Raw genomic sequence first — 68,956 nt, forward strand, 5'->3', positions numbered from 1 at the left:
CTTCATGACTTCTTTAGGTGCCACTTCATTCATTATCTCTTGCTGAATCCCTCCACTTGGAATTAGTTTGTTTTCCTAGTGCTCCCACTGCACTTTATCGGTGTTTTTTTACTCTGGCTACTCTTTAAAAAACAGGTGGCAATGATAAATTGCTCTGTGTCACTCATGTCTCTCCCTGCCCCTTCCCTCCTCCTCCAGCTGTCACTCAGCTGGGCTGTGGGCAATGTTCATATCCCCAGCTCTCCCCGGCAATCACCCAAACCCTCCTGACCGCCCACTGGCTGCCACTGCACTGGAAGACACAAGCAAAGTGATTCAAACCCCACCCGCACTGCTGCCGCCACGAAACACGCACACACGCGCGCTCACATCCCCCAGTCAGAATCAGAATGCAATGCCTGTCCTCAAAGGACACTATTGTCAGAAACAGGGATCGACATGCCATGGGGCCACAGGGATACTCTCCCTTCCCCACCTTGGCAGGACATACCTTTCCTTTCCTTCTCTGCCTCCTCTCCTTCCCAGCACCTGTCACTCCCTGAGGCTCCTGCGAGTCATGGAGACCTAACTGTTGTCTCCTGCCAAGGCCACTGCCACCACTGTTTTAGCTCATGGAAGAGTGGGTCTTGTCCCAGCCTTTTCCAATTGAAAAGCTGACATTCACCCCCAAGGATGTGTCACAATGTCAACATACAGCGCTCCATGGCCAAACGTACGGGATTTGGGTCTCCAATGGTCGGGAGTTATTTGTACCTCCGGTTTTCTCTATCAACAGGGACCAAAGAGAACTCGCGACAGCAGCTCAGAGAATGAGCCTGGGTTTGGGGAGAACTGTCCCACGTCTTCATCCCAGTTTCAGCCCCCAGTGTTCTAACTATCTGCTGCTACAGTAACCCAAAAGTTACAGCTCCAAACAATCCTTTCTACCCCCTGTCAGCCTGGCACATAGTTGCAGGCAGGGTGGCTGGGCACAGAGTCGTCTTGAAGGCTCCCTCAGACCGTGAGCAGGCGATGCTGGAACCCCTGCTAGGGTCAGGGCCAGCTTCTTGGGATGCAGCCTTCGAAGGGCTCAATGCCTGGTTGAATGCTCTATTGTCACCATTTAAATTCTTAATTTGGGGGGGAGGGCGCACCTGGGTGGCTCAGTCAATTAAGTGTCTCACTGGTTTTTTTTTCTTTTTTTTTAATTAAAAAAAAATTTTTTTTTAACATTTTATTTATTTTTGAGACCGGGAGAGACAGAGCATGAACAGGGGAGGGTCAGAGAGAGGGAGACACAGAATCTGAAACAGACTCCAGGCTCTGAGCTGTCAGCACAGAGCCCGATGCGGGGCTCGAACCCACGGACCGTGAGATTATGACCTGAGCCGAAGTCGGCCGCTTAACCTACTGAGCCACCCAGGCGCCCCAAGTGTCTCACTCTTGATTTCGGCTCAGGTCATGATCTCACAGTTCCTGAGTTAAAGCCCCAAGTCGGGCTCCACACTGACAGTGAGGAGCCTGCTTGGGATTCTCTCCCCCCACCCCCCCACCCCCCACCCTCTTTCCCTCTCTCTCTGTCCCTCCTCCATGCTCGCTCTCTCTCTAAGTAAATAATCTTAAAAAAATACTTTAATTTTTTTTTTAATGTTTATTCATTTTTTGAGAGAGAGAGAGAGAGCATGGGGGAGGGGCAGAGAGCTAGGGAGACACAGAATCTGAAGCCGGCTCCAGGCTCTGAGCTGTCAGCGCACAGCCCAACCCAGGGCTTGAACTCACGAACCGTGAGATATGACCTGAGCCGAAGTTAGATGCTCAACCGACTTAGCCACCCAGATACCCCACCCCCCGAAAAAAATAAATTCTCAATTTTTGAACAAGAGGCCCAGCGTTTTTATTTTGCACTGGACCTTGCAAATCTGGGAGGTGGTCCTGACGGGGGCTGTTGGCCACCACATCTACATGTGGCCTTTCCATGGAGCCTGGGCTTTCTCACATCATGATAGTTTCAAGATAGAGCCTCACCACCAGGCAGAGGCAGCACCACCCTTTATGACCAACCCAAGTCCTCCTCTTGGGAGTGGCAAGGTCACAGTATGAAAAGAGCATGGGGGGGGGGGGTGGGAGATACTGTCACAGCTGTCTTTGGGAAATGCCATTGTCACATCCGGCCAGGAGCGGGTCACCTCCCCATCCAGGGCCTCAACCTGTCTATCTGCAAAAGGAGGCTGGGGGTTCAGTTCCCCCTCTGGGAAAAGGCCAAGGCAGAGTTGGGAACCTGATCCTCACAGCCAGTCCCAGCTCTCCCCGGCTGGGCTCATTTCCCAGGCATTCAGGAACTCCGGGAACCCTGGGCTTTGGAGCCGGAAGCCCTACCCAGGAGCGCTAAGTTCTATCCCCCTAGTGGGTTGAAATCTCTGAACAGGGCAGAGACTCTGCGCCCTGACATCTGTTTCTCCCGCCGGCTTCTCTGCGGGGCTAACAATTCCTCCTCTATCATTTCTCCCTGGGGCGTGTTGTTGTCTTTCTCATTAACCTCCCCTCAACTCCCAGCAAGGTCCCTAGACTCTGAGCTCTGCTAATTCCCCTGTAATCCACCAGCAAACCAGGAAGCTAATTAAATTGTGAGCTGGTGCGGGTGCTCTCTCTCTGTCGCTGAGTCTCACTCTCTCTCCCATCCGTGTCCTCCCTTGCTTTTCCTTTCTGACTAGCCCCGTATAGTTTAGATTCATCTGCACACTTGGGAGTGTTTTCTTGCAGGTCTCCCTGGTTCGGTCTCCTGTCTTTCAGCCAGAGTAATCTTTACGGCTCTGAGTACTGTCCCCTCTGCTGCAGGATAGCCCGAGCTCCTTAGCTCGGCATTTAAGCCCACACAGCTCACCTGCCATAGCTTCCACTCACAACCCCTTCCCTCCTGAGCTGAGCCATGCGAGGTCTCCTCCCCAAGCCCTACCTATGTCACCTCCACACCTTTGTTCCTATTCTTACCTTTGATTGGATTCCACCCCTCACTCTTCCATCTCACTGTCAAATCCTTGCCATTATCTAGAAATCGCCTTCTCAGGGCGCCTAGGTGGCTCAGCAGCCTTGATTTCCACTCAGGTCATGATCCATGGTTCGTGAGTTCTTTGAGCCCTGCATCGGGCTCCTCACTGACAGCTTGGGATTCTCTCTTTCTTCCTCTCTCTCTGCCCCTCCCCTGCTTGTGCTCTCTCTCTCTCTCAAATACAAAAGAAAGAAAGAAAGAAAGAAAGAAAGAAAGAAAGAAAGAAAGAAAGAAAGAAAGAAAGAGAGAGAAGAAAGAAAAAGAAATCGCCTTCTTTATAGGGCACCTGGCTGGCTCAGTTGGTGAAGCATGTGACTCTTGATCTCAGGGTTCTGAGTTCAAGTTCCATTTTGGGTGTAGAGCTTACTTAAAATTTTTAAAAAGAGGGAGAGAGAGAGAGGAAAGAAAGAAAAGAAAAAAGAAAGAGAAAGAGAGACAGCCTCCTCTGGGACATCTTCCTTAATCCTCCAGTGGAATTTCTCCCTCCCTGAGCTCTTGTAGCACTTTGTAGCTCCCTCTTGGAGCTGATCTCTTTCCACCCACTGTGATTCTTTCAATCTACATCCAGCTGCTCCCACTAAATGATTAGCTCCTAGAGAGTAGGGTCTCTAGGTGTTTTTCATCTCAGCTTCTTCCTGAGCACCTACCTAAGACTGCACCTTAGAACACTTCATTGTGTCTCCTGGCCCAAGATGGCAACTGGGGCTCCAGCCTTCGTGTATACATTCCAAAAAGGGGGAAGAGAAAAGGGAGGGCAAAATAAAGGATCTCTGAGCTGAGTCCATCCCTTTCAAGCACTTTCTCTCCCAACAGTTTCTGATTACACCTCCTCGACCATGCCTAGCTTCAGAAGAAACTGAGTACCTTGTCTCCCTTCAAACTCAAGAGCCCATCCCTTGTTTTACAGATGACAATGTAAGACCCAAAGAGGATCAGAGAATTAGGGAGGCTGCTGAACATAGTAGTTAAGGACCTGGTCTTAGAGCTAAACAGACCTGGATTTGAATCCTGCCCCCACATATAACCTCTTCATTCCTCATTTGTAAATGGTATGTACTTCAGGAGATGTTAAGAAAATTAAAGTAATGGATGTGAAAAAGCACTTACCACAGTTTAAGACCCAGTTATTGTTCACTGTCTTAGTTTGGGTTCCCCCCAAAACACACCTTGAGACAAAGATTTGGGTGCAAGTAGTTCAAAAGGTGATCCCAAGAAGCAGGGTGAAGGAGTGGGGCAGTGAGACAAGGAAGGGAGGAAAGGAAATAAAGCATACAGAGATGGTAGGTTTTTCACATGGGCAACTTCAATTTCATGCTAGAGTCTCTCTGAGACTGGAACATGTCTGGCAATTGGGAATTGTTCTACTGAGGGATTGAAACCTGGAGTATTTATCCCCTGGACCCTGCTTGGTTTAGGGTTCCCTGGGGGATGTTAACTCACCCTGCCTCATGCCCTCCCATAGGCCTGTGACCCAAGCTTTTCAAACTGGTGAAGGGGACAGTCATGATCTAATGGGGACTAGACAGGTGCTTTACCCCAGGCCCCAAATACCCCCAGGGCTCAGTCCAAAATGTCTCCATTCATTTCTTTCCATCGAGGCACGTATTCATTCATCATTCACCTAACACCCTGATGAAAACTTAGTAAGCCCATTATCACTATCAATGCCTTCGTGAGGACTAACCTGCATCAGACTAACTGGGGTCACACAAGTTTTGAGAGTTCCAGAAGGAAAGGTCCAGAGGACAGAGGGCTTCACAGGGCGCTAGGCTTCTCTGGTCCACACACAGGGTCTGTGGCAGAGCAGGGACTAGAGCACAGGCCTTCTGTGTCAACCAGGTGCAGGTGGAGGGCATCTGCTCCTGGCAGCTGAGAATGCGGCCTCTTCTAAAGCCATCCACTCAGTCAACACCTACTGAGTGCCGGGTGGGGGACAGCTCCACAGCTGTTGTGGAGATCAGCAGCCCCGATGAGGGGGTCCAAGAGGGCTGCAGGGATCAAAGCCCAGAGCGGAGGACTTTGGGGGCCTCTGATAAGTGCTGAGGTGCGGGAAGACACCTGCTCCCAGCCCTGATGTCCCACTAGATTCTGCGACGCTGGCCCCAGCTAGGCAGGCTGGCCCTCTGCGGACCAGTGCCTTTTGAGCCCTCCCAGTGCCTTTCTCAACCTTCTCCCTTCTTGCAGGCGCCCTGGAAGCAGCCCGCTCAGCCAAAACCCAGTTCTGCCCCAAGGATCCCTTCCTTTGCATCCCCTCCCCAGGGGGTCCAGGCTGACCCTTTGGTGTCTGGGGGCTTGGTCTTCCTCCTTCCTTCCTAAGCAGCAATGGGAATTTTGAGATTCGGAGGTAAGGAAGAAAAACGAGGTCACTTTAAGCTCTTTCTTTACTGGTGACATTGACCCATTTTATCTTGCTCTTCCTCAGACCCCCCTCCTCCAGTGTCACTCAGTCTGGACATCTGTCCCAGCCCAAATCTCACCTTCTACTGTCCTTGCAGCCCAGGGGCTTGTCTGGTCGGTGTCCTGCTGCAGTCCCCTCTCCTCAAACCAGGGAGGAGGCTCGCCTGAAGAGTGCCTTGGGCCACCCCCAGTTTGGCCTCTGCCTCAGGCCTCAGTTTCCCCATCTGCTAACTTGGGTTGATGATGCGTGTTCTGTGGAGCCAGAGGGTGAAGCTCTAGGGAGGTCACGGATGAGGAAGAGCCCAGGGCTCTGCGCAGCCTGCGCAGGGGCCTCCTCCGTGCGGTGCCCCTAGGCCCTGCGCGGCCCCCCTTCCTCGGCGCGCCCCTCCCTCTCCCTTCTCCTCCCCTCTCCCCCTTCGCGCCGCTCCCCTGCCACTCCTCCCGGCGGTCTGCTCGGCTCGCTCTTCAGCCGTCCTCTTTCCCTAGCGCCTCGCTGCCCCGCGCCCGCCCCGGGGTTCCGGGGTCCCGGGGTCCCAGCGCCCCGCCGCCGCCGCCGCCGCCGCCGCCGCCGCCCCCGCCAGGCCCGGCCCCGCCGCAGCGCGGGCGGTCAGTGCGCAGCCCCGGCGCCCGCCCGGAGCCCGGAGCCGGATCGCGGGCTCGGAGCGAACCCGACCCGAACGCCGCCCCCAGCCAGGTGAGGGCAGCTCCCGGGCGGGGAGCCGAGGTTTCTCCCGTATGGAAGCGGGGGTGGGCGAAGGCGCGGGGGAGTCGGGTCCTTTTTTGCTGAAACCTGGGAGCCTTTTCATGAAAGAGGCTCAAGGGCTTTCACTCCGAAGGGATGGATGAAGGAAGGATGGGATAGGGGGAGGTCTGGGGTACCCCTTCCTGAGAGATTTATTTTTTCAGGAGAAAGGATTAATTGCTTCTGTAAAAGGGGGACTTATCTTTTGGGGAACATGAGGGGCTTTCAAGGTGGGAGGAGGTTCTGGCGGGGCTTGAGGGAGGGGGTCATTGGGGAGTGGGGTTTGGCGGGGAGCGGGGCTCTGAGATCCCCTTAGCTTGACATCGCGGCACCTCCCCCGTCGGTTCCGGGGCTCTGGGTCTGCCCCAGCTCTGTGTGTCCCAGTTTTTTCTCTTTGAAGATGATTATTTTGAGCCTCACCTGGGCAGAGCCAGGATCAGCCATTTCCTTTCCTGGAGCTCTGAGGCCCACCTGACACCCTCCCACCTCTGACCTGCGCAGGGAAGGGGTTTTAAAGAGGGATGGGGACCTAGGGAACCTCGGAAGTGGGCAGTGGTGGGTGAGAAATGGGCAGACGCTGGGTACTGTACACACACAGGAACACCCTCTGACCCTCGTGGGGTGCACCAGAATCTGCAGGGAGATTGTTGAAGGCAGGGTGGGCAGGTGTTCCTGGGGTAGGACCCGCTAGGGGAGGAGCAGGGTCAGGAAGAGTAGTGATGTTCCCATACTCCCCGAACGCAAACGCTAGAGTTTCTGCTTGTCTCCTTGGTTTTATTTGCTTTTTGCTTTCTTTCTCCTTTGCCCTGGATCCCAAGATTCATTTCACTTACCTCTCCTCTTTTTGCAAAAAGGGAAACTGAGGCTAAGGACAGGTTGGCTGGAAATATATGTCTAGGAGGAAAAGATGGTGGAGAGAAAAGCACACTGAATTTGGAACCAAAAGACCTTGGCTCAAGGTTGCCTCACTGGGCATGGTAACCTTGGGCCAAAATGCTTCCCCTTGTTTGGGCCTTGACTTTCTCATCTATAAAATGGGAGAGGGCCCCCTGCCTTGCAGGGTTGCTGTGAGACCAGATGTGTCCAAAGAACTTTGTAAAAGGGAATACTCATGAGGTGCAATCTTCACCACCGTAGACGGGTCCCCTCCCTCTTCCCTGCCTTCATCAAGGGTATTGGCTAGCCCATGGGCTGCCTTTGTAAGAAAGGCATGTACTCTGGAATGTTCAGCGAGGTTAGGGACTTGGGATCTTTATTATGAAAATTAGAAAGAGGCACACTTTTCCTTCCCCAGGTGCAGCAGCTCCGCACCACTGGGCAAGTAGAATGTGGGCTAGATTCCAGTGCCCACGTACCCTAAGGTGAATGGCGTTGTGTAGGGTGCAACTGCACCTGGCAACCCTTCTCAGCAAGCCCCAGGGTCTCTAAGAGACACCAAACTACACACACTCCCAGGGCACCTCCCATGGCAGCCCAAATCCTGGGCTGTTGCCAGCTCCCTTTCTTTCCTGCTTTGTCTCCACTTCAGGGCTTTTGGGTATTCAAGCCCCAGAGCCTATGCCCTACTAAGAAGCATGGTGGAGTTAAGTGTTGCCTTCACAAGCTCCCAGAGGGAGGAGTTACTGAGTCCCTAATTCCTTATGTCCAGAACTTGATCAGAGTACTTTTTTCAAGGCCGAGAACAGAAGCATCTGCACACCTGGGCAACAATGCTCTTCACAAACTATGTTCACACCTGCTATCTCAGAGCATCCTCAGTAAGATTGTGAGGCAGGTCTCCTCCCCATTTACATAAAGAAGGCCAATCCCAGAAAAATTAAGGCACTTGCCTTAGGTTTCACAGCATTTAAGCAGTAGAGCCAGGAACGGAGTCCAGTCCTTCACTCCATGGCTGCTGAGAAACAAAGCTCCTGAGCTCACCATCTTGCTAAAGCCTTGCTGGAACTGTTGCTCTATTCACAGCAGCCCCTCGTTCTCCCCTTCCCCTCAGTGACCAGCCCTCAAGCCCAGAGGAAGAGTCACTGTCTCTTCCTCCGCTTTCTTGGGGGGAGGGACCTATGTCAAAGCCCAACTGTTCTGGCCTCTTTACTGCAAGAAGGGCCCCTGGGGAGTCCAGAGTGGGAGCTGACCCTTGAGTGGGTCAGAGGCCAGGAAAGGGGTCAGTGAGCAGCTATGTCCTGTCCTGCCCAGAAGGGGGTTGAAACAGTGGCCACCAGGGAGGACATCAGTACAGAGAGCTAGTGCCTGAGTGAGGGGCAGGCCGAGGTCCATAGTATAGCCACAGAAAATGCAGCAAACCAGGCTGAAGGAAACTCAGAGACCCCCTGACCATCCACTGTGTTGCTAAGGTGGGGAGGGGGTAAACCCAGCTGACAGGACTATAGGCCTCTTAAAGCATTTCTGCTTGGACCTGTGGTACAGGTGTGTGAGCTTTCACTTGAGAAAGGGGTTCAGTTCAGTGCTTACAAAAAAATAATAATAAAGGAGACTCACTGGCCTAATCTAATGGTTATTCCCAAAGTGTGGTCCCTGGACCAGTGGCATCTGCCTTGCCAGGAACTTGTTAGAAATACAAATTCTCAAGCCTCATCCGAAACCTAGTGAATGGAAATTTGGGGGTGGGGGCCCAACAATGTGTGCTCTAACAAGCTCTTTACCGGACCCTGAGGCCGGCCGAAGTTTGAGAACCGCTGATCTAGTCCAAGTCTGTAGGAAACCGAGTCCTAGTTGTGGGTCAAGGGCAAGGCTATGAAGATAACTCGTCTCCCAGTCTCCGAACTCTGGGCATTTGGAGGCGCCCCCCACACAACCGCCCACCCTCCTCCCCCTTTTGCCCGCCCCCTTCCCAGGCACCATGCTGCTACTCCTGCTGGGCGTGCTGGGCCCTGCCGCTTGCTGGGCCCTGGAGCCAGCTCCGGGCTCGACGGAGCTGCGCTCTGCCTTCTCGGCGGCACGCACCACCCCCCTGGAGGGCACATCGGAGATGGCGGTGACCTTCGACAAGGTGTACGTGAACATAGGCGGCGACTTCGACGCGGCCACAGGCCAGTTCCGCTGCCGCGTGCCCGGCGCCTACTTCTTCTCCTTCACGGCTGGCAAGGCCCCGCACAAGAGCCTGTCGGTGATGCTGGTGCGCAACCGCGACGAGGTGCAGGCGCTGGCCTTCGACGAGCAGCGGCGGCCAGGAGCGCGGCGCGCCGCCAGCCAGAGCGCCATGCTGCAGCTCGACTACGGCGACACGGTGTGGCTGCGGCTGCACGGCGCCCCGCAGTACGCTCTCGGAGCCCCCGGCGCCACCTTCAGCGGCTACCTGGTGTACGCCGACGCCGACGCGCCTGCGCGCGGGCCGCCCGCGCCCCCCGAGCCGCGCTCTGCCTTCTCGGCGGCGCGCACGCGCAGCCTGGTGGGCTCGGACGCCGGCCCGGGGCCGCGGCACCGGCCTCTCGCCTTCGACACGGAGCTCGTCAACATCGGCGGCGACTTCGACGCGGCGGCCGGCGTGTTCCGCTGCCGCCTGCCGGGCGCCTACTTCTTCTCCTTCACGTTGGGCAAGCTGCCGCGCAAGACGCTGTCCGTGAAGCTGATGAAGAATCGCGACGAGGTGCAGGCCATGATTTACGACGACGGCGCGTCGCGGCGCCGCGAGATGCAGAGCCAGAGCGTGATGCTGGCGCTGCGGCGCGGCGACGCCGTCTGGCTGCTCAGCCACGACCACGACGGCTACGGCGCCTACAGCAACCACGGCAAGTACATCACCTTCTCCGGCTTCCTGGTGTACCCCGACCTCGCCCCCGCCGGCCCGCCGGGCCTCGGGCCGCCGGAGCTCTGAACCCCGACCGGGAGAGGAGCCCAGGGGCGGCCCGGGGCGTGTATGCCGAGCCGGGCCGTGGCCTGAAAGCCCCGCCGGCGCGAGCATGACGGCCCGCCCAGTGTGGCTGACTCTGCCAATAAAGTGGGCCTGCGTCGGCGCCTGTCTGCCCGGGGTCCTGCGCTGTGTCTTGTCTGCGACGCTGTCGTCTCGGGCTGGTGGGATGGGAAGGCACTGACTACTGCAGACCGGGGGCGGGGGGGGTGGGAGTCGGAGGGCAGAAGGCAGGGTTTGGTCAGGCGCTGGGAGGGCGAGGAGATGGGAATTTGATTAAACTGAACCCTATTCACCCGACCCCTTGCGGGCCTCCCCTTCAAATCCTTGTAACTCCTTCCCACTGATCTACGACGTCATTCTTAGGGTCTGGCTGGTTCCTTCTTGTGACAAGGGGCCACACACCCTGCTAACTTTCTGGGAGGATGGGATTCAAGGAAACAGAACATTCCTTCTTCTAGCAGGGCGTGTGAGGAATGAGTTGATACCTGGTTTCCCCAACTCCTGCCTTCCCAGGACAGGGAGGGTGTTTTGCCCAGGACAAGGGTTAAACAACTTACTCTGGCATAGAAGGACACAGGCTCCAGGAGGCCAGAACAGAACATTTAATGGAATAGCTACACAGGATCAGGACTACACCAGCCAACCTCAGCTTGTCTCTGCCCTCACAGCCTCACTCCCCACTCGAGGTGTTCATTTGAGCCTTGTCGAGATGGACCAAAAAATATCCGCTTCCCTGTCTCCACCCGCCCCCTCCAGAAAAGGTAATGTTTCTCCACCTGCTTTCCTCCTCTCCTCCTCCAACAGACAGGACTAAAGATGTCTAGTCTATGGCTAGTCCAAATGGCAAACTTGGGGCTCAGGGACTCCGAGCACTGGTTGGACTTAAAAGGGGTATCTAAATTAGGACTGGGTGCTGAGCATTCACAAGGCTCCTGTAGATTCCACAGGACTTGTTATGGACTGCCAGGGTGGGAGTTGGAGCATCTAACTTGGCTTTCTTGAGGGCAGCTTCTTTTTCAGCATCTCTTGAGCACACTTCTCAACCCTAACCCCAACACACACACACATACACACACACATATACACACACCCGCGAGTCTGTGCCTGCTGCCTGAGACCCAGGCTCTTAGCCTGCCAGGGCTCAGGGAAGAAAATGGGGAAGGGGTAAAGTGGGTTCCAGGGTACAATCCAAGGCCAGAGACCTGAACACAGTGGAAAGAACACTGCCCCGGGTGGGTCTGGCTTGGGGTAGGAGTTGGGGAGGGTCAGGGAAAGGGGTCAAGGATCAAGGCCCAGGGTCCCAGAGAAGGGGGCTGCCCCTGGGGGCAGAAACCCTTGCATAGGTCCCAGAGTGTTTCCTGTGCCAGCAGGGCGAAGACCTGGGCCCAGCGACCTCTTTCCTCAGCCTCACTAGCCTTATGGAGCCGGTAGACACAGGACAGGCTTGTGAGGAGCAGGTGTTCAAAGTCCCAAGGGCTAAGAGGAGGCCCTTTCCGCAGGTCCTGGAACTGCTGCAGCCGCTGCTTAGCACCCTCCAAGTCACTGGGCACGTGGTGCTGCAGGAGGAGCCTGAGTCGGCGGCCTGGGCGTGTGGACGCCAGTTCCTCGTCCTGGATGTGCAGCTGCCCTATGACATCCAGCTCCAGCCCAGCCCAAAGCAGCTGTAAGGGGAGCCGTGTAAGGGGTGGGCTGGGGCCTGGGGGTGGGGGCAGGGCAGGGAGCAAGAGTGGGCTAGGGGGGCATAAGCAGGCAGTAGGACCCATGCTGGGTGGCCCCCCTCCCCCAGCAGGCCCAGCTTAAGACATCCCCCTTCCCAACCCTGAGCTTAGGGACCTCTGGACATTCCCACCCCCATATCCCAGGCTGGAGGAAAGACCTCAAACATCACTTCCGGGGCCTCTGGCTCCTGCAGGCCACCTCCCACGCTGGCTCTGTTCATGGGCTGCCCTGGGGCAGCAGAAAAGAGTCAGGCCCCTGCCAGGCTCCACCCTGAACACCCCAGCCTCCCAGAAGTGCCCCTTAGCTCCTTGGTAGGGATGCCAAGAGGTTCTTCTATCTACAAAAGAGTAGGAGTGCCACCCCATGTCCTCCTTTCCTTACAGACACATGCACATTGACATCCTCCCTCCCAGGCGTAAGTCTTGTGATCCCAAAATCATCATCCCAAACCCAGATACCACCTCGGCAAGTGTCCAGGACTCCTCCTTGAACTTCTGCAGTTCCCTTGGCAAAGAGCTCCAGACCATTGGGTCACAAGACACTTCACTTCCCACTTCCCCTCCCTGTAATCATCTGGGACAGTGTGATCTAAAATAGTGCCAGTGACTCTCCCCAAAGGTCGAGGACCCCTTTTGGAGGAACCTGCTCCTTCCTTGCTCCTCAGTAGTGCTCATGTGGAGGCCAGGGAAGCCAGGCCAAGGCGGGTTGTCTGCTGCAGCTTCCTTCATTTCACTCTGGTCTGCTGCCCAGCCCTTAGAATGATTGTCCCAAGCCCAGGGCAGGTCCGGAGGTCCTGCTTTGCACACCTAGAATAAGGCCACTGCCCAGCTCTGTCCAGGGCTGGCACTGAGGGCACCTAGGACTACCTCCCTTCATTTCACTTGGACCTTTCTGATGCTGGGGTTGGGGCCCAGACCATTACCACGTGCTGCACAGGTCAGTCTGGTACCCACCTTGCCCGCAGTTTCTAGGCCCTGCTAGGTTCAGATAGAACCAAATTTAACTGCTGTCAGCCGACAGCCTTCCTTGGTTCCCATCCACCCCACCCTAAAGCCCCGGTACCTGGATAGTGCTGGGTTGTAGTTACCCCAGGGAGAAGGCAAGTGGCTACTATTAGCCAATCCAGGAACTGCATCGTCCCAGCTATGCCCCACCACGTCCTTTGAGTCTCTCTCCCCAGCTGCTCTCTGCTCCTGCATCCGCCTGCCACACACCGCAGCTCCAACTTTCCACTGCAGGCGGCTCAGGCGTTTCCTATTTTGTGTGTCAGCCTTCAATGCTAAACAGGGAGGGGCTGGCTCTGACTTCCCAGGACCTTTCCATCCCATGGAAAAGTGGAATCTTAAGTTGTTGGCAGTAGAAGCCTGGCTCCCTGCTTGTCAAGCCCTCAGCCTGTTCCTGCCCAGATGGGCGGGATGCTTAGTTAATAGAAAACGGAGCTTGGTAGCAAACAGCTCCAGCTTGCCCCACCCTTCCCCCCACCCCCCAAGAGGTAGGAAAGTGCCCAGCAGTAACGCTACCTTACTATCTGTCCTCACCCCCAAAACATCCTGCAGCTGAACTCAGGCTTCAACACCCAGTCAGGCCCAGCCCAGCCTCCAGGGAGCCCCTCAGCAGCCAAAAGCATCAGCTGCAAAGCTTGGTCCTCCAATGGCATGGTGAGCTGTTTGGGTGGTCTCATGGACAGGCAGAGTCGAGCGCTTCCAACTTAGGTGCTCAGCCGCCAGCCAAACAGGCCCCAGGCTGGCTGGGGTAGGGAGTCCTGTCCCCTGGAAGATACAGCTGCAGCTTCCGAGTACATTCTGCACCAGTCCTGGGACCTCTTTTGCTTGCTTACAACATTCTCAGCTCTGGCTAGAGTCTAGGAAGATTACCTTAGCCCAAACATGATGGGCCGTTAGATTGCAAGGAGGTTTCATGGCTCAAGACTCAAAAATGAGTCATGGCTCATGGAACCCTGTGGATGCTTAGATGAGATGGGGGCGGGGGGGTTCCCTGGTTCCACCCAGGCCCCTCCATCCATCAGCTGCCACCAGACGGTCAGCTGTAACAAGGAGTTTTCTCCTCTAGTTGTTAAGGGCCCTCCAGTTTTTAGGAAATGCCATGCCACACCCATCCTAAGCCCTGTGGACCATGAGAACTTTCCATTTCAGCTCCAGAACCCTCCCTCAGAAGTACATCCAGGCTTGCAGGTCACCATGACTGCAACTGCACTATTCAGTCCCATTAAAAGAGATTCCTGGTTTGGCAGAGTCTCTTTAAGGGAGAGGGAAAAACCCCTGCTGAATCTTCCCTTTCCCGAGTCAAGCTTCACTTCTACCCAAAAGCAGACAAGAAGTGGTTAGTCTAAGGATTTTATTTACAGGGACGCTTAGTATAGATTAAGGCGTTTTCCAGTATCCACATGCCTTCCCTGGAGCTACTTGGTTTCAGGTTTCTTGTCCCCAGCTTCGAGCTTGAGACTTTCAGGGGGCTGCCGATAGGCAGGGAAAGCCTCCCAAGGGCTGTTCAGGTCAAACTTGCGGAACTCCTGGGCCAACTCCACTGGCTCAGCCACCACCCGCTTCACCTCATCGTCATAGCGTAACTGCAGAAGAGAAAAGCAGGCTTAAGCACTGAGGAAGACCTTGTTCAGAGCTGCTAAGGAGCCTACTTTCCCAAGGCTATGGGGGACTTCACCAGTCTCTTTACTTCCCTGTCCTTGACTGCTATCCCAGCCTCTGTCAACAAGTCTCCAGGCATGTGTGTATTACCAATCAAGTCCCATCCCAACCACAATCCAAAACGGCCTGCAATCACCCAGTCAGGCTCCCCTGCTCACCATCCCCACATCATAAGCTCTGAGCTGCTTTTGCAGCACAACTGACTTTGCTCACCCATCCACTCTTATAAGGAAATGCTTATAAGCATTTGTTGGGGATTAGGGAGCAAGTCTGTGGCTGAAAAGAGTAAACCTAAATCGGCAAGCACTCAAGTTCAGACCATGTGGCTTTGGCACTATCACTATAAAGATGCAAGGCAATAAATCTGGCATAGCTTTTCTTTTCTGTTTTTTTTTTTTGTTGTTGTTTATTCATTTTCAAGAGAGAGAGAGCGAGCGAGCGAGAGAGAAAGAGAAAGAGAGAGAGAGAGAGAGAGAATGAGTGGGGGAGGGCAAGAGAGGAAGGAGAAACAGAATCTGAAGCAGGATCCAGGCTCTGAGCTGTCAGCACAGAGCCTGATGCAGGGCTAAACCCATGAACCATGAGATTGTGACCTGAGCTGAAGTTGGACACTCAACCGACTGAGCGACCCAGGCACTGCTGGCATGGCTTTTCTTGTCTGGAGGATCAGCTGGATAAAGTACAGACAAACAGGTGAAGAGGCAAAGCAGGTAAGGGAGGCCAGACAGTGAAAATGAGGAGAGGGAAGGAGTCCTGACCAGAAGTAGCTTGAGAAGGAAATGGGACCATGCAAAACATGAAGAAAGCAGGCATATGTCGGTACAGAAGGGGGGATTGCCACTATCTCAGCATTTCTAAAAAGTTACTTTTCTACAAAATGACACATATGTTTGTATGCAATGGACCATCTTCCTGCTCATAAACAATCTGTAGCACAAGGGTGGTAAAGCAAAGCACTGAAATTCTTCGTAAGGCCCTTGTAGTCACATGTTACTAGTCCTGCCTTTAACCATCCTCAGGGGCGAAAACAGTTAGTGTCTTCCCTGTCAGCTGCCTTCTCAGAGATCCAGGGCAGGGTAAAATGATCCTCCACTTTCAGACCTGTGGACAAAGTGTGTCCTCAAGGTTGCCTTGGTCATTAAAATGATCGTTACGATAATGGCTAATGTCAATTGAGTAATTACAATACACTAGGCTTTAACATCATTTAGCTCAATGTAAATCTTTTAAGTAGATTTTTATTTATTATTATTTTTTAAATTTGTTCATTTATTTTTGAGAGAGAGAGAGAGAGCACACTTGAGTGAGGGGCAGAAACAGGGAGAGAGAGAATACCACGAGGTGCAGAGAGAGAGAGAGAGAGAGAGACACAGTGGAGCTCAAAGCAGGGCTTGAGCTCACCTGAAGCAGGGGCTCAAGCTCACAAACTGCAAGATCATGACCTGAGCCCAAGCTGGATGCCTCACGGCTGAGCCACCCAGGCACCCCTAGCTCACTGTAAATCTTATTAGTTAAGTAATACTGTTCCTGTTTTGCAGATGAGAAAACTGTCATAGATAAATTAAGTAACAGACCCCAGATTACAAAACTGGGACTAGGATTTGATACAGAGCCTATGCTCTTAAATCACCACAATTCACAGACCATATTTCCTGCCATGCTCAGCACACCCCAGGTTCCCTGCCAGTCTTTCCCTGAGGCCATTTGCCCTAGTTCAAGGTTCCTCCTACCTCAACGTAGCCAGATAGGGGAAAGTCTTTCCGGAAAGGATGTCCCTCAAAGCCATAGTCTGTCAGGATCCTCCTTAGATCAGGATGGTTAGCAAAAAAAACTCCAAACATGTCCCAGATCTAGAAAAAAAAGGCCCTCAGGCAACTCAGTCCATCAGCCAACACACGGGTGAGGATACACTGCATGCAGTTATTTCAACTAATTCTGCAACTCTGGCCCAGAGGCAGGATCCACTATGTCCAGAAACTCACCTCCCTCTCATACCAGTTAGCTGCCTTATACACAGGTACAGTGGACTCAATGGGTGTCAGCTCATCTGTGTAGGTCTTCACACGGATCCGGGAGTTGAAGCGCAGAGAGAGCAGGTTGTAAACAATCTAGAGAGAACAGAGGAGCTGGAAGACCAAGATGGCCACAGGGTCTGAGGCACGAGGTGGGTAAGGGTTCTTCTACCTGTGAACCTGCCTTCTGTCCTGAAGCTCAAAATCCTCAAGATTCTTATATTTACAACTACTTCCAAAGGCCTAAGCTATGCTACACCTTAGGATGTCATCATGCCTGTCTTTGCTCATGCTACTCCTGGCCCCAATCCTTAGCAAGCTAATTCCTGATCTCTTGGTCATCCTTTAAGATTTAGCACATTCTCTCTCCCTTCAAAGAAGCCTCCCATACAGAACTCTGAGAGCCCTTCTTGCAGTCTCATAACATCTAACATCCCATGCATTATATGTTATTACAGTAAGCTCTTTATGTGTCCTTCACCCTCACTAGAGCGTGGGGGACTCCTTGAGGGCAGGTGTTGGGTGCTACTTCTCCCTTGATCCCAGGATCTGGCCAATAGTAGATGATCAGTAAATATCAACAGCTAAATATATGGAGAACTTGCTCCATGCTGGCAATCTACCTGTACGATCTCATTTCATCCTCACAGCCACTCTATATAAAGTAGGGACAGTTTCACATATATTTTGCACATAAGAAATCTAAAGCTTACAAAAACTAAACAAAATGCCTGAAGTCACATAGCCTGTTAGTGGCAGAGCTAGGATTCAAACTTGAGGTCTGCCTAATCCGAGGCCCCAGTTTAACTGCTGTGTTGTATTTTTGACCCAAACCGAAACTGAGCAGGACTATGGTTCCCGTTGGTAGCTGTCATCCTAAAACTTGTCTGTCCCTTTTCTTTCCTTTACTCCCCAAACCTTCTCAAATCTCCTGACCTCAAAACGGTTTTGCCGGGTGGGGACGTCCACTGCTGTCAAGTCAGCCAAGGATTTGAACTGTGCATTGGTGTGATCCCTGAGGAAAGTCAGCACTGGGATGACTCCGTCAGGATGGATACAGATCTCTAACTCGTTGAAGCAAGACACCTGCAGACGTGGAAAGGGAAAGGTGAGGGGAAAAAAGAGCTATTGAGAGTAGGAGTCCTGGTTGAGGGCAGAGAAAGCAGTCCAAGTGGGGTAGAAGAGTCTTTGGTTTCTTTGATACCAGGCTGCCTACTCCTACATGCCCTGAGAACACGGTTCTTTCTTGACCCATGACCAAACAACAATAGTGAATATTACCTGAACTTGTTGGACATACTTGGGCAGGATTTCAGCCACATACTCTCCAAAAGCTGAGAGCTGCTTGTGGGCCACATCATTCCGTGGTCGGACAGTGGCTGGAAGGAGAAGGCATTTTTAACAAAGGAATGGAGAAGGCAGCAGCCATGCCTACATTCAGTCTCCTGGGTCTGTAAGGGGTATTGTCTCCCAGCAGGGCTCCCTGCAGAATCCTGAGGAAGGTGAGAGTGGAGGGTTTCCAGGGAATAGGAATTGATGAAAACTTAGGGAAAATGTCACCTACAGAGTCCACAAAGACTCTCCTTATTACTACTGCGTTTGGGGTGTTTGCCTCTTCTCAAAGCTACTCCCTAGTTCTTCCTTCACAATGCCTGCATTTTTGTTAAGCAGTGTGTCTCAATTCTTTTACCAGACCAGGAACTCTTTAAGGGTGGGAACGAGAATTTCTGCTTTTCTGTATCTCCTTATCACCTGGCTCACAGCAGGCTCTCAAGCTAAGAGCTGCAGGGCTGAAGAGCCCTCACAGATTAGTCAAAACCCTTTCCCCCTGCCATTGAGGTAACTGAGGGCCAGAAAGGGGGAAATACCAGGTCTCTTGACTCCCAGTCTACTTATGTTGATTGTAATATATCTCCATACACGTATGCATGCAACCCTAAACCATGAGTACCCACACATCATAGACTGCACACATCATGGTTAAGTGTTGTCTGACTCTGGCAGCAGACAGGCCTGCTCTGTCACTCGCTAGTGCTGTGACTCTGGATAAGTTACTTCTCTGCATTGTTTCCTAATGTATAGTAAGAAGAGCACAATGCTATCTACCTCGTAAGACTGTCCTAAGGACTAAGATCCCTCGCTAAATCGCTTAGCAAGGTGCTTGGCACACAAGAAGCACTCAATTAATGTGAATTACTATCATAATGGCTCTGAGACCCAAACGTTGTTTCCTGATCTCAAAGAGCTGACAGTTTAATCAGAGAGAAAAGGAATCATGGAAATGGACAGGGGTCAATCAAGGCCGTAACAAGGAGCTAAAAGGGCACAGCGAAGAGTTCGATTCTGCTTGCATGAGGACCACTGCAGTCAGGTCTCCACAGAGATCTGCCAAAGGACGCAGGGAAGGGCATCCCAGGACAAGGGCAAATATCCAAAAGAATGAAGGGTCCCCCGCCTGTAGTCCCGAGAAGGGCCCGGCCCACACATACGGCGCGTGTCTGCCGCGACGCTTTCCCTCCTCACCGGCAGCAACAGCACCGAGGGTCGCCCGGCCACTGTACGGAAAAATAAGCGCAGAGTGAGGCCTGATAGGTTCCCTGCGCCAGGCGCGCCTCCGCTCCCGCCCAGGGCCTCAGCCAGCTGCCCCCTGCTTACCCCTGGCCAACGCCACGGACCCTACGAGACCCCGCCACCAGCCCCTCGCAGCAGCCGCCGTCGCGGCCATGTTCCAGGTTACAGACCAAGCATCCAAGACCCACAGGACACGGAACCCCAAGGGCACGGACCGGAAGCGGAAGCATGCATCTGATTTTCTTCCGGGCGGACGCGGGGCTAGAAGCAGAGGTTCCGGGTTCCGGGCTTCGGAATGAAAGGAGGGAAAACAGGTGAGAAACCGAGGCAGGCAGGTGGGGGAAGCCGTGAGGTGAACGTAGCCCGAGTTTGGTGTGGTAGAGACTGTAGAGAAGGCGAGGACCCTAATGAACCGGAGGGGTGAGAGGAGGGGAAGGGGCAGGGGTCTGGGTTCCACATTCCACACCCCTCCCCCGCTCCCTGAGCTAAGCTTTTGACGAGGGCCGGCGGGCGTGGCCGGGAGGGGGCGTGGAGGGGATAGGGGAAGGGGGAGAGAAGAGTGGTTTCCCTAGCGACCGTTTCCCAGGCGACTCCAGGTGAAGCGGGGACAGTACTTGGCGTTAGGCCTACTAGTGCCCCTTGCTGGGACGGCGGGGCTTCGTCTCTAGTTCTGGAACGGCGTCTTGGAAAGTCATCAGGGCGTGAGGGGGGAGAAGCTCAGAAAAGAGAAAATGTGGAGCTAACAGATGTCCCAGGCCAAGCTTCATATTGGAAGGTGTGAACTCCATGCACGTGGGGGAAGAGGGGCCTCGACCAGAAGGTCGCTGGGGTCTATTGGGTTCTCCTGCCCAGAGCCTCACTAGTTTTATGCCCAATAGTCATTTGGTTAGTAAGGCTTTTTGCCCGGCTTTTAATATCATAGATTTCCTCCAGTCGCTTGCTCTCATGTGTTGACCTAAATAGCCAGGTTTTTATTACGTCATGGAAAGGAATATTGTTTTTATACGGAAACACCCAGAGTAGGACGTTTTATCGATTTCATTAGGAATGGAGTGTCACTGCAGGAAAATGAACCCAGCTTCGGTTGAAGGAGAGCTTCTGAGATGTCATTAGGGCCAGGACTAAGGCCAATCTTGGCCCACTTTGCTCTCACTTTTACCTTCTCCCTCCATAAATTGAACAGTTGGGTTCATAGACTGTGAATTCCCCATTACTCAGGGTGGTATTGCTTTGCAGACAGCTGGCAGAGAGAGAAGTTGGCTGCCATGGAATCACCAGAGGAGCCTGGAGCATCCATGGATGAAAACTACTTTGTGAACTACACTTTCAAAGATCGGTCACACTCAGGCCGTGTGGCTCAGGGCATCATGAAACTGTGTCTGGAGGAAGAGCTCTTTGCTGATGTCACCATTTCGGTGGAAGGCCGGGAGTTTCAGCTCCACCGGCTGGTCCTCTCAGCTCAGAGCTGCTTTTTCCGGTCCATGTTCACTTCCAACCTGAAGGAGGCTCACAACCGGGTAATTGTACTGCAGGATGTCAGTGAGTCTGTCTTCCAGCTCCTGGTTGATTATATCTACCACGGGACTGTGAAACTTCGAGCTGAAGAGCTGCAGGAAATTTATGAGGTGTCAGACATGTATCAGCTGACGTCTCTCTTTGAGGAATGTTCTCGGTTCTTGGCCCGCACCGTGCAGGTGGGGAACTGCCTTCAGGTGATGTGGCTGGCAGACAGGCACAGCGATCCTGAGCTGTACACTGCCGCCAAACACTGTGCCAAGGCCCACCTGGCCCAGCTGCAGAGCACAGAGGAATTTCTCCACCTGCCCCACCATCTGCTCACTGATATCATCTCGGGTAAGTTGAGGGATGGGGCCCGTCATACTCAGCTACTTGCATATGATGTTTAGTGGACATTCTAGTTCAGGAGAAAGGAGCCTTCAGGCTTTCTGGTGTTAATTTACATTATTATTCCTGGTAGGAATTTAGATGCCTTCTGAGAGATTCAGCTGCGAGTTAGCTATTGTCACAGGCAATCCCTTTTAGGGGAGGAAACCTGGAAAATATAATAGTACTGTGCAATACACAGTTAACCCCTGAACGACGTGGGGATTAGGACTGCCAACCTCTGCACAGTCAAAATTCCATGTGTAACTTTTGACTCCCCCAAAACTTTACAAATAGCCTTCTGTCGACCAGAAGCATTATCAATAACAAAAACCGTTAACACATATTTTGTATGTTGTACGTGTCATGTACTGTATGTATTGTGTTCTTACAATAAGGCTAGAGAAAAGAAAACGTTATTGGGAAAATCATAAGGAAGGGAAAATACATTTACAATATTGTACTGTATTTATTGAATAAAACCCGCATATAAGTGGACCCACATAGTTCAAACCCATGTTTTTCAAGGGTCTATATACAAGTGTTGAATTAGAAAAAAAGCAGGGCTCACCCCCAAAATGTAGTGAGGAGCTGTTTGTATTTATACTCTGGTATCTTTTGTGTATAATTGTTCTCATCTATCCTGTACTTTGCACGTACTTGTGGGACTAGTTATCTAAGTAAATTGATGGGTCAAGGTATTTACATAAGGAACTTTTTTAAAACGAAGCTTACTTTGGCGGTGGGGGGATGGCTCAGTTGGTTAAGAATCTGACTCTTGGTTTTGGCTTAGGTTGTGATCTCGAGGTTCATGGGTTCGGGCCCTGTATCAGGCTCCGCACGTATGGCGTGGAGCCTGCTTGGGATTTTCTCTCTCCCTCTCTCTCTCAAAATAAATAAATAAATAAAATAAATAAACTTAAAATTATTTTTAAAAAACTTATTTTTTAAAGTTTATTGAGAGAGAATGAGAGAGAGAGAGAATCCCAAGCAGGCTCCACATTAACAGCACAGAGTCCAACCCAGGGCTTGATCCCAGAAACTGAGATCATGACCTGAGCCAAAACCAAGAGTCAGAGGCTTAACTGACTGAGCCATCCAGGTGCCCTTACATAAGAAACTTTTTAAGTGAGGGGCACCTGGGTGGCTCAGCCAGTTAAGCATCCAACTTCAGCTCAGGTCATGATCTCGCAGTCTGTGAGTTCGAGCCCTGCATCAGGCTCTATGCTGACAGCTCAGAACCTGGAGCCTGCTTCAGATGCTGTGTGTCTCCCTCTCTCTCTGCACCTCCCGTTTGTGTTCTGTCTCTCTCCCTCTCAAAAATAAACATTAAAAAATAAAATTTTAAAAAATAAACTTTTTAAGTGATGCGGCAATTGTAGGTAAACAATCCTGGCCCTGCTAGTGAGGTATGCTATACTTTAGCAGGTGTGAGCTCTGCAGCCTGTAGACTGCTTCCATGGCAAATATGAGCATATCAAGTCATCCATTCTGATTAAAAGAAATAATGCAATGTAGGTTAACTTCTTGTACACACGCACGTACATACATGGTGGTAGTATAACAAAGCGGTTTGTATCTTTAAAGCCACTGGCTCTAAATTTCCCTTTTGGATTGTTGGATTGCCATTGACCATGCCTTTCCTCTGGCTCTCACAGATGGAGTTCCGTGTTCTCAGAACCCAACAGAGGCAATAGAAGCCTGGATCAATTTTAATAAAGAAGAAAGAGAGGCTTTTGCAGAGTCACTCAGGACTAGCTTGAAGGTAAGGCGGATTTTGCTTTAGGGTTGGGACACCATAATATCTATACATTCCAGCCATCTACTGATCTGGCCTCTTTGATACCTGGTGATGGTGATTAAGTCATCTCTGGCTCAAAGTTAAGAACTGGGGAGGAGGATGTGTGCATGAGCCTAGAAACCATAGCTCAGCCTCCGAGCTCCATAAAGTTCCTTGAGAGAACTACTTTCACCATTGCGTTAATCCTAAGCACCTTTTTCCTAAAGCACCAGCTCAGGATGAGAGCAACAGATTCTCTGCCCCAGCATATAATGACTGAAAGGTGAGAGTCAGGATGGCATACAGTAACCAGAGGGAAATAGCGGGTTAGAGCAAGATACAAGTGTGTGGTCCAGAACCTTTAGATCTGTGTCTCAGCTGAATCTTAGCCTAGAACTGATAGATGTCATCTATAATTTTAATTTTGCCAATAGGAGATCGGGGAGAATGTGCACATTTACCTGATCGGGAAAGAGTCATCTCGTACCCACTCGTTGGCTGTGTCCTTACACTGTGCGGAAGATGACTCCATCAGTGTAAGTGGCCAAAACAGCTTGTGCCACCAGATCACTGCAGCCTGCAAGCATGGTGGAGACTTATACGTGGTGGGAGGGTCCATCCCACGGCGCATGTGGAAGTGCAACAATGCCACTGTGGACTGGGAATGGTGTGCACCTTTGCCCCGGGACCGGCTCCAGCACACCCTGGTGTCTGTGCCTGGGAAAGATGCCATATATTCATTGGGTGGCAAGACACTGCAGGATACCCTCTCCAATGCAGTTATCTATTATCGGGTAGGTGATAACGTCTGGACAGAGACAACCCAGCTAGAGGTGGCTGTGTCAGGGGCCGCTGGTGCCAACCTTAACGGGATCATCTACTTACTAGGGGGGGAGGAGAATGACCTGGACTTCTTTACCAAACCTTCCCGACTCATCCAGTGCTTTGACACAGAGACAGACAAATGCCACGTGAAGCCCTATGTTCTGCCCTTCGCAGGCCGCATGCACGCAGCTGTGCATAAGGATCTGGTGTTCATCGTGGCTGAAGGGGACTCCCTGGTGTGCTACAATCCCCTGCTAGACAGCTTTACCCGGCTTTGCCTTCCTGAGGCCTGGAGCTCTGCCCCATCCCTCTGGAAGATCGCCAGCTGTAATGGGAGTATCTATGTTTTCCGGGACCGATATAAAAAGGGGGATGCCAACACCTACAAGCTTGACCCTGCCACTTCAGCTATAACTGTCACCAGAGGCATTAAGGTGCTGCTTACTAATTTGCAGTTTGTGTTGGCCTAAGGCTATAGGGGAAAAGCAGCTGACTTTTGCCCTCCCCTTTTCCAGCACCTATCCATCCAAACTCGAAGTCTCTGGGGCCCCGATCAGAGTACTATGTTATTTTTTTGGCACATGTTAGAAAGGGCAGCCCCTCAGTCCCTCCTGAACCCATAGGGGTGTTCCATTTGGGGCTTTTTAGACTGCTGCTGTTGAGCTGGCTGCTTGAACAGAGAGTAGACAAGCCTGTCCTCTGCCGTCCCCTGGTAATCCTGTGCCTCATAGAACAAGCCTTTTCTCAGATCATAGGCACAGCCTCCCCTCTTTACCTGATCAGTGTTAAGTAACTTAAGCACCTCTGATCCAGGACAGAAGGAAATGTGCCCCATCTTCCTTTTTTCTATAGCCTGCAAAGTGGGTAGTTGGTAATTTTTCCACAAAGAATTAGGTGTTAGAGTTTTCCTTCAGGCTTTGGTTGGGAGAATGCTCTAAGCTGAAGGTGTCCTTCACCAGCAAGCATCAACTCTAGAATTCAGGACTTGTGTCTGTTGTTTTCTCATCTCTCTGTCAGGAAACGTACAATATGGTTTTATTTTTGGCTTACTCCAAGGGGTAAGCCAGAAAGAAGTAGAAAGGATTATTTCTGATTAATAGCAGAAACTTTTTTCAAACTTAAATATATAAGGTCTCTACTCTTTTAAAAGCTCTAAGATAAACTAAGAGCTAGGAACTGTTCATACAAATAAAAGTTTTTGAAGGGATATGTGTGTCTGTTTTGAATTCTGAAGGAGTGACTTCCCTAGGGAAAATTGATTGCATATCCACACATTTCTAAGCTGCTTGGATCCCATACTTCCTTTTCTACATCCAGAATCACTGCTCCAAAAGGGAACAGAGCCCCGGGGAGCCAGTGAATTGGGGTCTGACAGTGGCAAAGAGCCTGAGCTGAGTATTTCTCCTCTCCTTCCTAGTGTTTAAATGTCTTTAAGTTGGGCTAAGTATCATTAGGCACAGTGTTAGATACACAATCAAGTTCTTTGACCCTATTCAAGAAAACAAAACCCCTCATTCCATATCCCCTTAGCCAGTGAATTGAAGCCACACTAAATCTCTCTCTTAGCACACAACAGTGTTACTTCAGGAAAGTGAAACAAGACAAAGGGAGTGAAATTATCCATTACTTAGCACATTCCTGCTTTGTCAAGTCTGGGCTTAAGCCCCCTTGGTCCTGTTACACTATTTGATTCTGTAGCAAGCAGGGTCGTCTTGAGTTCTTTCTAATCTGTGTATTTCACATCTGTGATGTGTGGTAAGACTCCTTCTTTGCTGCCCCTGCAGTAATCTCCGTGTGGAACTCTTTAAGAACTTCCAACTGGCCAGATCTGATGTGGATGTGTGACCGGATCTTGGTGATGGCTCTTACAGCCTCCTCTGGACTCCAGTTGTACACCTGAAGTACAGGATTGGGAAATCAGAGAAAGAAAGGAGGAAGTGTTAAGGTGTTCTTGACCTAATAACAGATGCTAAAGGCCCTTAGGATTTCATTATTTTAAAAACTCCATTTTGAGGGGAGTTAAAAAACATGCCCCATATATTATAAATGGCGGGGGTGGGGGGCACTTTTATTCCCTCGGCCAACTAGTCCCACAATACTTGCAATGGGCTGGGAGGTCAAGTCAGTCTTTCTACCTAATTCTTGCTCTGCCAAACCCTGAAAAAAGAAGGTTGAACATGCAAAGCTGAGATCCTATTTCAAGCCGGCATAGGCCTATCAGATGTCCTCTGGGAGCTGGGCTGTTGGTTATAAGTTTCCTGGAGAGAGTACATGGTAGATGTTTTTATGTAACTTGTCACCGTGGCTAGGAAAACAGCACTTTTTAGATTTACCAGGAGGGTTATCTTTGTGTTCTAAGGGTACATATTGGTTTAGAACTCAACAGAACAAAGAATCTACAGATTTCAAGCCCTCTGAGTCAATTCTCACTCAGCCCAAAATATCCTCCTGAGAACCCATTTCCAGTAAATGGAGTCCTAATGATCAAAGCTTATTACTGTTAAATCATGTACTTACCAGTCCACAGTAACTCAGAGCGATGCCTATTACATGTACATTTCCTTTTTCCTTAAACTATCCACATAACTTAATAAATGCTCTACAGGGGCCAGATAGGTAACAAAAACAAGTCAAGTTGGGGGGGTGTATAACAGGTAGTAATGGACTAAAGAGTATTTGCTTATAAATACTCTTGAAAGTATCACACCTACCAGTCATAAGGTGATAGGCAAAATTCCATTGGAGCCTCTGTTTCTAGACACAAATGTCTAGAACTTTATTCTGAAATACTTTAAGAAATCTTGAGTACTATAGGGCTATAAGTGATCAGCACTACTACCTAAAGTACTGGATTTCCTGACTGCTATTTATAAAAAGTGCTTTAGCCTTTTACTGGTGTTAACATCCTTTGCGCTTCATTTTTTGAGTGCCTGCTGTAGATCAGTGCTTGACATACTTTCTCGTTCAAACCTCAGAACAAATTTAGTTTGAGGAAACTGAGCATCAGAGAGGGGAAGACACTTTTGCCTAAAGTCACACATCTGGTAGGTAGCAACGCCAGAGGTCAGCCTATCCGCAAAATCCAGGTGCTTTCCATCTCCCAACAGCCTGTAACTGGGGACATGGCTCCTTCTAGGAAGGCCTGCCGATAGACCATGCTACTGAAGTTCTAGAAATCTGCTGTAAATGGACCAGTCCAGAAAGACCTTTCCTACCTGAATCAGATACGCTGCGACCATAGTAGCACTTCTGGAACGCCCAGCCTTACAATGCACGTAGACACACTGGCCCAGCGACTGATACTTGAGAGCAAACCGGACTCCTTTCTGGAGGTCAGCCAAGGTTGGGACTCCAGTCATGTCTACTGTGCTGAGTCGCAGCTGCTCAACTCCTACATTCTTCCACTCCTGGAACCAGGTCCGCCAGCATAAAAAAGAGAATGAAAGAAATCTGACATGAGTGCTATGAATATGGGCTCCTAAGAAGCAGCAAAACAACAAGGAAGCTTCAGAGTTTACTACAGTATGAATACACTGTTCACTTTTTTTTAAACAAGATACTTCTTACAGAGATGCCTTTAAAATGGCTGACCTGCATGGTTGGTCTTTCATCAAACAACAGCTGTGCTACTGATTTAGAATTATGTCTAATATTTAAAAAAAAATTTTTTTTTTAAGTCTATTTGAGACAGAGCGTGAGCAGGGGAGCGGCAGAGAGAAAGGGAGAGAGGGAGAATCCCAAGCAGGCTCCATTCAGTCAGTGGTCAGTGAACAGAGCCCAACACAGGGCTGGAACTCACAAAACCATGAGATCATGACCTGAGCCGAAATCAAGAGTTGGATGCTGGGGCGCCTGGGTGGCTCAGTTGGTTAAGTGTCCAACTTCGGCTCAGGTCACGACCTCACAGTTTGTGGGTTCGGGTCCCATATTGGGCCCTGTGCTGACAGCTCGGAGCCTGGAGCCTGCTTCGGATTCAGTGTTTCCCTCTCTGCCCCTTCCCTGCTCACACACACACTCTTTCTCAAAAATAAACATTAAAGAAAGAAAAAAAAAGAGATGCTTAACCAAGTAAGCCACCCAGACCCCTAAAATGTTCTTAAAGTACACGTTGGGTATTTTATCTTCAGCTGCAAAGTATTAGCTGTATTAAAATTCATCTACAAAAGTTGTGTAACTTTATGGATAATCTTGGCACCCGTGTAGTGACGCAGCTGCAGGATTGGGGTACTATATTTTGCAAGAGCTTTCTATTTCTTTATCTATAAGTGTCCTTTTTACTTTACCTTTTTTTTTTTTTTTTTTGAGATTGCATGGTAGAAAATAGAGTTACCATTTTAAAATTAAAACAATGCACCTACCTTTATTAGTGCAGTATTATCACTTCAGAAGAAGAAAAGAATAAGCAATAGGGGAAATAAGCCCTCTGGCATTATCAGACTATTTATTTATTTGAATTTTTACCTTGAGACTCCAGATAGGGGGGCATCTGGCTGGCTCAGTACAGCATGTGACTCTTGATCTCTAGGTTAAGCATGTGACTCAGTGGAACATATGACTCTTGATCTCTAGCCCCATCTTGGGCATAGAGATTACTTAAAAATAAAATCTTTAAAAAAAAAAAAAAAAGAGTCCTGATAGGCTCCAGCTAATGGTTATTAATCTGTCTAGCTGGAACCAAAGACTTTATGATTGAGTGAAGGTCAGTATTTTATACTGCGTATGAAATTAACACAAAACAGCAATTTTGCAGCATGTGACTTTGTATCAATTATACCAGATATACCTAGGGAGCTTGCTAAATATTCACATTCCCGGACCCCACCCTAAAGTTCCCAAGTCATAATTTCTCAGGGGTTGTACATAGGAATCTGCTATTTTAACAAGACTACCAGATAATATTTAGACTTATTAAAATATGAGAACCACTGCCTTGGAGATTTTTTTTCTCTAGGCTAGTTGGATAATACAGCTGCATCATACAAGTGTCAATGCCTCACAGCCAGAGACCAAGTACTTTTTGTGACTCTTGTTCCACAGGAATGATCACACTAAGGAACATTTACCATTTTGGCTAATAATTCCTGAGGCCTTGTAGCAAAGTACTTTAGGAAATCCAAGGAACTGTTGTCCATTTCTTAAAAACGTATGTCATCAGGGTGCTTAGGTAGCTCAGTCAGTTAAGTGTCAGGGGCTCTTGATTTCCGCTCAGGTCATGATCTCACAGTTTGTGAGTTGAGCCCTGCGATGGGCTCTGCACTCACAGTGTGGATCCCGCTTGGGATTCTCTCTTTCCCTCTCTCTCTGCCCCTCCCGCGCTCTCTCAATAAACTTTTTAAAAAAGTATGCCATCACTAATCAATGTATCTTAAATGTGAGTCCATTCTTAAGGTTACAAAAAAAACCTACCAGTTGAAATAACAGCATCTTCATTAGGCTGTATCAGTACAATAAACAAGAAGGACAAAAAAAGTGCTAATAGATGGCAAACACTATAAAGACAGGGCAACATCTTTATATAAAGACAGCACAATGTCTAATAACCTTACTTCCACAAACAAGCATTCAAACTTAATGAAAATTATGTTTTAGGTCTGCACCGTTTTACAATTCTCTGGAGTTCCATACATCGTTAACATATGAGTAAAAATTCCATCAATGCCAAATGAATCATACACTTTTTCAATGGGTTGTTTTATAAATTTCTCTTGGGGGCTGGAGGTGGCTTTTCTTCTTAAGAGTTTATAGGGCCTTCATCTTGAATGCCTAAGACAATGCCTGACCTTAGTGCTGAGTGAGTGTTGAATGAATGAAATCAGCAAGCCATAGAGAAGTTGCCTTTCGGTTTGGTTACTGACTTGAGTTACTGAAATTAAAAATACCTTTGTGTACAAAGGAGTAGTCAGACTTTGTCAATTCTACTTTATATATATATATATATATATATATATATATATATATATATATACACACACACTTATTTATTTCAAGAGTGAGAGAATCCCAAGCCAACCCTCACCATCAGTGCAGAGCCCTATGCAGGCCTTGTGAGAAATAAGCCTACTGGCCCATTCAAAGAAGGGACACGGAGACTCAGAGCACAGTGAGGCCAGGGTTTAATCAACATTCTTACAAGAGCAGGTGCCTGATGGACAGGCACACTCGGGGCAGTTGCAGCAGGCAATTTATCTCCTAGCATGAAGTCGTTCCCCTGATTCCTCATTGGCTAAGTACTACAGAGATTACAGCCTTACCTGGAAGTCACCTATGCCCATGTAAGGCCAAAAAGTAATCTGATTGGAACAAATGTACATTCCTTGAGGTGATGCAGAGACCTCAGTTCTTTGGCACGTGCTCATTGCAAAGCCTGCGAAAAATAAGCCGGCAGAAGGAGAGGGGAAGAAGAACCAGGAAGTAAAAGGTCTCCCAAAGGAGATTTGGGACTCCATTGTGCTGGGGTGAGGGGTTCGTATATATTTCCAATAGGGTCTAAACCTATTGTTAACTAGACAACTCAGCTTATATTTGGTATTTCTGAAAATAAATCCTCTCACTTATTTCTCACAATCCCTCCTCTTCTTTTCTAAGTAGATTCTGTTTTCATTTTTAGGTTATTTTGGGCACAAGGCACAGACATTTGTTTCTTAAGAGGAATCTTCCTCCCCTGCCCCCAGAGGGTTTGCTGCGGCTGCACTCCCAGCATTGTTCCAAAATGTGTGTGTGTGTGTGTGTGTGTGTGTGTGTGTGTGTGTGTGTTTCCACCCAGGGACCTCAGGTCCTAACCTTTCCCTCTCTGCCTACTGAATACCATCTTTTCCTATCATAGTCCCCACTTTGAACACGTGACTCCTAACTCCCATTAGGAATTGGGATGATGACTGATCTTAACTGCTTCCTGCTGAAAGGGTATGGCAGTCAGGGCAGGTTCAGAGGTCAATCCAGAGGTCCAAAATAATGAGAGTGTATTTGGAACGTCTTAGGTTAGCAAAATTTTCTTATTTTTCTGGCATATGTGCAACGGCTTCTACAAATGACATACAAAAAGAATATTAGATCAACAAGCATTAATATTCCAAACGCAATGCCTCCTAGGAAGGAGGTCACACTATGGGATGTAAAGATGTACTGTAGCCATCCAAAAAGTCCCTGAACCGTCTGGTCAATTTTTTTTTTTTCCAACTATAGCTTTTCCATCCTCTTCCATATTTATTTGGATCTTGTGATATTGTTGCTTAGAATAATTAAGCTTTTGAACTGGTTTTTGGTTCTCAGTCCTCAAAATCTTCCTTTGCCCATCAAGTTTCCATAGGAACAACTCCATAAGGCGTATTTAATTTTACCCCAAGGAAAGACTGATCTTTGATATCCAGATTACTATACTGTTTATCCGTCCTGGAGGGAGTAGCACTATAGTCCCTAATTCAGTCATAATGTCTTTTTCTAGCAAGGGAGTGGGGCTTTCTGGCATTATAAAAACAAAGAATGTGAAAAAAAAAAAAAAAAAAAGTCTCCCTGTATACACCCCAGAGGCTGAGAGAAAAAGTTAGTCTTAAGTTTTCTGGAGACACCTCTAATCGTTACTCTGCATTTGGATGGTTGGCCAGGAATGGAAAGGACAGAAAAGGTGGCTCCAGTGTCAAGAAGGAAATCAACTGGCTTTCCTTCTATTTCCAGAGTTACCTGAGGCTCTGGGTTTCCAATAAAGTTGGTTCAGGGGAGCCAACCATGAAGAACCTCGGGCGAGATCAGTTCTTTTCAGGGGCACTGGTTATTTGAGCCCTTCAGGTCCCAGAGGGCATTCAGATTTTCCAGTGACTGACTCCACACCAGGGGCATGGCTTATGGGGGTTTCAACTTCCATTGCCCCTCTGAGGACATTCTTGTTTCCAGTGCCCTAAATAGCCACATAAATGGCACTGGTGCCAGGACCTTGGAAGCCGAATGAGTGACAAATTTGTCCTTTAGAATCATCTGAGCTTTGGGGGGGGTAACAGGGGAGATAGCTGTATATTTAACTTTAACCTTTTCAGGAAGGCCACCAGGCTTTCATCCTGTGTCTGTAAAATAGTGGCTAATTTAGCATGATTTAAAGATTTTAACCTTCGACCTCCTTTGATTTCTTGGAAGTGGCAACGATACCATTCTGCAATGGGATTATCATAGTCCCAATTAGGATCTTGGGGAGGAACTGCCTGAACCCCAGTAGGGAACTGGGAGCTCCCTATAGGACCTCCAGTCCCATGATAATTAAGGAGTCAATCATCCCCATATCTCTCAGCTGCTGCCAAAACAGAACGCTTCTCTATCTCATTAAGAGTCTGATTCAACAAAAGCATTATTTCTTTCCAGGCCAACTCAAAAAAACATTCCTAATAGTCTGAAAGGCCTCTATATTTTATCCAGATCATCAGAAAATTTACCTATTCTTTTACCTGTGTTAAACCTTGCAATGAAAAAGGTACTTGTGATCTTATCATGGTGGTGTCTCCCTGTGTTTCTCTTTCTAGCACTCTAGCTTCTCGTAGGGGAGGCCCGCCTGTTACAGGGAGGGCCTGGATAAGGTGGGCAGCAGGGAACAGAAGTGCATGTGTTTTTCTTTTGTTGTTTTTAATGTTTGTCTTTGAGAGAGAGAGACAGAGCATGAGCGGGGGAGGGACAGAGAGAGAGGGAGATACAGAATCCAAAGCAGGCTCCAGGGCTCGAACTCAAATGGTGGTGAGATCATGACCTGAGCAAAAGTCAGACACTTAACCAACTGAGCCACCCAGGCGCCCCTAGAAGTGCATGTTTTTAAGTACAAGTCAGCACACACTGGGCTAAGTGTAGCAAAATGGCTCCCATGTATCCCAGTAAAAGCCCTTTGTATGTTATAATCTTCCATACCTCATATGCCTTGCAGAAATAACATAAATGTGGAGCATTGGGAAGCCCGCAGCGAGGGTATTGCCACCATTTCCCCAGCTTTTATTATGTTTATTTTTATTTTTGAGAGAGAGACAGAGCATGAGTGGGGAGAGGCAGAGAGAGAAATGGAGACACAGAATCTGAAGCAGGCTTCAGGCTGTCAGCACAGAGCCCGATTTAGGGCTCACACTTACTAGCTGTGAGATCATGACCTGAGCCCAATTTGAAGTCGGATGCTTAAATGACTGAGCCACCCAGGTGCCCCTCCCCAACTTTTAGATCAGAGGAGAGGCAATTTAAATTTTCTACCAGTGTACTTTTAAAATCCATTCATTTTAACTTTAGTCTGTCCTCACCACATAATATTCCTTTCCAAAGATTTCCCTTCACAAACCTACAACTTTCCTTTGCATTTAGATTTTGTCCGAAGCCATTCCTCTCCAAACTACTAATCTGATTCAGGACAAAATTATTTTTTTTTCTTGTTACCTCCAATATAAATGGATTTCCTTTTTTTTTTTTTTTAACATTTATTTATTATTGAGAGACAGAGAGACACAAATCGCGAGCAGGGGAGGGGCAGAGAGAGGGGGAGACACAGAATCCGAAGCAGGCTCCAGGCTCTGAGCTGTCAGCACAGAGCCCGCCCCGGGGCTCGAACTCACAAACCACGAGACCACGCCCTGAGCCAAAGCCAGACGCTAAACAGACTGAGCCACCCAGGCGCCACTCCTTTTTTTTTTTTTTTTTTTTTAACATATCTACTTTTACATACAAAGTTGCTTTCCTTATTTCCATCAGCATTAACTGCATTTAGCAGAATTTTAACTTTTAGAAACTTTAGTCTCCAGTTAAAATTAACCATCATTTTAAGTGTCTTTTTACCAACAAATTGCAGCTGAGATAACATAAACTTACTTGACTTTTAGTAAACCTAGGTAATAAAAACATTAAGGCAGCCATGAGTTCGAGGAAGGTCATGTTCCGCATGTTTCAGGGGTCTATCAGTGGGCAGCAAGCTGTAAGGAGATTTATTTAAGAGGGCGGGGGTATTTCCAATAGGTTGTAAGCCTATTGTTAACTAGACGGCACAGATTTTATTTGATTATTTCTGAAAATAAATCATCTCACTTCTCAATGCTCCAACTCACTAACAGGGGATCAAGACCTGAGCCCAAGGCGGGGGGGGGGGGGAGGGGGTGGCGCTTACCCGACTGAACACCCAGGCGCCCCTCAATTCCACTTTTAAATGCCTTTCATATCAGTTTCTTCAGTCATTAAAGCTTAGAGGACCAGACCCCCCTCCTGAAGCGGCGAAAAAGCCTGGGGCACGTGTCTCACGGGTACGAGCACCCGCAGCTCCCTCTCCCCCAACCTCCTCCCGCTCTCCTAGACCCAGGGTGGCGGTGTAGGCTGGCGGACGCCGCTGCCCGAGCCCCCGCTCCTGGCCCCTCACCTTTGAGGAGTTACACAGGAACCGCGTCTCATACTCCTCGTTCATGGTGATCACCCCGCGCACGTTCTCGTCCTGTACCAGCTGCCGAGGCAAAGACAGGGCTCAGAAAGGGCCGCCGAGGCGCGGGCGGCGCTCGCCGGCTCCCAGGCCCGGCTCGGCCAGGCCTCCCTTCCCGGCTCACCCGGCGCGTCATGCTCCGCAGCGGCAGCGCGCCCAGCAGCACCGTGGGGTCGATGCGGTGGTACCAGTCGCGGCGCGCTCGGCCAGGCACCTTACCGCGGAACAGGGTGTACAGCAGCGTCGGGTAGAAGAGCACCCGGGCCAGGCCGGCCTCCAGAAATGTGCCGGCCGCCATGCCGCCCCACCCGGCCTGGCAAAGCGGCGGCCTGCCCGCTCCCAGGCTCGCGGTCGGCGGCCGCGAGGAGAGCCCCGAGGGCGACGAGGGCGGAAGGTCGTCCGCCGCCTCCCGCGAAGGCGACGCGGTCTGCGCGGCCGCCTCGGACTCGGAGACTTCGGGCCTGGCCTCCGGATGCCCCGCGGGAGAGCCCGGGGCCCCCGGACCCGGCTCCATGGCTCCGGAGGAGGGGCCGCCGGTCTGGGGGAGGGACCAGGATATCCTGGCGGGCTAGTGGGACCCCGGCCGTGGGAGGGCGCGTCCTGGACCCGCGGCCTGCGACTCTACCGCTGGTGGAGCAGGGACCCATGCCCGTGGCCGGTGCCGCCCTGCCCCCCGCCGCCTTCCCGAGGGAGGGAGTTGGGACCCTAGGCGAGGGGAGCTCTGCCCCCCTGCGTGTGCGACCGCCCCGGGAGGAGGAAGGGCGGGTTCTGGCCACTTTTCCGAATCCCGGGCCAGAGGGAAGGGGCTGCGACCCCAGGTAAGGGTGAGACCAGACCCGGAAGAGACCCTGTGGTGGGGGGCCTGCGGGTATGGTGGAAGGGGAGAGTGGAAAAGGGGGCTTTGGGCTGTTAGGCAGGGGAGCTACTTTGGAGGAGAGGGCTGGCAGGACACCTGGGTTGATATGGCCCTCCCCCCATTCCCCACCCTCCCTATCGGCCACAACTCGTTGCTCCCTTCTGCCCAAACCGCACTGTGTATGCGTGTATGTATATAAAGAAAAAAAATATAAATATAATATCTGCAACAAATTATGAAGATATATTAAGAAAATACTGTGATAAGCTTGTATGTAAAAACTGCAACCTACAGAGAGGTAAGAGGAATGGGTCTAATGCTGGCTATTTACATTTAAATGGAATATGCATCTGGTGCTTTTTAAAAACGTTTCTTTTCTCCTTGTAAAAGTAATACATACATATTCAGGGTGCCTGGCTGGCTCAGCCGGTGGAGCGTGAGACTCTTGATCTCGGAGTCTGAATTGGAGCTCCACCTTAGGGATAGAGTTTACTTAAGAAATAAAAAATAAAAACTAATACATACTCATAACAACTGGAAAATACAAAGAAGTCGAATTTATTCTAATTACCTATAATTCCACCACCTCAAATACATGTTTTCTTCCAATTTCCTATGGGTACCACTAGAAAAACCTTTTTTGTAACAACTTTACTGAGATATAATTCATATACAATTCACCCATTTAAAGTGTAGAGTTCCCTGGTTTTTAATATATTCAGAGAGTTGTGCAATCCTCACCACAACCAATTTTAGAACATATTCCTTAATACCCAAAAAATCCCATATTCCCCTCCCCCCAGCCCTAGGTAACTACTAATTTACTCTTATAGATTTGCCTGTTCTGGACATCTCAAATAAATGGACTCCTACAATATGTGTCCTTTGTGTCTGGCTTCTCTCAGCATACTGTTTTCACGATTCATCCATGCTGTAGCAGGTTCAGTGCTGTATTTATTGCTGGGTAATATTCCATTGTATGGATATACCACATTTTGTTTCCTCATTTATCAGTTGAAAGATATTTGTTTCCACTTTTTGGCCATTTTGAATAATGCTGCTGTGAACTTTCATATACAGTTTTTGTGTGGACATAAAAAGACATTTTCATTTCTCTTGGATATCTACCTAAGAGTGGAATTGTTGGTCATATGATAACACTATGGGGTGTGTGTATACCATTAAAAAAAAAATCATTGGGCTCCTGCATAGCTCAGTTGGTTAAGAGTCCAACTTCTCCTCAGGTCATGATCTCATGGTTGTGGATTCCAGTCCCGTGTCGGGCTCTGTGCTGACAGCTCTGAGCCTGGAGCCTGCTTCAGATTCTGTCTCCTTCTCTCTCTGCCCCTTCCCCGTTCGCACTCTGTCTCTCTCTCAAAAAAATGAATAAACCTTAAAAATAATTAGGAACACCTTTAAAAAAATCTTTGCAATCATGTTGATAAAATTTTGTATCACAATTTTTTTCATGAAATGTGCCATAAGCGTTTGCTGTGTTATTACACTGTCTTTACCATTTGAAATGAACCTAATTACTATACCATGTGATCATTCTATTACTGGACATTCAGGATATTTCCAAATGTTTTTTTACAATTCCAGCATGAAATTTTTTTCTATATTTCTATATTTTCCATATTTAGAATTACTATATTAGCAGGGTGCCTGGGTGGCCACTCAACACTGGTTTAGTGTCTGACTTTTGATTTCAGCTTAGATTGTAATCTTGCATATCATGGGTTTGAGCCCCGCATCAGGTTCTGCACACAGTGCGGAGTCTGCTTGAGATTGTCTCTCTATCTCTCTCCCCCTCCCCTGCTTGCTCTCTTGCTCTCGCTCTCTCTCTCTCAAATTAACTTAAAAAAAATTATTAGGATAGGCTCCTAAAGTGGAATTACTATTTCAAAGGATCATTTACAATTTTTGCTTTATATGAAGTACATAGCCTAAAAAGCTCCATCCTTACTCCCAAGCTCACTCTTCAGAAATATAGATTCTTAGATACATATATTTTCCAACATTTTGTGATGAACCGTCTCATGATAAATTAAAAACTGAAAAAGGAATAAATTGAGCAGGAAAAACCCATATAACCACCATCTAAATTCAACAATTAACACTTTGTTTTATCACATATTCACCCAACAATCTGTTCTTTTTTTTTTTAAGATTTTAAATTGTTTTTTTAAGTTTTTATTTATTTTGAGAGAGAGTGACAGAGAGAGAGACAGAGAGAGAGAGAGAGAGGATCCCAAGCAAGCCCCTAGCCCGCAGCCCAGAGCAGTCCAGCCTGCTCAGGATTCTCTCTCCCTCTCTCTCTCTGCCCCTCCTGCATTTGCACGCACTCTAACTCTCACACGCGCGCGCTCTCTCTCTCTCTCAAAATAAATAAATAAATAAATGTGGAAGGAATGGTAGAAACTCAGCATTTTGAAATCCCTCGTCAGATAATTGATCCAGTCAATGGTCGTCAGTGGACAAAAAGCATTAGATGAAATGCTGATCGGAAACTTTACCTGGAGGGATCAGGCTCTTGCCACGGGAACCAGGAACTGATCACTGACTGATCCCTGCATTGCTGAAAGCAGGACAACCTGACATCAGATGCCTCCAGAAGTCCACAGCCTCAACCTCAACTCATTCGAACCTGAATTTAAGCAGGCCTGAAGAGCTAACTTTCTTTTTCTTTTTCTAATATATTTTAAAAGTTTATTCATTTATTTTGAGAGAGAGAGTGAGCATGTGCATGGGAGGAACAGACAGAGAGGGAGAGAGAGAAAAATCCCAAGCAGGCTCCGTGCTGTCAGCACAGAGCCCCATGTGGGGCTCCAACTGAAATCAAGAATCAGATGCTTTAGCTGACTGAGTCACCCAGGCACCCCCCTTTTTTTTTTAATGACAGCTCTTATTTTTATTTTAATTTCACTAACTACTTAAGAGATTGAATATCTTTTATTTTTATACACAAGTCTATGTAAGAAGTTTTTCTGATTCATTTTTTGTGTACATTTACATACTATTTTATATTTTGTAGTTTAATCATACATACACACACTTTGTCCTTATATTGTTCGTGCAGTGAAACCAAAATCTTTTTAAAAAAATTTTTAATTCCAGTTTAGTTAACATATAGTGTTATAAGGAGCTAACTTTCATTTACAGCCAAAGGTAAGTGATAGAAGGATGAGTTAATGTCATCACATGGAACAACAGACAAATCCAGAGTATAGATATTCTACAGGGACAGTCGATTCTGTTTCTGCAAGGCAAAAGCATGGGGGTTGGGGGGGGTGGAGAATGGGAGGTCCACTGCCTCAGATCAGGAATCCTAGAGACGTGTTAACCAAAAGTAAGTATGGACAGTCTGGATCCTAACTGAAATGAATCAGCTATTAAAAGACATGTTTTGGGGGGCTCCTAGCTGGCTCAGAACAGCATGTGACTCTTGCTGGTGAGTTTGAGCCCCACATTGGGTGTATAGATTACTTAATTTTTTAAAATCTTTTTCTTTTTTTTCTTTTTACAAAAAAATGTTTTGTTTATTTTTGAGAGAAAGAGAGCAAGCAGGGGAGGGGCAGAGAGAGGAGAACAGAGGATCCAAAGCACGCTCTGCATCCCCCACCAATGTGGGGCTCGAACTCACAGACCACGAGATCATAACCTGAGCCAAAGTTGGACACTCAACCCACTGAACCCAGGAGCCCCAGGTGTATAGATTACTTAAATAAAAATAAAACTTAAAAAAAAAGTCTTGTTTTTGAAATAATTGGAGACCTTTGATTATGGATGGAGATAATACCAAAGAATTATTGCTAATTTTATTAATGTGGTCATGGCATTGTTGCTGTGTAAGAAAATGCCTATAAATTTATTTATTACATGCTTAGTAACGTATGTAGACATACATGACATATGTGGGATTTGCATCAAATTACTGTGCCAAGAAGAAAAGCAGATTAGACAAATATGGCAAAATATAAATCATTGTTTAATCCAAGTGATGTTCTATGGGGACTCATTATGCCCTTCTGCTTACTTTTTAAAAATATAATAAAAACTAAAGATGTATGTATGTAAAAACAATACATATATTGTTACATGGAAATGTATGCTTAATAAAATTGGTAATATAGCAGCTAGTCTTTTATGACTTTTTCATTAAAGGTTCAATCACACAAGGGGCACGTAGGGGGCTCAGTTGGTTAAGCATCCCACTTTGGCTCGGGTCATGATTTCTCGGTGTGTGAGTTTAAGCCCTGTGTCCAGCTCTGTGCTGACAGCTCGGAACCTGGAGCCCGCTTCGGATTCTGTGTCTTCCTCTCTCTCTGCCCTTCCCCCGCTCACCCTCCGTCTGTCTCTTTCTCAAAAATAAATAAAACATTAAAGAAAATTTTTGTTAAATAAACAAGGAGTTTAGTGTGTTTTTTGTATGTTTTTTGTGTTTGGGTTTCAGCTTTTATGCAAACATTTTATTGTCATTCCCTCTACCCTGGTTTTGCTTTATAGTTTCTGATCATAATAATAACATATGTTCGTTATAAAAAATGCAAGCACTTCAAAATTATATATGAAAAGTGAGAGTTTCCTGTAATCTTACCTCTGGAGATAATTACTATTTCAGTTAGATGCATATTCCCCTCGTGATTCTTGTTTTTCTTTTTAGAGACTAACCGTCCACCAAAATTCTTTATATCCAACTCTCGGAATATCTGAGCTGTCATGTGCTCAGTGTGCCTTGAGGTAAAAAGTAATACAGGACTCAGTTACCTCCAATGGAGTGTGAGAGGAAGTGATGTGTGCCAGCTTCAGGACCAACAGGACCTGGTCCATAACTCCTCCGCGAGTCTCCTCCACACTCTTTTTCTCCTCTTCTGGGCTGGAGTAGTAATGAGGAAGACTGGAATCATCTCAGCAGGAACGAGTTATACCTAGCAGAGTCTCCATTAATCTGGGTCCCTAAATAATTACTTCGAGAAGAAGCTACTTCTCTCCATCCTCCCACTGCGAACATCTTCTCTAATCTGTTGAGGGAGAGAGAAATAAGCTTCTATTTTGTTTCGGCTATTTACTTGAGGTCTAATTGTTGCAGCAGTTCAACTTATCCTAGCTAATATGCGTGCATTAGTCAGTTGTAATGTGAAGACCAAATCTCTTATTTGAGAGAGAGAGAGAGAGAGAGAGTGCAAGTGTGAGCAGGGGAGGGGGCGGAGCGGAGAGATAGAATCTTAAGCAGGCTCCATGCTCAGCACAGAGCCCCATGAGGGGCTTGATTCCACAACCCTGGGATCATGACCTGAGCCGAAATTGAGAGTTGGATGCTCAACCGACTGAGCTACCCAGGCTCCCTTCAAATCTTTTTAACAATTATATCAAAATATACGTGCTATAAAATATGCAATTCTAACCATTTAAAAAATTGTTTTAATGTTTATTCATTTTTGAGACAGACAGAGCACGAGCCGGGGAGGGGCAGAGAGAGAGGGAGACACAGAATCCGAAGCAGGCTCCAGGCTCTGAGCTGTCAGCACAGAGCCCGACAGGGGGCCTGAACCCATGAACCGTGAGCTAAAGTTGGATGCCTAACCAACTGAGCCACCCCGGCACCCCAAAACCATTTTTAACTACGCCGTTCATTGGCATCAAGTACATTGACATTGTTGTGCAACCATCACTGAAGTCCATCTCCAAAACTTTTTTCATCTTCCCAGACTGAAACTCTGTACCTATAAAGCAACTCCCCATGGGGCGCCTGGCTGGCTCAGTCCTTAGAGCATCTGACTCTTGATCTTGGGGTCTTGAGTTCAAGACCCACATTGGACACAGAGATTACTTAAAAAGTAATTTAATTAATTAAAAAAATAAAGAACTCCCCATACCACCCTCCCTCCAGCCTCTGTCAACCACCATTCTACTTTTTTTCCTCCTCTCTATCTTTTTTCAAGTTTATTTATTTATTTTGAGAGAGCGAGAGAGTGTGCATGCTCATAGGAGAAAGCAGGAGCAAGGGGGGTGGGCAGAGATCAACATAGAGTGTTCTGTTGGTTTCAAGCGTACAATATAATGATTAAACAATCCTATACAATGCAATACTCAGTGCTGGTCGTAAGTAGTACTATTTTTTGTTAAGGTTTAACTTTTTGGTGGGGTGGGGCTCCTGGGTGGCTCAGTCGGTTGGGCCCCTGACTTTGGCTCAGGTCATGATCTTTAGGTTTGTGGGTTTGAGTCCTGGGTGAGGTCTGTGTTGACAGTTCAGAGCCCGGAGCCTGCTTTGGATTCTGTATCTCCCTCCCTTTCTGCCCCACCTCTGGCCATGCTCTGTCTCTCTCTCTCTGTCTCTCTCTCTCTCTCTCTCTCTCAAATAAATAAACATAAAAATAATTTTTTAAAGATTTTTTTTATGTTTATTTTTGAGAGAGAGACCGAGCACAAGCCAGGGAGGGGCAGAGAGAGAGGGAGACACAGAATCCGAAATAGGCTCCAGGCTCTGAGCTGTCAGCACAGAGCCCAACATGGCGCTTGAACTCACAGAATGGGAGCTCACAACCTGAGCTGAAGTTGGATGCTTAACTGAATGAGCTACCCAGGCACCCAAGATTTATTTTTAAGTAATCTCTATACCCCATTTGGGGCTCGAACTCATAACTCTGAAATGAAGAATTGCGTGTTCCTCTGACTGAGCCAGCCAGACACCCCTTGATGCCCAACTCTTACCTAATTTGGCAACACAGATGATCTACTGAGTCATACAACAAACCTCAGAAAGGGCAAGTGAGCACATAGCAACAGACACCAGGGGATTCAAATGCCATCAGGAGTTTTTGTCTCTCACTACTTCTTCCCAGGCCCACATCTCCCCATATTTATCTCCTGCTGGAAACCTCCCTTCCCTTAGTTGTTAACAACATGGAATAATTGAATATACATGTATATTTCTTTAAAACATAATTCGGGGGCACCTGGGTAGCTCAGTTGGTTAAGCATCTGACTTTGGCTCTCACAGTTCCTAAGTTCTAGCCCAGAATCGGGCTCTCTGCTTCAGATCCTCTGTTGCCTCCTCCTTCTGCCCCTTCCCCCCATCAAAAATAAATAAACATAAAAAAAAAAAAACAAGATAAATGGGAATTTTGTAACTTGCTTCTTAGCACTTAATTGTGTCTTTTTTTTTTTTTTAAAAGATTTATTTATTTTTGAGAGAGAGAGAAAGAAAGAGCCCCTGATGCAGGGCTCAAACTCATGAACCTCAAGGCCATGACCTGAGTGGAGATCAAGAGTTAGATGCTTGGGGCGCCTGGGTGGCGCAGTCGGTTAAGCGTCCGACTTCAGCCAGGTCACGATCTCGCGGTCCGGGAGTTCGAGCCCCGCGTCGGGCTCTGGGCTGATGGCTCAGAGCCTGGAGCCTGTTTCCAATTCTGTGTCTCCCTCTCTCTCTGCCCCTCCCCCGTTCATGCTCTGTCTCTCTCTGTCCCAAAAATAAATAAACGTTGAAAAAAAAATTTAAAAAAAAAGAGTCAGATGCTTAACGGTCTGAGCCACCCAGGTGTCCCTTAATTGTGTGTTTAAAAAAAATTTTTTTTAATGTTTATTTATTTTTGAGAGAGACAGAAACAGAATACGAGTGGGTTAGGGGCAGAGAGAGAGGGAGACACAGAATCCGGAGCAGGCCACAGGCTCTGAGCTGTCAGCACAGAGCCCAACATGGGGCTCAAACTCAGGAGCTGTGAGATCATGACCTGAGCCGAAGTCAGACGCTCAACTGACTGAGCCACCCAGGCACCCCTTAATTGTGTATTTTTAACATCTTTCCATGTCAGTCTCTCCCTCTCTCTCCCTCTCCCTCTTTCTCTCTTTCTCCATACATATGTATATGTATATGTATATATATATGTATATATTTTTTAAGATTTTATTTTTAAGTAATCCCTACACCCAACCTAGGGCTCAAATTCACAACCCAGAGATCTCTAGAGTCACATGCTCCACTGGACTGAGCCAGCGAGGTGCCCCTATATATTTTTTTTCTGATAGCTTTTGATATACCAATATTTAATTGAACCATCATTTCTTTTTTCATTTCTCATTGTTATAATCTGAATAGTTACAGAATATTTACTTTAATTTTTTTTAATTTATGTTTTTATTTTATTTTTGAGAGAGAGAGAGAGAGAGAGAGAGACAGCAGGGGAGGGGCAGAGAGAGGGGAGACACAGAATCCAAAGCAGCCTCCACGCTCTGAGCTGTCAGCACAGAGCCCGATGTGGGGCTCGAACCCGCAAACTACGAGATCATGACCTGAGCCAAAGTCAGATGCTCAACTGACTGAGCCACCCAGGCACCCCAGAATATTTAAAAACAGCATTTTAGTGGTGCCTGGGTGGCATAGTCAGTTGAGTGTCTGACTTCGGCTCAGGTCATGATCTCTCATCTTGTGAGTTAGAGCCCCACATTGGGCTCTGCGCTGACAGGCTGGAGCCTGCTCTAGATTCTATGTCTCCCACGCTCTCTGCCCCTTCCCCGCTCAGACTCTATCTCTCTGTCTCAAAAATAAATAAACATTAAAAAAATTAAATAAGTAAATAAATAAATTAGCATTTTATGGGTGCCTGGCTGGCTCAGTTGGAAGAGCATGTGTGTTTTTGCCTCATGTTGGGTGTAGAGATTCCTTAAATGAATAAATAAAAACTTAAAAAAAAAACTTTTAAAAACTAGCATTATATATATTATATACATATAAATATAAGATAGATTGATAGATAGAAATGATTTAAATTAAAAGCTCCAACACGCATTGTTTCAGGTAGATGGTATTGCTATCTATATCTTCATTCCATTTATTTAGTCACTTCAAGTAACTTCGAGTTCATCAATTTACAATGAGGTATAGAGCCCACCCAGGATGAGACAGAATATGTCCCAAGTTAGAAGAGGACTGTATGGCTCCTCAGTGATGTCTCCTGTAAATTTTATTCTTTTCTTTTATTTTTTTTTAATTTGAGAGAGAGAGAGCGAGCTCAAGGGGGGAAGAAGGGTAGAGGGACAGAGAGAGAATCTTACTCAAGCAGGCTCTATGCTTAGCATGGAGCTTGACGAGAAGCTTGATCCCATGACCCTGGGATCATGACCTGAGTCAAAATCAAGAGGGGGCCAGTCAACCAACAGAGCCACTCAGGCTCCCCAGTGATGTCTTCCTGTAGAGCACCAGTGCTCCACTGTACAATTAAGGTTTTCTTCCCAATACTTGAATGTGACCTTCTGGATCCCCTGGCTGTTGCTGACTTTGTTGCCATTTTGTTGTCTAGGATGTTGACCCAAGCTTCTTGGCCCCTCTCCTGTAGGCCATGCATGTGAGATTCAGGATAGCTGACCAATCAGAATTCGGGATACTTGCTTAAAGGAAGAACCTTCAGGGGCACCTGGGTGGCTCAATTGGTTAAGCATCCAACTTCAACTCAGGTCATGATCTCACAGTTCGTGGGTTCGAGCCCCATGTCAGGCTCTGTGCTGACAGTTCAGAGCCTAGAGCCCGCTTCAGATTCTGTGTCTCCCCCTCTCTCTGCCCCTTGCCCATGCATGGTTTGTCTCTCTCTCTCTCTCAAAAGTAAATAAACATTAAAAAAAAAAAAAAAGAGGAACCTTCATTCCAGCATAAGCTGTCCTGAATCCTACTGCAGAAACTGTTTTCTTTCTGGGGATGGTGAATCCTAGATCATGGCCAACAAGCAGATGTTCTAAGTGGCTTCCTCTGAGACTTTATCCCTAAGAGGGAGCCATCTGGTCACTTGCTTTTTCTCACCTTTCTAATAGCTGCTCCATCTCCTCAAGGGCTGTTGTAAAATCATCTACTTGACTGTTACAGAAAGCCCACTCGTCTAGGAACCAGGCCCTCTCTTATTCTTTCACCTTCAACTCTATTTTTAAGGCCTGGAACTCCCCCGTCTGTTTTTTGGCTGTTTCCTTACAAAGCTTCAGCTCATCTTGCAAAGTGTCTACTAGCAACATGGAGCCCATGTGATCCCTGTGATGCCGGGGTCTCACTGCCTAAAACTGGGTTGAGGCCCTTGCCCAACTGTTGCCCTGAAACATCTCCAGTGGCTCCACTATTGGGTCAGGCCCTTCAGTTCTTTCTGAGTTTCAGTGGACTTCCAGTGCGAGTGCTTGTTGATGGCCCCTAAGAGCTGGTTTTTGTTCTTCTTTTCAATATATATTTTGTTTAACATTTTAATGTTTATTTATTTATTTTTGAGAGAGAGAGCAGGGGAGGGGCAGAGAGAGAGGGAGACAGAGGATCCGAAGTGGGTTCTGCACTGACAGCAGAGAGCCCGATGTGGGACTGGAACTCATGAACCGTGAGACCATGACCCCAGGCAAAGTCGGACGCTTAACCGACTGAGCCACCCAGGCGCTGCGAGACCTCGATCTTATCCTCTCATTCTGCTTACTCAATGGTTGGTAGCTCTTTTGGACGTTCCTTCTGACGGCGGTGTCTGCAGCTTCCACCTGAGACACAGAATCCGAAACAGGCTCCAGGCTGTGAGCTGTCAGCACAGAGCCTGACACGGGGCTTGAACTCATGAACCATGAGATCATGACCTGAGCCGAAGTTGGACACTTAACCAACTGAGTCACCCAGGGGCCCCTATTGTATTTCTATATTACAGGATATGTGCGGGGCCCCTGGGTGGCTCAGTTGGTTAAGCGTCTGACTTCGACTCAGGTCATGATCTCTCTGTCCATGAGTTCGAGCTCCACTTCGGGCTCTGTGCTGACAGCTCAGAGCCTGGAGCCTGTTTCAGATTCTGTGTCTCCCTCTCTCTGTGACCCTTCCCCATTCATACTCTGTCTCTCTCTGTCTCAAAAATAAATAAACGTTAAAAAATATTAAAAAAAATAAAGGACATGTACATCTTTTTTTTTTTTAAGATTTTCAAAAAGAATTTTTAAGTTTATTTATTTTGAGAGAGAAAGAGTGAGAGAGGAGGGGAGGGCACAAAGAGAGGGAGAGAGAGAATCCCAGGCAGGCTCCGCAATGTTGGTGCAGAGCCTCATGTGGGGCTCAAACTCAGGAACCATGAGATCATGACCTGAGCTGAAATGGAGTCGCCACTTAACTGACTGAACCACCCAGGTGCCCCGATGTGTGCATCTTTTTAAGAGGGTCATAGGATATGTTTTCTAGTTTTGTTGAGTATAACTGACATATGCTACACTACACATACTTAAAGTATACACTTGAGGGGTGACTGGCTGGTTCAGTTGGTGGAGCACGTGACTCTTGATCTTGGCCGTTGTGAGTTCGAGCGCCATGCTGGGTATAGACATTACTTAAAAAATCAAATCTTTTTTTTTTTTTAAACGTTTATTTATTTTTGAGACAGGAAGAGACAGAGCATGAACAGGGGAGGGTCAGAGAGAGAGAGACACAGAATATGAAGCAGGCTCCAGGCTCTGAGCTGTCAGCACAGAGCCCGACGTGGGGCTAGAACTCACGGACCGCACGATCATGACCTGAGCCGAAGTCGGCTGCCTAACCGACTGAGCCACCCAGGCGCCCCCAAATCTTTTTTTTTTTAATGAAGTATACACTTTAATACATTTTGATATATATATGTACTTGTGAAACCATTCCCACAGTGAAGATAATAGAATGTATCCATGCCCCCCCCCAAAGTGTTCTCATGCCCCTTTGTAACCCCTTCTCCCCACACCTCTTAACTCCCTCACCCTGTTCCTTGGCAACCACCGATCTGCTATAGATTAATTATCATTTTCAAGAATTTTATAGAAATGGGGTGCCTGGGTGGCTCAGTCAGTTAGGAGGTAGGCTCTTGATTTTGGCTCAGGTCATGTTTTCACAGTTTGTAAGATAGAGCCCCACACCCCATGGGACTCTGCGCTGACAGAGGAGAGGCTGCTTGGGATTCTCTCTCTTCCTCTCTGCCCCCTCCCAATCGCAGTCTTTGCTCTCTCAAAATAAATACATAAACATTAAACAAAAGAATTTTATATAGATGTGCATGTTTTTCATTTTAATGATTATCATTAAATTATCCTCCGATATGGCTGTGTGTGTGTATACACCAAGACTGCCTATTTCTCACAACTGCATCAATCCTTTATTTCTATTTATTGATTGATTTATTTAAAATTTATTTTGAGAGAGAGAGAGAGCATGCACACATGAGCAGGAGAGGAACTAGGGGAAAAACAGAGAGACAGAATCCCAAGCAGGCTGCTAGCGCAGAGCCCGACTTGGGGCTTGAACTCACAAACCCGTGAGATCAAGACCTGAGCTGAAACCAAGAGTTGGATGCTTAACTGACTGAGCTACACCTAAGCAACCTCCATCAACCTTTTAAATTTAATTATTTAATTTATTTCCCATTCTGAGAGGAAAAAACCCATATTGTTTTAATTAATTAATTATTAATTAATTAATTAATATTTAGAGAGAGAGTGGAGCCCAATGCACGACTCTATCTCATGACCATAAGATCATGACCTGAGCCAAAATCAAGAGTCAGATGCTTGACCGACTAAGCCATCCAGGTGCCCCCAAAATAAATAATCATTAATTTTTTTTTTAATTTTTGAGATACAGTGGGGAGGGGCAAAGAGAGAAGGGGACAGAGGATCCCAAGCCGGCTCTGTGCTGACACTAGGGAGCCTGATGCGGGGCTTGAACTAACAAACCGGGCGATATGACCTGAACCCAAATCGGACGCTTAACAGACTGAACCAACCAGGAGCCCCAATTTTTTAAAGTGTATTTATTTATTTTGAGAGAGAGAGCTCAAGCAGGGGAGGGGCAGAGAGAAAGAGAGAGAGAGGATCCCAAGCATGCTGTTAGCACAGAGCCCAATACCTGGCTAGAACTCACAAACCGTGAGATTATACCAGAGCTGAAATTCAGAGTCAGCAGCTGAACCAACTGAGCCACCCAGGTGCCTTTCTCCCTCCGTGTCTCCCTCCCTCCCTCCCTTCCTTCCTTCCTTCCTTCCTTCCTTTATGACAGACAGTGTGTGCGTGTGAGTGCAGGGGAGGAGCAAAGAGAGAGGGAGAGAGAGAGAATATTTTTTCTTTTTTTTTTGCTGTCCACTGTATTTTACTTCATTTTCTTTCTTTCTTTCTTTCTTTCTTTCTTTCTTTCTTTCTTTCTTTCTCTCTTTTTAAAATTTTGTTAACATACAGTGCAGTATTGGTTTCAGGAGTAGAATTCAGTGATTCATCACTTACATACAACACCCAGTGCTCATCACAAGTGCCCTCCTTAGTACCCACTGCCCATTTAGCCCATCTTCCCCCCCAACCTCCCTCTGTCAACCCAGAGTGTGTAGGAGAAACAGAATCTTAAGCAGGTTCCGTGCCCATCTTGGAGTCCCTGGGGCTTGCTCTCATGACCATGAGATTGTGACCTGAATCGAAATTGAGTCAGATGCTCCACCAATTGAGCCACCCAGATGCCTGTATTTTTCATTCATTCATTCATTCATTCATTCATTCATCTTTAAGCAAATGTTAATCAATTTGGAAGTCAAAACATGAAATAGGGGCTCCTGATTGACTCAGTGGAGCCTGCAAGTCTTGAACTCAGGGTTGTGAGTTTGGGCCCCTTAATGGATATAGAGATTGCTTAAAAATAAAATCTTTAAAATAGAAGTATCCTACAACCCAGCAGTTGCACTACTAGGTATTTATTCAAAGGATACAAAAATGCTGACGCAAAGGGGCACATGCACCCCAATATCTATAGCAGCGCTATCAACAGTAGTCAAATTATGGAAAGAGCCCAAATGTCCATCGACAGATGAATGGATAAAGAAGATGGTGGTCTACGTATACAATGGAGTATTACTCGATCCAAAAGAATGAAGCCTTGCCATTTGCAACAACATGGATTGAACTAGAGGGTATTATGCTAAGTGAAACAAGTCAGTCATAGACAAATTTATGATTTCACTCACATGTGGAATTTAAGAAACACAAGAGATGAACATAGGGGAAGGGAAGGAAAAATAAGAGAAAAAACAGAGAAGGAGGCAAACTATAAGAGACTCTGAAATACAGAGAACAGACTGAGAGTTGCTGGAGGGGTGTTGGGTGAGGGGATGAGTCAATGGGTGATGGGCATTAAGGAGAGTATTTGTTGGGATGAGCACTGGGTGTTATATGGAAGCAATGAATCACTGGGTTCTACTCCTGAAACCAATACTACACTGTATGTTAACTAACTGGTATTTAAATTAAAAAAATAAAGAAAAGAGCATATGGGACAGATATGCACTTTTGTGTTTATTGCAGCATTATTCACACTAGCCAAGATATGGAAACAAGTTAAGTGCCCATCAATAGATGAATGGATAAGGATGTGGCATAAGGAGCACCCCTCTATTTGCTAGATGGAATGATGCTGGATTTGTGAATCATTTAATAAAACTAATTAGATCTTTAAAAAAATAAAATCTTTAAATAAAATAGGAAGGTTTTCATACATGTTTGCATCTCAAGCTTTTTGTGTTTGGACTGTCCTATATTTTGTCTGTGCTGTGAAGCCCTTTTAAGTTATAAGAGCCTATGTATGGTTGTTTTTAAGTTTATTCATTTAAGTAATCTCTACCCCCAATGTTGGACTTTAACTCACAACTCTGAGATCAGGAGTCTCATGCTCTTCCAACTGAGCCATTCAGGCACCCCCTATTTGTGTTTTTCATGTAACTGTCATGCCCCCTCCCCACCCACCTACCACTTTGGGCTGATAGGATGTGGCCTTCCTTGGTAACTAGATGCAAAGGTTACACCAGTACCCTGCAATGAGTAGTACTTCCTCTCTGTCAATGGGAGTAAGTCAAGATAAAATAGGGAAAAGTTTCTGGTTGCCCTTCACAAAATACCTGCTGAAAAACAAAACCAAACAAGATCCTAGAGAGATAAGAATAAGAAAATGGGTGTGATCCCTACTTTGATTTAACTCATGGGCAGGTTCCAGGTAGCTTCTGAAGCTTAAACAATTCATTCTCTTTTTTCATATCCAGCACCTAGATATGCTTATTCATGAATTAAGCAGTATTTATTGATGGGGGAGGGGAATTTGGGTGTAGATGGTCAAAAGGTACAAACTTTTAGTTAGAAGATAAATAAGTACTACTGATGTAATGTACAACAGGATGACCATAGTTAACACTGTGGTATGGTATATGGGAAAGTTGTTAAAAGAATAGATTGTAAGAATTCTCATCACAAGGAAGAAAACTTTTTTTTTTTAATCTATAGGAGATGATGGGTATTAACTAAACTTATGGTAATAATTTCAACATATATGTAAGTCAAATTAAGAAAATCAATATTTATTAAGCACCATTATTCTAGGCCCTGAGGATATAAAACAGACAGTATCCCCATCTCTGTAGAATTCACCTTCTGGTTGGGGAAGACTACAAATAAAATAAGTAAAATATGAAGTATAAAATATTCTATGTGAGTGATTAGTGCTTTGGATAAAGACAAAGCAGAAAAGGGGGATTGGAAGGATGGGTGTATGTGTGTGTATTTTATTTTTACTGGCTTCAGTGTGTGTGTGTGTGTGTGATTTTTTTTTTTTTTAAGTGGGCCTCACACCTAGTGTGGAGCCCAACACTGGGCTTGAACTCACAACCCTGAAATCAAGACCTGAGCTGACAGTTTAGCGACCAGCTTTGGCTCAGATCATGATCTCATAGTTTTGTGGGTTCCAACTGACAGTGCAGAGCCTGCTTGGGAATCTCTTTCTCTCCCTCTCTCTGCCCTCCCTGACGCCTGCTTTCTCTCTCAAAATAAGTAAAATTAAAAAACTTAAAAAAAAAGCTGAGATCAGGAGTTGAATGCTTAACGGACTGAGCTACCCAGGTGCCCCTGTATGTGTGTAATTTTTAAACAATTTAATTTAATTTTTAAAGTTTATTTATTTTGGGGGAGAGAGAGAGAGAGAGAGAGAGAGAGAGAGAGCGAGCGCCCATGAGCAGAGGAGGGACAGAGAGAAGGAGAGAATCTTCAGCAGGCTCCAGGCTCAGCACTACCGGGCTCCATCTCATGACTGTGAGATCATGACCTGAGCCGAAATCAACCAGGGGACGCTTAACTGACCTAGCCACCCAGGTGCCCCATGGGCAATCAGTCTCTTAATAAGGACCCTTATGAGCTTCCTGACACTCCAGGGGTTTTTGCAAAGTCGTGCGGTCACACAGCGGTTCATCCTGCTAGAAAGCACTCCTCGAACTCTGGAAGCTCGCAACACACTTACATTCCACACCTCAGCAAAGAAAGAAGGAGGCCTGGATCCTGTTGCTTGTCTGCTGGAGCAGAAGGAGGGTGTGTTATGTGTCCAACGCTGGCCAAACACCATTCCATTCACTCATTCATTCATCACCTATTTTATTATGCGCATATTCAGTGCCAGGTCATTCCGTGCCAGGTCATCCAGAACTCCGGTGGGCATGGTGCGCAGAGCCGAGAACTTCAGATTCTCAGGCCAGGTCTTCCCACCCTTCCCTTCGGTAGGGCTCTGAGACAAAGAGAAGCGTCCCGGCAGATCGCCGGGCTGAGGGTTCCGCCCGCAGCCCTGGGGGCTTCGGCGCGCCTGCTTCTCCACTCCCCAGCCCGAGGGGGCGCTGCAGCGCCACTAGCTCTGCTAGCCCTTGCGCCGCGCTCCGCTCCGATCTGCTCTGCGGGCGGCACCGCGGTGGTACGTTCCCTCTCACTGCCCTCCCCCTCCTCCTCTGCCCTCCCCGCCGGTGGTAGGTGCCGGAAGTGCCGCCATTTTGGGGTGTTCTGCTCTGGCGGCAGCGGCAGCGGCGGCGGGACGCGGAGGCTCCCCTGGGACTCGGCCTCAGCAGCGAGGCGGCGGCGGCGGCGGCGGCTGCGGAGGCGCAGGCAGCAGCTGAGGCAGCGGCGGGCTCAGGTGCAGCCGCTGGTGAGTGCGGCCGCCGCGGGTTAACGGGCCGCGAGTGGGAGGGAGGGAGGGAAAAGAGGCAGGAGGGAGGCGCCGCGGGGCGGGTCCGGTCCTGGCGGCCGCGGGTCACAGGGCCCTTCGGGCGCGGCCGCTCTGGTTCCCCGCGCCTCAGGGCAGGTCGGCGATTTCTTCCCGCGTGTCGGGGTCCTCCGCTCCCCGGGTCCGGCCGCGCTTGTCCGGCGCGTGTCCCCGCGCCCAGGGAGACCCGCCCTCCTCGTGGCCTTGTCTCCTCTCCCCCGCGCCCTTTGCCTTCACCCTTCGGGCCCCGAGGGCTTCGTCCTCCGCCCAGGGATAGCTCCGTCCTCTTTTTTCCGGCCGCCGTGCCAGACCCAGGCTGTCTGCCCGGGACACCCCTTCCCTGCTCCTGTCGCCCCACGTGTTTTTGGTGCCCACCCCTGGAGAGGGCCAGGACCCCTGCCTTTGGGGAGGCAGCCTGTTCTCCTTAAGAGCTTCGAGAGCCCCCCGTTCCCCGCCCCAGATCCGCTAGGGCCTTGGCTCGCCCTCCCCCCACATCAGGTGCTCACCCAGTCGTGGCCTAGTAGCTGGGCTGGAATCTCGCACCCGGGAGCGCGGAGAGCACATTGAAGAGCTTTTTTCTCCGGGGAGCTGGCTTTGGATTTAGAGCCGGTGGTATCTTGGTCGCGATCTTCGGGGCAGGATGTTGTTTTAATTTTTAACACTATATAGCACAGGCTCTAAGGAGCTTCTTGTTGGTTCACGTTCATCCTTATAGGTGAGGGGAAGGTGGTGAGATTTTGGTTGGAGCCTATTTCAGCAAAATGGAATCTTTTTCTCTCCAGCAGAGTTTTAATGCTGTACTTTTATTACTCTCGAGTAAAAAGGGCTGTGTAACAATTCTAAATAGCGGCAGTGTTTTATAATGTCTGCAGTGTAAGAGGTTACATGCTCAGCGAATCCTTTACAGGAACTTCATCTTTTAAAGGTCTTTGAGCTGTCTTTGATTCTCTGTAGATTGGAGAGACTTTAAATGCATTCTTTCACCTTTTCCACAAGTGTTGGGTCGGCTCTTTTCCTCAAGTGTGGCGTCTCTGAGAGTGCCCTGCAAGTTCAGTTTCTCCTTAACGTGCTTGGTGAGGAAGGAGGAGTCTCCACTTGGAAGCACCCAGGGTTCTTTCTCCTTTAATATTAATGAGTCTACTCGGAAAATCATGAAGTTACCATAGCATGCATAAAGTATTGCCAGAGCCCCCCACTCCCCATTCCAGTTTTTATATTCTCCTAGCTTTACTTACAGTGTGTGGTGTCTGGTCGTGAAATAGCCAAGATTGAAGCATTGCTGTTAGTAAAGCAAAGCTGGAGCTTTCAGCTGTTGCTTTAACCAGGAAGTTTGTGGTTCCCCCAGTGGCTTATTTCCTCTTGACTGTCCACCACCTGTTTCCATGAAGAATGGCTCCTGGCCCAGAGCATAGGTCTCAACTTGTCTCCAATCATTCATTCTTGTCCATGGGGTTTTCTGGTTCAAAGATGGTATCTCGACTTAAAATCTATTAGCATGTGGGGTTGTTAGAGATAAAATATCTTTTCCAACTCTTTCGCTTTTCAGATGAGGAAACTGAGGCCACCAAAGGTTAAGTGACTTACTTGGCCAAAGTTACATAGTGAGTATTCTTAAAATAGTCTGAACATAGGTTAAAAGCAACAACAACAATATCGTGAGCAGTAATGCAAATAGCCCTTTAAGATGTGCCAGAATGGGAAGGCCCCTGAGCTGGAAGTTAGAAGGCCTGGGAAACCTTACTTTTGTTAGTTGCTAGCTTGTACAATCTTTAACAAGTCCCTTAACTGTCCTGAGCCTCAGTTTATTCTCATCTGCAAAAGGGAGAAAATAGTGTCTGTCTCCTAGGGTGCTAACTCAGCTTCACTGCAGTAACGTGTGAAAGCGCCTGTGGTGTAAGAGACGGTGAGATTTTGAGCTAGAATGTTTATTTTTCTAAAGATTTCCACTTAATTTTTTTATTACAGAAGCTACAGATTCATTATAAAAAATACAGAAAAGCAAGAAATGAAGAAACTCACCCTTAGTCCCATCACTCAGAGGTGATTGTTAGTCCTTGGTCTTTATCTTATCTTTTTTATGTACTACAGAACTGTTTATTATTTTACCAGAATAAGTTTATCCTGCTCACAGTTTTGTGATGTGTTTTTAAGATTTAATAATATATGATAGTTATGGTTAATAAACACCTTTTAAATGGTGCTGTGAATTTAATAGCTCCAGCACATGTGAGGCCAGTGGATACCCAGCACAGGCACAGAAGAGTTGCTTTTTTAAACATATGCTGGGCTGGAAGAAGAGAAGAAAAGGAAGGGCAGAGACCTAACATCTATTGTATGGCTACTGTGTAAAATAAATAGTTGCTTTTTTTTTTTTAAGTTTATTTATTTTGAGAGAGAGGTGTGCATGCATGAGCTGGGGAGGAGCAGAGAGAGAGAGAGACAGAGAGAGAGAGAGAGAGAGAGAGAATCTTAAGCAGGCTCTGTGCTGTCAGTGCTGAGCCCTGACACAGGGCGCCACCTCTGTCTCACCAATCGTGAGATCATGATCTGAGCTGAAATCAAGTTGGATGTTTAACCAAACTGAGCCACCCAGGCACCCACCCCCATTTATTTTTTTTTAAGTTTATTTATTTATTTGTTTTGAGAGAGAGTGAGACAAGGGCAGAGAGAGAATCCCAAGCACGTTCCGTCAGCACTGTCAGTGCAAAGGCCTGCACGAAGCTTGAACCCACAAACCATGAGATCATGGCCTGAGCTGGAGTTGGACACGTAACTGACTGAGCTATCCAGGTGCTCCCCAATTTTTTTTTTTTTTAAAGATTTGTTCTCTGCTGCTAAATGTCAAGGCGAATCCTGAATTCTGTCCTCCTTTGGGCGACTATCACTGCAACTTCTTGAACTTAATTTTCCTGTGAGGCTGGACCTAATAAGGAAGATGGGGGAGGTTAGAAGGTGATGGTGGCGTGTGCCTTGTAAAGGGAGAGAAGACCTGTCACTTGGAGGCCCCATTGAACAAGTTGGAGGAAGTCAGAGCGTAGTCTGACTCTGCTGAAGGCTCAGGGTACTTCCAACAAATTGCTGTTTTTAAACCATGGAATGATAGGATTTGAGTGAGCTATTTCCTAAGCTTTTTCTTCTTTTTTTTTCTTAATTTTTTTTTTTAACGTTTATTCATTTTTGAGAGACAGAGCATGAGCGGGAAGGGTCAGAGAGAGAGAGAGAGAGAGAGAGACAGAGACAGAATCTGAAGCAGGCTCCAGGCTCTGAGCTGTCAGCACAGAGCCCGATGTGGGGCTTGAACTCACAAACTGCAAGATCATGACCTGAGCCGAAGTCAGACGCTCAACCAACTGAGCCACCCAGGCGCCCCATCAGCTTTTTCTTTTTAAACAGCTTTATTGAGATACAATTCACATACCATACAATTCAGTGGTTTCGGTCTATTACGTTATTTTTAAAAATTGTGGTAAGATACATATAACAAAAATTTGCCATTTTAACGTATTAGCATTTTTTTAGTGTTAAAAAAAACCCCACATAAAATTTACCATTTTAACTATATTTCAATGTGTAGTTCGGTGGCATGAAGTGCATTCCCATTGATGGGAAATATATCTCCAGAACTTTTTCATCTTGGATATCTGAAACTTTATACCCATTAAAATCAACTCTCCTTTTCTTCCTCCCCTCAGCCTCTGGTAACCACCAATCTATTTTCTGCTTTTGGATACCTCATATAAGTGAAGTGTATTTTCTGCTTTTGGATACCTCATATAAGTGAAGTGACTGGCTTATTTCCCTTACCATAATATCTTTAAGGTTCATCCATGTTGTAGCATGTGACAGGATTTCCTTCCTTTTAAATGCTAAGTAATACTGGGGCACCTGGCTGGCTGGCTCATTTGGTGGAACATGTGACTCTTGATCTTGGTCATGGGTTTGAGCCCCATATTGGGTATAGAGATTACTTTGAAAAAAAGGCTGCTTAATACTCTATTTTATGTATATACCCCATTTTGTTTATTCATCTGTTGATGGACATGAGTTGTTTCCCACCTTTTGGCCATTGTAACTAGTGTTGCTATGAACATGGGTGTGCACATATCTCTTTGAGACCCTTCTTTAAATTCTTGTAATTACCAAGATAATAGCCAGAATTGGGACTGCTGGATCATATTGTGGTTCTATTTTCAATTTTTTGAGGAACTTCCATACTGTTTGCCATAGTGATTGTACTATTTTACAGTCCTACAAACAGTGCACAAGCGTTCTAGTATCTCCACATCCTTGCTAACATTTGTTGTTGTTTGTGTGTGTGTGTGTTTGTGTGTGTTTAAATAGTAGCCATCCTAATGGAGTGTAAGCTGATTTTTTTTTTTTAAATTGAAGTGTAGTTGATGTACAATATTATTTTAGTTTCCCATGTACAATATGGTGATTGGACATTTATATACATTATTTCATTGTGGTTTTGATTTGCATTTCTCTGATTAATGATGTTAATTGAACACCTTTTCATATGCTTGTTGGCCATTTGTATATCATCTTTGCAGAAATGTCTATCCAAGTCCTTTGCTCATGTTTTAAATCAGTTAACATGATTTTTTTTTTGTTGAGCTGTCGTTGTTTGTATATTGTGAATATTGATCCTTTATCAGATAGATGATTTGCAAACACTTTTGCCCATGTCTTTTCACTGTTGATTTTGTCTTTTGTCTGTTTTTGCTTTTGTTGCTTATGCTTTTGGTGTCTTATCCAAGAACACTGCCAAGTCTAATGCCATGAAGTTTTCCCCCTATTTTTTCTTCTAGGAGTTTTATAGGTTGTTACAGTTTTAGGTTTTAGATTTAGGTCATTTTAACTTTTTTTTATGAGTACAGTTTAGTGGCATTGAGTACATTCACAATGTTACTCAGTCATCACCACTATTTCTAAAATGTTTTCTTTTATCCCAAATAAAAATTCCGTAACCATTAAGCAATAATTCCCCATTCCCTTTTCCTCCTAGCCACTTGGTAACCTCTAGTCTGCCTTCTGTCTCTATGAATTTGCCTATTTTAGGTACTTTGCATAACTGGAATCATAGAATATTTGCCCTTTAGTGTCTGGTTTATTTCAGTTAGCATGATATTTTCAAGGTTCATCCATGTTGCAGCATGTATCAGGTTGTCATTCTTTTTTGTGGCTGAAGTCTTTCTTTTTTGAGGTCAGGGATGTTTTTTTCATCTTGATATTTCACCCTCTTTTGAAGCTCCATAAAGGCTATTGAATTGATTAGAATTCATGCTCTTCATGTGGGTTGCAGTCACGGGATGTCCACTGACAAGCACAAATTTCTTGAAAATTCAAACATATAATTGTGCGTAAAAGTGCATAATGGTAACCCAAACCATAGTAAATAGCATCATTTATAATTTCTTGTCTAATTATAATTTCTGATCTTTGAATGTACAGTGTTTTTGGAATATTTTGTTTTGTACAGAAAAAGTGTCACATGAAGGGAACAAGAATAAAGAATAGGCAGATTTTTGCCTTTGCTTTATAAGTATGTAGTGATTTTATTAGAGGTGTGGATTGATCTCCAGGTATTCTGTATTGTATAGAGAAGTTTTTTTTATAAGTATGGTATTTAATGGCCTAGTTAGAAAAAATAACACTTTTGGGGAAAGAGCATTTTGAAGTTAATCATAGACTTTCTGGTTTGTTTCGGTACGAACAAAGCTATTCAGGATATTCTCATGTATGAGAGGCTTTCTTTTCTTTCTTTTTTTTAATTAAAAACAATTTTTTAAAATTTATTTTTGAGAGGGAGGGACAGAGAGAGGGAGACACAGAATCTGAAGCAGGCTCCAGGCTCTGAACTGTCAGCACAGAGCCCTATACGGCACTCGAACTCACAAACCACGAAATCATGACCTGAGCTGAAGTTGGATGGTTAACCGACTGAGCCACCAGATATCCCTAAAATAATTTAAGTTTATTTTGAAAGGAGGAGGAGGGGCAGAGAGAGAAGGAGAGAAAAAGAGAGAGGGAGAGAGAATGAATCTGAAGCATGTTTCATACTGTCAGCATGGAGTCCACCCAGCAAGGGGCTTGAACCCACAAACTGAGATCATGACCTCAGCTGAAACCAAGATTTGGATGCTCCACTGACTGAGGCGTAGCCACCCAGGTGCCCCAAGGCTTTCTTCTTAAGATGAACTTGTACTTCTGTCTGTCTCTCTCTCCAAAAATAGATAAACGTTAAAAAATTTTTTTAAAAAAGGCGCCTGGTGGCTCAGTCGGTTAAGTGTCCGACTTTGGCTCAGGTCATGATCTCACGTTTCCTGGGTTCGAGCCCCGTGTGGGGCTCTGTGTGACAGCCCAGAGCATGGAACCTGCTTCAGATTCTGTGTCTCCCTCTCTTTCTGCCCCTTCCCCTGCTCACGCTCTTTCTCTCTCTCCAAAAATAAGTAAACATTAAAAAAAAAAAAAAATGAACTTCTACTTGCTTTTTGTGGAGGTTCATAACTAATTTTGATCTGCTTGCCTACTTTTCTTCTCTTTGCTTTTTGGACCTAGCCTCCCACTGCATTTTTCTCCTCTCTGGTATTAACGGGGATTTAATATTAGTCCTTGAAGTATGGGATGAACTGGAAGTTTTTTTCAGTAAACTGTTCTCCTAAAGAGATATTACAGTCCTTATAGTACTCAACACGTGGGACTTTAGTGTCAGGGAAGACATTCATACTTTTTCTTCAAACAACATGAAACCATTCTTTTGTTAAAACTATTTCTTGATTCTTGGTTATTTTTAGTAAAAAAACTTTATATGAATGAAAGTTTAATAAATGAAGGTTTAAGTGTTTCAGAAATATGCTTTGAACCAGAAATTAAATTCAATGTAGTGTTTCTGAATGGGACTTCTAACAGCCCAAGGTTGCTTGGTGTTAATATAGTCCTGCATTTACCTGCACATTCCTTCATAGAGGTGCTATGGCATGCTGAAATGGTCAAAGAGCAAGTAAAATAGAAACAAGAAATTTGTTAAAACCTGGAGAATTACTCTTCCCATAATTGAGAGTTGATTCTTTGATTTTCTGGTTTTTCAAATGAAAACTTGTGGCTTGAAAGAATGATGGGATTTGAATGGGATTTATAAGCATAGCCTGGGAGGGATAGGTGTGGCTGCTCCAGTCAATGTGTTTAAAAATTGGTACCATCACTGTGTCACCTTTAACATTTCTGGTCCTGTTTTCATTTATTTATTTAAAAAATTTTTTTTAATGTTTATTTTTGAGAGAGAGAGTGCAAGTGGGGCAGGGGTAGAGAGGGAGGGAGACACAGAATTCAAAGCAGGCTCCAGGCTATGAGCTATCATCACAGAGCTCAATGTGGGGCTCAAATTCATGGACCGCCAAGATCATGACCTGAGCCGAAGTCAGACACTTGACCGACTGAACCACCCAGGTGCCCCCAAATTTATTTTTCATTAAAACATGTTTATTTTGAGAGGGAGTACATGTGTGTGCGTGGTGGGGGAGGGGCAGAGAGAGAGGGGAGAGAATCCCAAGCAAGCTCTGCACTGTCAGTGCAGAGTCTGACGTTGGGCTCTATCCCACAAACTGAGATCATGACCTCAGCCAAAATCAAGAGTCAGATGCGTAACCGACTAAGCCACCCAGTTGCCCCTGTTTTCCCGTCTTTAAAATGGAGACTGATACCACCTTGGAATGGTAATGTAAGAATTGAGGTTATTAATACTAGGCATTGAGCAGTGCCTGGTAAAGTGTTGATAATGTTACTTCCTTTTTTCATCTGTAAAAATGGGCGTATACTTATGAGTTGGTAACCCAGTTTAGCCAAATCATCACAGTTAAAATGCCTGGCAGTGCCATACATAAACAAGCATTAAGTAAGTTCGTGTTCATTTTGTTTCTCCTTTTGCCTTTACTTGTTTCACATTTTCCTTTGTCTGTAGTGACTTAAGGGATAGGATTGTTTCCTTAAGTCCCAATTTGTGCATCTGAAATGTTTTGCTACACAGGGCATCCTTACCCTTAGAACCTTTGAGCTCATTGCTCCCTGTGGAATACTTGGGTAATGTGGTTTCCTAGATTCATCTTCACTGTCTGTATTTCATATGAGAGTCTGTTGATAGGAGTCTTCTATGTTCATAGAAAACTGAAAAATACAAATGAGTTTATTACTGGATTTGTAATAGGATCACCTGGGTCTCTTTCTAATTGGGTAACTGGTTTTAGGTATGGAGGGAGAGAGAACAGGCTCTGATGCTTAGAGTTGTAATGTAGATGAAAGAGTTAATCATAATCAGGTTAGCTGTTTGCTTTGTGAACTGTGTTGTAGCAAGAATCCTTATCTGAGCTTTGTAATTTGCTAAAGACAGTTTTCTGTGAGGAGTTCTTTGTAATTGTAACTTTGTCCTTGTCATGAAATTGGCTGTTAAAATGTCCTTAAATAGAGGTTTCCTTGTAGAATTAATCAGCAGAACTGTTCTATAGTTGTTATTTTGTTTATTTTTTTAATGTTTATTTTTGAGAGAGAGAGTGTGAGCGAGGGGCAGAGAGAGAGGGAGACAAGAGAGTCTGAAGCAGGCTTCAGGCTCTGAGCTGTCAGCACAAAGCCTGATGCAGGGCTCAAACTCACAAATCACGAGATATGACCTGATCTGAAGTCGGATGCTTAACCCACTGAGCCACCCAGGCACCCCTCTATAGTTATTTTTTAATCTCTATGTTATGGAGGTAATGAGCATATATCTGTTTATTTAAATTTCTTCGAATTCCAGAACTGTAACATTTTTTAAGAATGTTTTATATCTGTCTTAAAATTCATATTGACTTAACATATTTTTTTCTGCTAAGGAACTCTTTAATTCTTCTAAAAATTTTATCTCATGGGCCAGAGGGATAAACATCACAGTTTAGGCATTGAGACATGGGTGTGTTTTTTTCCTTCATACTTACTGTCGTTTAAAACAAAAAATTTTAAAGTAAGATCTGTGCCTGATGTGGGGGCTTGAACTCCCAACCACAAGATCAAGAGTCACATGCTCCACCAACTGAGCCATCCAGGTGCCCGCGATTTTTTTTTAACGTTTATTTTATTTTTATTTTTTTAGTTTTGAGAGACAGAGACAGAATGAGCAGGGGAGGAGTAGAGAGAGAGAGAGACAGAATCTGAAGCAGGCTCCAGGGTCTGACCTGTCAGCACAGAGCCTCATGCAGGGCTTGAACTCACAAACCGGAAGATCATGACCTGAGCCCAAGTCAGACACTTAACCGACTGAGCCACCCAAGCACCCCTGCCCCTGATTGTTTTTAAGATTTTTATACAGAGAACATGAATTTTATAAATATGAAAAGTACTTAAAATTGGACTTTTTTTTTCCCCTGAAGGGATGAGAAAGCCTAGTTAGGGGAGACTGTGTGAGAGTACTATGTATTGGCATTTCAAGCATCTAAGATGTTAGAAAGCATTTTAGCTCTTAGAGCTTTGTGAAATTCTAACGTGACCCTCTATCAGCTGACCTTCTCCCCATTTCGCAGGAAGTAGACTCATTTTCAGAACCGCTTTTGGATTGTAACATTTTGATTTCTCTTTTTCTCCACTTAGAAAGTAATGGCAAGCAAGTATAAAGAAAAATGGTGAGTTCCAGTTTAGAGACTGCAGTGAGGTCTGATGGATCGATCTCACTTAATTTTAATATGCCACTTTTGGGGTATGTTCATAGGCGCAGAGTGTGGCTTTAGAAGGAACCGTTAACTAACTTTCTGACCTCCACGGACTGCCAAGTGTTTAAACAGCTCTGTTCAGCTTTGACAAAATGGAGTTGAATATCACTTTTTTTCCCTATGTTGAAACTCCACTGAAACTTTATTTTTGAGTTGGGAAATGTCTTTAGTTTGGGGATTATACAAAATGCAATTTTTTTGGTTTCAAAGCTGTTTAATTTTATAGTGTCATACTTTTAATTGTGGAAGGTCAGTAGTTTCCATTTACATAACCTTGCTACTCTTCAGCAAAAGAATCATTAAATTAGAAACTGTCACCACTTTCTCATTGTTCTTTTACCTTTTTGTTTCCTGTGAGATTGAAGCAAGCTCTTGCAGAGACTGGGAATGTGATATTTTGGTGATAATGTGGGGTAACTAAGAGTCTACAATGAGTAGACCTTTTTTAACCCAATATTATGTGGACATCTGTTAAGTTTTTGCTAGTTTCTGTTTTGCACAGATCATTTACTGCAGACTTTTCCCAGTTTCTTTGTGCTTGTAGCTTTTGTGTGTGGAAAACATGCCTCTTTTCTGCTCTAATTCCCTCCCCCCGCCACACTACCATCACATGGCTTGGCTAATGTTTCTATCCTGCATGACTTTGTGTGATACTGCCCACTTTACCATACTAGATTGGGTGGGATAGTGCTAGTGAGAAACACCTGTGCTGTCCTTTTGGCTGCCTGCCTGATTCTGAATGCTGTTGTCTGAGCAAGAGTCTTAGGGGTCTGGGGAATGAAAGGAAGTCAGAGTGGTGGTGATGAGCAACTTGACATTGTGTAACTGACATTATCAGCTAGCTGGTTATTAACCACCTATTGAAGCAGTACTGTTTTGTGATCATATAGCCATTTTAAACCTTACAGCAGATTTTCAACAACGATGTTTCACTGGAAGCTGTCTATGTGGTAAAGGACTATTCCTTAGGTTTCTCTTTCTTAGAAGGCTAGGACGAGAGGAATGTGCATTGCATTTTTTTGTCTGTCAGCCCTTTCCTGCTCATGGTTCAATTTCTATTTGTCATTTAGTACATAGCTAACCTTTCTTATGAAGCCTTTACTGTTCATCCATTCCAATACTGTATTATAGGATATTATTTAGTGTTTTATTAGACGCATTTTCTCATTTCAGCAAGATTTTAAGCTTTTTTGAGCATGGAGACTGCTTTATGGCTGAGTGTATTATATAACTTAAAAAAAAAAATTTTTTTTTTTTTTTCCTTTAAGCAAGCTCTAGGCCCCAAGGTGGAGCTTGAACTCACAACCCTGAGATCAAGAGTCACATGCTGTATGGACTAAGCCAGCCAGGTGCCCCATGTATTCTATAACTTTTGAGGAGTCAGGCACACAGTCCCCTATACTAATTATACTCTGTGACCTACCCCTTCTTGTAACAGCTTATTGGACCAGAGGTGGACACCGAACCCAAGCTGGGCAAATCAGTTTCTCCTAAGAATTTGAGATTGTAACTGAGATTTAAGTCTTTAGGGAACACACGTATCACCTGAATTCAGAGAACTTGAAACATAAAATCACATTCACAGTCAAGTTTAGGCTCATGATACATCAGGAAGCTGTGAAGGCCAGTCTGTAGGGAGGGATAATTAAGTAGATTCATCCTGAAAGAAGTATAGGTGAGAAATGCATCTCTGAGGAGAGAGGCGGCCATCCACATGCAGAATAGAAACCTATGCATAAAGCTTTTCCAGGTGTGGCTCTGTTATACTTTCTGCCTTTGAGTTCTTTTAAATACTCCAGTATCCTTTCAGTTAATTCCGTTTTGTACTTAGGGTAGTTTGAAGGTTTCTCTTAATTACTGAAACCTTTGAGAAGAGTACAAGCTTTAATATTTCTTAAATATTTTTGAATTTTAGAAGTCAGGCCTAGGATCATGGCTTTTTGGAAGATTGCCCCTTTCCCCACGCAGCAGGTAGCTCCTCCTTTAGGCTCCTTTGAGGTCTTGGCTCCTCTGTAGTATAGACATTCCTCTATGTTGTCACTTTTGGTGTGTAGAGAGTACTTCTCTCTGGTGCTTTGCCAAATTAAGATTGAGGTTTTGTTTTTACATGTTTTTAATGCTTGTTTAGTTTATGTAACGTTTATTTGCTTAGATTATTTTTTGCAGCATATATGACTGATCATAACAAAATAATATTGTTATTTCAGATAGGAAACTTAATGGTGGGCCATCATTTTAGAAGAATTTTTTGTGAGGTGTATGGATTAAGTTCATTCTTTTCTAGTTAAGTAACACATTTGTTTTAGTTCTTGATTGTTTCCTCTTGAAGAAAAGTTGATGGACTTGAGTGGAATACAATAATGTGAGTTGAATGGCAGTTGAGACTTTAAACAAAGGGTAATGGTGAGTGGCTGTGTGCCCAGTTGATGGAGTCTGTCTGGTCTGGGCTCAGTTAGTAACTTCATGAATGATCTGTAATAGCATCACAGTGGTGTTTTTCTCTTTGAGAAATGTTAATGAGGGAGAGAGGGAAGCTCTGAGAAAGATAGTTTAATGCTTCCAGTTTTTTTCTTCCTGTGATCATTTGATATTTAAGTTGAAAACCTTTTTTCTGGAAAAATGTAAAATTTCCCTGTAATAATGAGCAGGAATTAAAAAGAGACTAGACCCAGCTTTGAAACATGGATTTTCATACAACCAGGAGGGAATGGATTTTCAGAGTAGGAAAAACTGGAAGACGTTATTTCCTATTGGAGGCTAGCCTGATTGTTGTGAATATGTACATAACCAGTGTTACACTTTCATGGAGTGCACATATGATATTGAGCTGAATTCTCTGCATATCGGAAGTCTTACTGTCCATAGTGCTCAGTCCTTGCACAAAATAGAGACTTGATATTTTTAGAGTACTCCATGTCTGGTCGAATGGCACTTTAATTTTACGTTTTGAGATAGTTCAGGGCTGAGGAATAGGAAGAAAATCTTTTAAAACTGAAATTCTGAGAATTTGTTTTTTCAAATCATTGTCTTTTGAAGATAATCAGTACTCAAAGGAGTTTTATGGGAAAAAAAATTGTAAGCAGCCTTCCATTGAACGACATTAACTTGGGGATGCCTGAGTGGCTCTGTTAGTTGGGTGTCTGACTTGATTTTGGCTCAGGTCGTGATTCCACAGTTTCTGGGATCAAGCCCTGAGTCAGGCTCTATGCTGGTGGGGCGGAGCCTGCTTGGGATTCTCTTTCCCTCCCTTTCTCTGCCCCTCCCGCATGCGTGCTCTCTTGCTCTTAAAATAAATAAACTTAAAAACAAAAAAGACATTAAGTTGGCTAAAATTTGTACTACAAAAGATTTTGTGTACCTCTGTGATCTTGAAACCTCATATTGTATATTGCCTGGACAAAATCAGAAGGCTCCTAGACAACCCTGATTCTGGCTCTGTTTTCTGTAGCTCCAGAGAATTAGAAAAAGAGAATCTGATACTGTTGGCAGCCTGTGCTCTCTTGCTTTTCTGGGCCAAGACATGCATTTAAAAATAAAATCAAGGAGATTGTAAACCAGTAGTAAAAACGAATAAAACACCCAGGAGTTTGCTTCCTCTCATGTCCTGTGGTCTGAGTCTTTTTTAAAGTCTTTAGGCTGGCATTAAACTCATGTGACAAAACTGTACTCTGGGCTTGTTCTTCTGTATTTCCCCTTTGAGATTTATGGGAAACAATAATGGAAAGACACCATGTTTATTATATATTTATTGTTTTTATCATGTTCTATTTCTGTTTAATAGCCTCTTGATACATTTACAAGTGCAATAATAATAAAAAAAAAAGCCTGCAAACTTCTTTACTGAAATCAAGTGCTATTTTTATTTATTAATGTTCATTTGTCTGGTATAACTTTGCTCTTGCCTCAGTAAGATCCAGACAAAGACTTCACTCTGTTCCAGGAAGCGTGCAATTTAGAAAAATATTTTCTTTTGAATTCTGGCTGTTCCAGCTTCTCCTGTGAACAAACCAGATCCACAGATCAGGTTTGTAAACGACCTGTTTTCTTAAGGTATCTTCTAACAGAACAGGTCTCGGGAAACTGAGTGGCGACACATTTAGCTGGGAGTAGCAGCTCATCTCCCCGAACTACATCCCCTTTGTCCACACATAGCAATTTTGGAGGCAGACTTGGAATTTAAATGTACACTTCTCTGTTCTGGTCCAGTTTGACTTTATAGTCCATTTTATTATATTTTGTGTGTCTGACACATTAAAATTTTTTTTAATGTTTATTTTATTTTTTGAGAGAGAGCGAGTGCGAGCAGGGGAGGGGCAGAGAGAGATGGGGAGACAGAATCCCAAGCAGGCTCTGTACTGTTAGTGCAGAGCCTGAGGTGGGGCTCGAACTGCTGAACTGTGAGATCATGACCTTAGCTGAAACCCAAGAGTGTGGTGCTTAACTGAGCCACCAGATGCCCCTGTATTTGTTTTTATGAATAGGGGAAAGATGAAGACTAGAATATATTTCCTTCTTTTGCAAGACAGAGTCTCTGAAACAGTATCTAATATTTCTTCAGCATTGTATACTATATGGTAATATTTCTTGAAGATAGCTTGCTAAAGAAAAATGGAATCAGGCTTTCTGAATTGCCAGATCCAGAACATCAAAAAATGCTTTGACCAAAAAAGAAAAAAAAAAGAAAAAAGCCCGCTGGATCCACCCCCAGGAATCCTAGTGGGTCCCCATGGTAACAGCCTCCTTGCTTACAACTTGTCACTGTGTAGCTGTCACTAGAGTTCAGAGAAAAGCCAGTATATCAAGAACTGTGTGGCATTAACTACTCCTTGATAAAATGCTGTTGCATATTTGAAACAAGCCAGAAATAGAAAGTTAAAGGTTTTACTTTCTGTGTTACATTAATTAGATGTTTTAAAAAGCTGCCTAATTATGGTAAGGTGCAGCAGTGGGAAGGTGGTGGGTGGCCGAGGCAGGCATAGGAAGAAGCCATAGGCTCAGAAGGTTAGATTCTTCAGAGATTTTTCTTCTCTAATCCTTTCATTTTGCAAATGAGAGAAGTGAAGTGCTTTACTTTGGTTCACATAGAAGCAGAAACAGGATTCCAGCCCAGGCTTTCTAATTTTTCAGCATACTGTTCTGTCTCCACTCATACCTTGCATTTACCATGCCTCTGTTTTTCATAAATGAAGTCGCAAGTTTCTGAAGTTAGGGAAGGACCTTAGAGGTTATGCAGAGAAACTTTCTACCTAGCAAAGGAGTCCCTTCTGCACCATCTTGGGCAGGTGGCCTCTGCCTCTTCCCTCAGGTGGGGGTTATCTATCTAGTTAGCAGGAACTCCACTGCCTGAGTTCAAAGAGAAGATCGTTGTATGTGGATTTCCCATTTTAAAGCGGTATGCTTTGTTTTTCTCCTCTAATAAAATAGCAGTTGACCATCAGACTCACATGTTTTTCATTAGCCTCTTTATCTCCATTTAAGTCATGTTTGTCAGTCATGACAAGAGAGAGAATTCTTTAAAAGAATTATGTCTTACCTAAACCCTAGAACTTTGAAAAGGTAATGCCATATTTGGAACAGTCTGGTCCTTTAATGGTGGCAGGGAAAAGATGATAAATGTTATATTCAGTTTAAATACTTTATAATGTGCTTATTAATAAGATGAAATTGATTATAAGCTGGAGTATCAAAGAGGCCTCAAAGTTTTAAAAACAAAATCAAAACCACATAGGCAAGATGTTTAATATTTTTTGTGGTGCATTTATGAATACTTTTGTATAGAGTAGGTTCATTTTGTATAGAGTAGGTTCATGTAAAATAATAATCTGACCCAATATCGAAAGTCCACCCAGGTGCCCCTATTTAGGCAATTATTAATTATAATACCAAAAAAGGACTTACTTGGTTTGTTTTTTGGATGCCCTGTTGCTTAGTATGCCAGTCATCAAATGCCTCTGTCAGAAAGCGCTTCAGCTTTTATCTTTCTTCTTTCACAATTGCTTAAAAGGTAGTAGTAGGTAAACAGTTAAGATTATTAGCTTGAGGGGTGCCTGGCTGGCTCATTTGGTAGAGCATGTGACTCTTGATCTCGGGGTCACGAGTTCAAGCACCATGTTGGGTGTAGAGCTTACTTAAAAAATAAAAAAAAAAAAAGATTATTAGGCAGCTCTTCCTGCCCATGGGTCCTGTCCCTGTCCCCTTTTGCACATCCCTCCCAAAAAAGATTATTAGCTTGAGATTTTTTTATACCTTTTAAGAAAAGTACATATGCATATTTTCTAAGATACAGAAATGTTTTCAGTTTTTCATAACACAGATATTTTTTCCTCGAAGAATTTTCCATACCTAAAAATGGAGAATTTGGCTCCAAGATTAATTTTCCTTTTTGTCTTACCAGAAAATTAAAGTGAAAATGCTGTTGGCAGTCTTTTGCTGTCTTGACTTCAACACAGTAGAGAATGCTATAATGAAAATGTGGCTGAGTTTTTAATATTCTGGAGTTTCATGACCACCAGCACTTCTTGTTGTGCAGCCAAGGTAATTAAGGTAATCAAATATTTTAGTCATTAGCAGGTGTGGCCTGACTCTGAAAGAAATCTCTAATCCTAGCTTTATCCCCAGTGCCCTTTTCCTTTTCACTGTAAAACATTTATTACTTAGTTGTTCTGGCTCTCAGTTTGACCAGTGAATTTTTGTGTAAAAGTTCATTGTGCCAAGTTTTTGACTAGAAAATATGCCAAGTTACAGTGTAATGAAAGAAACTGTTAGACCTCACATTGATGGGGGGAGACAGACAGATACAGGAGTGGGATGGAAGAAGAGAGAAATGGTGCATCCTTACATTTGGTAGACAAGGCAACTTGAGGTGTTAGGAACCTCAGTGAGGAGAGTAACTTATTTGAGGCATCGAGCTATTACGTGGTAGGACATGGTTGGACTGCGAGTCTACACTCCAAATGCTGTGCCATTTTCCTGCATTTTTCTTGCTTCTCGAGGCCTAGTCTCATGACAGTAATGAAATAACTTATTTTTGTAGCCATTCCTTTTCATGTAGTAATGTAATTTTTAATCATTGAACCAGTAATGTAAATTCAGTATCTTGTTCTAGAAGTTCTTAGCTTTGAGAGAGTTAGAAAAATAACTGCCCTGATATATTTTTTGGTGTACCTTTCCTAAACTGCTTATCGGTTTTCTGATCGAAAAGTGGGAGTAATTTTAGACTTAACAAGTGGCATGGAAATGTGGTTTTAAAGTAGCATTCATGACTTTCAAGTCATTCATGACATCTTCAAGTCTTTCAAAACAAATGCATGGGTCATAATGAAGTTTCTGTTGGCAGATAGATGGAGGTAACCCTCACAGGTCATTTAATAGATGAGAAAACTGGATGTTACAGCTTTATTTGGTTCTAGGGAACCAAAATGAGACATGATGTGACACAAAAGACTGTCGTTTCCCCCCTACCCTCTTCTTAAA

The 68,956-nt window shown here is 45.7% G+C and overlaps 6 protein-coding genes across 16 annotated transcripts in view; 3 read left to right on the forward strand and 3 right to left on the reverse strand.

The window, feature by feature from the left end:
• The first annotated feature begins 5,984 nt into the window (after positions 1–5,984).
• Positions 5,985–10,139, forward strand: C1QTNF4 (C1q and TNF related 4). The gene is made up of 2 exons (XM_027072698.2): positions 5,985–6,116; positions 9,014–10,139. Exon 2 carries the CDS (start codon positions 9,019–9,021, stop codon positions 9,991–9,993), a length of 975 nt encoding a protein of 324 aa, XP_026928499.1. The 5' UTR covers positions 5,985–6,116; positions 9,014–9,018; the 3' UTR covers positions 9,994–10,139.
• A 477-nt stretch (positions 10,140–10,616) lies between these two features.
• Positions 10,617–13,028, reverse strand: FAM180B (family with sequence similarity 180 member B). The gene is made up of 3 exons (XM_015075623.3): positions 12,811–13,028; positions 11,906–11,976; positions 10,617–11,690 (listed from the first exon to the last, which is right to left on the reverse strand). The coding sequence occupies exons 1-3, from the start codon at positions 12,881–12,883 to the stop codon at positions 11,295–11,297; spliced, it is 540 nt and encodes a 179-aa protein (XP_014931109.2). The 5' UTR covers positions 12,884–13,028; the 3' UTR covers positions 10,617–11,294.
• A 1,058-nt stretch (positions 13,029–14,086) lies between these two features.
• Positions 14,087–20,220, reverse strand: NDUFS3 (NADH:ubiquinone oxidoreductase core subunit S3). The gene is made up of 8 exons (XM_015075624.3): positions 20,154–20,220; positions 19,079–19,282; positions 18,913–18,978; positions 17,705–17,802; positions 17,360–17,509; positions 16,394–16,519; positions 16,142–16,261; positions 14,087–14,335 (listed from the first exon to the last, which is right to left on the reverse strand). The coding sequence occupies exons 1-8, from the start codon at positions 20,203–20,205 to the stop codon at positions 14,168–14,170; spliced, it is 984 nt and encodes a 327-aa protein (XP_014931110.3). The 5' UTR covers positions 20,206–20,220; the 3' UTR covers positions 14,087–14,167.
• Positions 19,149–24,690, forward strand: KBTBD4 (kelch repeat and BTB domain containing 4). Of its 2 annotated transcripts, none has more exons than XM_015075622.3 (4): positions 19,149–19,308; positions 20,231–20,848; positions 22,537–22,643; positions 23,093–24,690. In XM_015075622.3, the coding sequence occupies exons 1-4, from the start codon at positions 19,290–19,292 to the stop codon at positions 23,951–23,953; spliced, it is 1,605 nt and encodes a 534-aa protein (XP_014931108.2). In that variant the 5' UTR covers positions 19,149–19,289; the 3' UTR covers positions 23,954–24,690. The 2 variants fall into 2 exon arrangements, with proteins under 2 accessions (XP_014931108.2, XP_053059148.1); XM_053203173.1 differs by lacking the exon at positions 19,149–19,308 and adding an exon at positions 19,591–19,769.
• A 349-nt stretch (positions 24,691–25,039) lies between these two features.
• Positions 25,040–34,581, reverse strand: PTPMT1 (protein tyrosine phosphatase mitochondrial 1). Its single transcript, XM_027072700.2, has 4 exons — positions 34,022–34,581; positions 33,841–33,921; positions 26,699–26,890; positions 25,040–25,379 (listed from the first exon to the last, which is right to left on the reverse strand). The coding sequence occupies exons 1-4, from the start codon at positions 34,409–34,411 to the stop codon at positions 25,221–25,223; spliced, it is 822 nt and encodes a 273-aa protein (XP_026928501.1). The 5' UTR covers positions 34,412–34,581; the 3' UTR covers positions 25,040–25,220.
• A 16,937-nt stretch (positions 34,582–51,518) lies between these two features.
• Positions 51,519–68,956, forward strand: part of CELF1 (CUGBP Elav-like family member 1) — a 74,338-nt gene continuing 56,900 nt past the window's right edge. For 2 of the 10 annotated variants that reach the window (XM_053203175.1, XM_053203174.1), the window contains exon 1: positions 51,520–51,692. Coding sequence is in view for 1 of the 10 variants with exons in the window: in XM_053203179.1 (XP_053059154.1) it covers positions 53,755–53,789 (35 nt within the window). In the remaining 9 variants the exon portion in view is untranslated. Of the gene's footprint in view, positions 51,693–53,714; positions 53,790–68,956 lie in introns of all 10 variants that reach the window. The other 8 variants (XM_027072688.2, XM_027072689.2, XM_053203177.1 and 5 more) reach the window with 6 other exon arrangements.

Source organism: Acinonyx jubatus, chromosome D1 (genome assembly GCF_027475565.1).
Source record: "Acinonyx jubatus isolate Ajub_Pintada_27869175 chromosome D1, VMU_Ajub_asm_v1.0, whole genome shotgun sequence".
Taxonomy (NCBI): Eukaryota; Metazoa; Chordata; class Mammalia; order Carnivora; family Felidae; genus Acinonyx; species Acinonyx jubatus.

Excerpts from the sequence above, each read along its gene's own strand:
- PTPMT1 (XM_027072700.2), bottom strand. The coding sequence starts at position 34,411 with ATGGAGCCGGGTCCGGGGGCCCCGGGCTCTCCCGCGGGGCATCCGGAG. Across the intron at positions 26,891-33,840 it reads TCCTGTGTAACTCCTCAAAG|GAGTGGAAGAATGTAGGAGT; the intron begins GTGAGGGGCCAG and ends ACCTGGTTCCAG. Across the intron at positions 25,380-26,698 it reads TCGCAGCGTATCTGATTCAG|GTGTACAACTGGAGTCCAGA; the intron begins GTAGGAAAGGTC and ends CCTGTACTTCAG.
- FAM180B (XM_015075623.3), bottom strand. The coding sequence starts at position 12,883 with ATGCAGTTCCTGGATTGGCTAATAGTAGCCACTTGCCTTCTCCCTGGG. Across the intron at positions 11,977-12,810 it reads TACAACCCAGCACTATCCAG|GGCAGCCCATGAACAGAGCC; the intron begins GTACCGGGGCTT and ends CTGCTGCCCCAG. Across the intron at positions 11,691-11,905 it reads CCCCGGAAGTGATGTTTGAG|CTGCTTTGGGCTGGGCTGGA; the intron begins GTCTTTCCTCCA and ends CTCCCCTTACAG.
- NDUFS3 (XM_015075624.3), bottom strand. The coding sequence starts at position 20,205 with ATGGGGAATTCACAGTCTATGAACCCAACTGTTCAATTTATGGAGGGA. Across the intron at positions 19,283-20,153 it reads TCAATTTATGGAGGGAGAAG|CCCGGAACCCGGAACCTCTG; the intron begins GTAAAAGTGAGA and ends TTCATTCCGAAG. Across the intron at positions 16,520-17,359 it reads CCCGGCAAAACCGTTTTGAG|ATTGTTTACAACCTGCTCTC; the intron begins GTCAGGAGATTT and ends TGTTCTCTCTAG.
- C1QTNF4 (XM_027072698.2), top strand. The coding sequence starts at position 9,019 with ATGCTGCTACTCCTGCTGGGCGTGCTGGGCCCTGCCGCTTGCTGGGCC.
- KBTBD4 (XM_015075622.3), top strand. Across the intron at positions 20,849-22,536 it reads GCTCACTGATATCATCTCGG|ATGGAGTTCCGTGTTCTCAG; the intron begins GTAAGTTGAGGG and ends TGGCTCTCACAG. Across the intron at positions 22,644-23,092 it reads CACTCAGGACTAGCTTGAAG|GAGATCGGGGAGAATGTGCA; the intron begins GTAAGGCGGATT and ends TTTTGCCAATAG.